Below are 54,207 nucleotides of genomic sequence, written 5' to 3'. Positions count from 1 at the left end.
ATAAGTGTATATTGATTGCTTTGTGTGAAAGTTATAGCGTCTACAAACTATGGTATAGATAATTTGAAATTTACACAGCTTTTACTTTCTGACCGCCCATCACATCTCTTGAGGTGCTAAAATACCAGGATAGAACAAACACCCCCAAATGACCCCTTTTTGGAAAGCAAATCTCAGGGAGGGGGAGGGGGGGCCATTTTCTACCGCTGCTTGTAAAGGCAATTCTGCAGCTAATTAACCACTAGGAATGCTTTTACATGAAAGCCCATTTCCGGCTGAAAAAAATAAAACCAGGATGATGCCTGCAGCTGCAGGCATCACCCTGGTATAACCATTCAAAGTCCAGTGATGTACCAGTACGTCACTGGTCCTTGTTGGGTGTATATGCTATGTTCTTTTTTTCTTTATGCAGCCTGTGGGCTGAATGAAAAAAAAGAGAAGAAATCTCTGCCAGAAAAAGTGTGTGGTATGCCCACCATTAGAAACCTCCCTCAATCCACCCACTTCTAATGGTGGGCACATATGAAATGTGCCAACAAATATAAAATATATATGCCGAAGCATGGGGGCCATCCACCCACTGGCCACCCCAGGCCCCCATGCTTTGGCATATATTTTCTTCTTTTTAACTGCGGATGAAAAATCTCATCCGACAGCACTGCACACACCTACTTATGTCTATTCTGAAAGCAAGACCCTGTTGCTGTCAGAATAAACAGGTCAGTGCTGCAGTTTGACGTTCCTGCAAAGAAATCAACAAGGGTTAACAATAAAACATAAACTCAACAACTTTATAATGAAAAGTGTGTGGTGGTATGCCCACCATTAGAAACCTCCCTCAATCCACCCACTTCTAATGGTGGGCACATATGAAATGTGCCAACAAATATAAAATATATATGCCGAAGCATAGGGGCCATCCACCCAGTGGCCACCCCAGGCCCCCATGCTTTGGCATATATTCTCTTTTTTTTAACTGCGGATGAAAAATCTCATCCGACAGCACTGCACACACCTACTTATGTCTATTCTGAAAGCAAGACCCTGTTGCTGTCAGAATAAACAGGTCAGTGCTGCAGTTTGACGTTCCTGCAAAGAAATCAACAAGGGTTAACAATAAAACATAAACTCAACAACTTTATAATGAAAAGTGTGTGGTGGTATGCCCACCATTAGAAACCTCCCTCAATCCACCCACTTCTAATGGTGGGCACATATGAAATGTGCCAACAAATATAAAATATATATGCCGAAGCATAGGGGCCATCCACCCAGTGGCCACCCCAGGCCCCCATGCTTTGGCATATATTCTCTTTTTTTTAACTGCGGATGAAAAATCTCATCCGACAGCACTGCACACACCTACTTATGTCTATTCTGAAAGCAAGACCCTGTTGCTGTCAGAATAAACAGGTCAGTGCTGCAGTTTGACGTTCCTGCAAAAAAATCAACAATGGTTAACAATAAAACATAAACTCAATAAAACAACTTTATAAGGAAAAGTGTGTGGTGGTATGCCCACCATTAGAAACCTCCCTCAATCCACCCACTTCTAATGGTGGGCACACATGAAATGTGCCAACAAATATAAAATATATATGCCGAAGCATAGGGGCCATCCACCCACAGGCCACCCCAGGCCCCCATGCTTTGGCATATATTCTGTTTTTTATAACTGCGGATGAAAAATCTCATCCAACAGCGCTGCTCACGCTGACTTATGTCTATTCTGAGAGCAAGTTCCTGTTGCTGTCAGAATAAACAGGTCAGCGCTGCAGCTGAAAGCATTCCTGCAAACAGAAATGGTTAACAATAAAACAACAATAAACCAGTGAAAGTCGAACAATCACAAAAATGACAACAACAAAAAAAACTATAACTATTTTTGGTTTTTACATTTTTTTATTTTTTTGGGGGGTATTTGTACTTTTATTTATTTTTTTTATTTTTTTTAACTTTTTTTCCAAACTTCAAACATTTAAACAGCTGGTAGGGTCTCTCCAAATGCGATAGCCAGTTTCCTGACTACCGAACATCTTTTGAGACCCTGTGTAAATGTGCCCTGATCTGTGCCGTGCTGTACCCTATACTAATAGTTCACTAGTGTATGGTAGAGGCGGAAGCAGGGCTTGATGCAGAGGCCAGGTTGGCCAGGACAGGAGGGACAACAATAGCGGCTGTCACGCCTAATTCCACGTTTGCTGCAGACACGACATCTTTTTTGGGGTCTTCTTTGGGTTGGGGTACCAGGAATGGTATCGAGAAAATGTCTCTCATGCAGACGGCTAACTGCATCTGGGAGAGGGATTTGGGGCACAGCACCTTCTGGATACAAAAGGGCCCTGATGTTCTCTAACTGGAAATTTAGGTATGATCCACTATGTCCAGTTGCTTTATAGAGAACAAAAGCATTATATAGAGCCAATTGAAATAAATAAACTGACACTTTTATGTACCAGCGTTTGGATTTTCGGGAAACTAAATACGGCTGCATCATCTGGTCATTGAAGTCCACCCCTCCCATGTTAAGGTTATAATCGTGGACACAGAGGGGCTTCTCAACAACACCAGTTGCCGTGGTAATTTGGACGGTCGTATCTGCATGAATGGAAGACAGGAGGTAAACATCCCGTTTGTCCTTCCACTTCACTGCGAGCAATTCTTCATTTCTCAAGCAGGCTTTTTCCCCCTTTTTAAGACGGGTATTTACAAGCCGTTGGGGGAAGCCTCGGCGATTAGATCGCACAGTGCCACATGTGCAAATTCCCAAATTGAACAAATGTCTAAATAGTGGCACGCTTGAATAAAAATTGTCCACGTATAAGTGGTACCCCATGTGGAAATAGGATGACGCCAAGTCCCAAACTATCTTGCCACTGCTCCCCATGTAGTCTGGGCATCCGGGGGGCTCCAAGTAACTATCTTTTCCCTCGTAAATCCGAAACTTACATGTATAGCCTGTTGCCCTCTCACAGGTCTTATACATCTTGATCCCATATCTGGCACGCTTGCTGGGGAGATATTGTTTGATTACAAGGCGGCCAGAATATTGAATGAGGGACTCATCGATGCAGATGTTTTTCTGGGGAGTATACACATCTGCAAATTTTTGGTTAAAGTGATTTACGAGGGGCCGAATTTTGTGGAGCCGGTCAAATTCAGGGTCACCCCGAGGACGACTGAGTGAGTTGTCGTAGAAGTGCATAAAACGCATTATACTCTCATATCTATGCCTGGCCATGGCAGCAGAGAACACGGGCATGTGAACAAGAGGGTCGGTGGACCAATACAACCGCAATTGATTTTTATCATTAATGCCCATGTTGAGGGTTAGGCCCAAAAAAACTTTAAATTCGGAAACCGTAATGGGTTTCCATGCGAATGGTCTGGCAAGGTTTGAATTTGGGTTGGCGGCGATAAATTGGCGTGCATATAAATTGCTTTGATCCACAATCAATGCATAAAGATCTTCTGTGAAAAACAGCTCAAAAAAATTAAGGGGAGTATTTAAATTTGCTGTTTCCACCTGAATTCCGGGTTGGGCAGTGAATGGGGGAAGTACGGGTGCTGCAGAATTTGTGGGCTGCCAATCGGGATTTGCAAGCACATCCGGAAGGACACTAGGGGCTCTACGGGCCTGTCTGCGAATTCTTGGTGGCCGCGGGACACTACTTGTGCTCGCCACCACACCAGCTTGTACTGCACTTATGGGACTCGCCACGTCACCAAGTGATACTGCAGTGCTGGTATGCCTACGACCAGGACGTACTAGGCCGCTGGTGCTCGCCAGTTCACCAAAAGATACTGCGGCACTAGTACTGGCACTCTGCTGCATATGAGAGTCATCATGCATTTGTACCACCTCAGCAACCTGTGAATGGGATCGGGTACGCCTGACCTTAGCAGGGACCACTTCCTCGTCGCCTGAGCTAGCTGTCAGGGTGCCGCTGCTGTCTATAGGTTCGTATTCTGAGCCTGATTCTGCCAGTGAGTCTTCCCCTTCGCTCTCACTTGACATGCTCAGAATCCTATAGGCCTCTTCACTAGTGTACCTTTGCTTAGACATTTTGGCCACTAAATTTACAGGTACCTAGTGCGACTCACGGGAAAAAGAGCGCCTGGCTGTCAGGGACTGCTTGAACCGCTACAAAAAATTTACCGACAAGTGCTAACAGATATCAGGCCTGATTCTGTGAACACTGCGGTTTTGTGTGTAATATGTATCAAGTGACAGTTATCTACTGACACTGCACTTGCCGGGGGAGAAGGGGGGGGCGTAGGGGCTAAACGCAGGTGCTGGCAGGTGTTGGGGCTGATCCCGCTAACACTGCGTTTTTGGGGATACTAAAGTAATGTGAATGCTGGTATAGCGCTGATCTGATCAAAGATATTGATCCAATCAGACACTATACTAGCAATGAAGGTTTAGCGTGCAAGTAAGCGTGTTCCTGGCAATCAAGGGGTCAAATGTGATTATCTGTGTACTAGCGGGCAAACTGGTGCTATCTGGGAGGGGCGCTAACACTATTGGAAGTCGCTAGCGACACTGATACAGTGATCAGTAAAAATTGGTTCACTGAGCAGTGACACTGGTGACAGGGCAGTGAAGGGGTCAACTCAGGGGGGAGGGGGGGGGGCGATCAAGGGGTTAGACGGGATCACTGGTGTATTAGCGGGCAATCTGGTGCTATCTGGGAGGGGCGCTAACACTAACGGAAGTCGCCAGCGACACTGATACAGTGATCAGTAAAAATTGGTTCACTGATCAGTGACACTGGTGACAGGGCAGTGAAGGGGTCAACTCGGGGAGGGGGGGGGGGGCAATCAAGGGGTTAGACGGGACTACTGGTGTATTAGCGGGCAATCTGGCGCTATCTGGGAGGGGCGCTAACACTAACGGAAGTCGCCAGCGACACTGATACAGTGATCAGTAAAAATTGGTTCACTGATCAGTGACACTGGTGAGAGGGCAGTGAAGGGGTCAACTCAGGGGGGGGGGGGCGATCAAGGGGTTAGACGGGACTACTGGTGTATTAGTGGGCAATCTGGCGCTATCTGGGAGGGGCGCTAACACTATCGGAAGTCGCCAGCGACACTGATACAGTGATCAGTAAAAATCGCTTCACTGATCAGTGACACTGGTGACAGGGCAGTTAAGGGGTTAACTGGGGGGGTGGGGGGGGAAATTAAGGGGTTAAATGGCTTTATTGGTGTACTGGGGGGCAAACTGGCGCTATCTGGGAGGGGCGCTAGCACTATTGGAAGTCGCCAGCGACACTGATACAGTGATCAATAAAAATAGCTTCACTGATCAGGTACACTGGTGACAGGGCAGTGAAGGGTTAACTGGGGGGGGCAATCAGGGGGTTAAATGTGTCCTAGAGTGTGTTCTAACTGTTAGTGTAGTGTTTTACTCACGTTTAAATGTCTCTTCTTCTCTGTCTGGAACGGAATGTGTCCAGGCAGAGAAGAATGACATCATATCCTGCCCTGTGTAAATATCAACACAGGACAGGATAGGACAGGGACCGATCATCCGATTTCAGCCAGAAATCACTGGCTGAAATCTAATGATTGATCCCTCCTGGATCGAATCGGATCACCCGCGGGTCGGCGGGCGCGCGCGCGCGCGCCCCCTGCCCGCGAAAGTGTCGGCAGCGCGGAACCCGTTTTTTAACGTGGTTTTGCGCTCCACTGCCGCCCTGCACACGTATAAACACAGTGGCAGGGCGGCAAGCGGTTAAAATGGTGGTACAGTACAGTACAACTGTAAATAAACTTTTTTTTACTTTTACAGTTAATGTACCTTAAAATGGTGGTACAGTACAACTGTAAATAAACTAATTTGAGTTTAGCAGTTACCTTAAAATGGTGGTTTAGTACAGTACAGTACAGTGCAACTGTAAATAAACTATTTTTGCTTTTACGGTTACCTTAAAATGGTGGTACAGTACAGTACCACAACTGGCATTTAGTGGAAGAGAGTTACTAACTGGAGGGAGGAGGGTAGGTGGGAGATGGTGGAGCTGAAGGATCATCAGCAATAGGAAATGGAGGGCAAGATGGAGTTTGACCCACATCTGATGTTGACAGAGTTGAAGTATCATCAGCAATAGGAGATGGAAGGCAAGATGGAATTTAGCCCACACCAAATGTTGACAGAGCTGAAGGATCATCAGCAATAGGAGATGGAAGGCAAGATGGAATTTGTCCCACACCTGATGTTGTTGGAGCTTAAGGATCATTAGCAATAGGAGATGGAAGGCAAAATGGAATTTGGGCCACACCAAATGTTGACGAAGTTGAAGGATCATAATAGGATCTGGAAGGCAAGATGAAATTTGGCCCACACCTGATGTTGATGAAGCTGAAGGATCATCAGCAATAGGAGATGGAGGGCAAGATGGAATTTGGCACACACCTGATGCTGTTAGAGCTTAAGGACCATCAGTAATAGGAGATAGAACGCAAGATGGAATTTGGCCTATACCTGATGTTGACGAAACTGAAGAATCATTAGCAATAGGAGATGGAGGGCAAGATGGAATTTGGCCCACACCTGATGTTGACGAAGCTGAAGAATCATCAACAATAGGAAATGGAGGGCAAGATGGAATTTAGCCCACACCTGATGTTGTTGGAGCTTAAGGATCATCAGCAATAGGAGATGGAAGGCAAGATGGAATTTGTCCCACACCTAATGTTGTTGAAGCTTAAGGATCATCAGCAATAGTAGCTGGAGGGCAAGATGGAATTTCACTCACACCTGATGTTGATGAAGCTGAGGTATCATCAGCAATAGGAGATGGAAGGCAAGATGGAATTTGTCCCACACCTGATGTTGTTGGAGCTTAAGGATCATTAGCAATAGGAGATGGAAGGCAAAATGGAATTTGGGCCACACCAAATGTTGACGAAGTTGAAGGATCATAATAGGATCTGGAAGGCAAGATGAAATTTGGCCCACACCTGATGTTGATGAAGCTGAAGGATCATCAGCAATAGGAGATGGAGGGCAAGATGGAATTTGGCACACACCTGATGCTGTTAGAGCTTAAGGACCATCAGTAATAGGAGATAGAACGCAAGATGGAATTTGGCCTATACCTGATGTTGACGAAACTGAAGAATCATTAGCAATAGGAGATGGAGGGCAAGATGGAATTTGGCCCACACCTGATGTTGACGAAGCTGAAGAATCATCAACAATAGGAAATGGAGGGCAAGATGGAATTTAGCCCACACCTGATGTTGTTGGAGCTTAAGGATCATCAGCAATAGGAGATAGAGGGCAAGATGGAATTTGGCCCATACCTGATGTTGATGGAGCTGAAGGATCATCAACAATAGGAGATGGAGGGCAAGATGGAATTTCACTCACACCTGATGTTGATGAAGCTGAGGTATCATCAGCAATAGGAGATGGAAGGCAAGATGGAATTTGTCCCACACCTAATGTTGTTGAAGCTTAAGGATCATCAGCAATAGTAGCTGGAGGGCAAGATGGAATTTGGCCCATACCTGATGTTGATGGAGCTGCAGGATCATCAGCAATAGGATCTGGAAGGCAAGATGGAATTGGGTCTACACCAAATGTTGACAGAGCTGAAGGATCATCAGCAATAGGAGATGGAAGGCAAGATGAAATTTGTCCCACAACTGATGTTGTTGGAGCTTAAGGATCATCAGCAATAGGTGATGGAAGGTAAGATGGAATTTGGCCCACATGTGATGTTGACGAAGCTGAAGGATCATCAGCAATAGGAGATGGAGGGCAAGATGGAATTTGGCCCACACCTGATGTTGTTAGAGCTTTTAGGATCATCAGTAATAGGAGATGGAGTGCAAGATGGAATTTCACTCACACCTAATGTTGATGACACAGGTTTTTTGATAGCTTCAACTCTGTCTACCCTCTGGAAAAAATTATCCAGTGATGTCTGAGTAGTAGCTCTTTTTTTCTCATCATAGATGACTCTGTAGCACTGGATAGCATTCTGAACAGCTGCTGCAACCTCTGTGTATCGTTCTACGTTGGGGTCCTGTACCTGAAAAACTAGCAGTAAAGAGAATACCCTTGCCATTTCCTGTGTTGTGAATCTCTTCCTCTTGGCTCTCTTCATCTTTTCACTGGGCCTCTAATTCCATCAGGTCCTCTTTAGTAAGCTCCTTATGTTGCACAGCAAGGAGCTCAATGAAGTTGTCCTCTTGCAGATCTAGCTCCAGCTTCGTATTAAGGGTCACTAAGTTGTTGAAGACCTCTTTGGGCTCCTTACCCATCTTCTCAAGTCCATGAACTTCATGAACAAAGGTTCTTCCAAACCCCATTCATGTGACAGCTGAACCATCATGTCAAGCAAAGTTGATGTTTTTTATGTCCTTGTAGATGTTATAGTCCTTCCAAAATTGTTGCAAGGTTGTTCCTGTTTCATCAATAGCCTCTACTGTATGACGAAAAGTGTGATGTAAATAATATTTCTTGAAAGTCGCAATAACTCCTTGATCCATAGGTTGGATGAGCACCATAGTATTCGGTGGCAAATGCACTACTTTGATGTTTGGACGAAAGTCATCCATGAATTGGGGGTGACCTGGTGCATTGTCAAGCAGCAAAAGAATGTTGAATGGGATATCTTTCTCCAAACAATATTTCTCTATCTCTGGAATAAAGTAGTGGAAAAACCAGTCCTGGAAAATGGCCTGTGTAACCCAGGCTTTGGAATTACTCTTCCACACAAAAGGTAGAGAGCTCTTGGCTATGTTTTTGAGGGCTCTTGGGTTCTCTGAATGGTAAACTAAGAGAGGCTTTAGTTTCATATCACCAGAAGCATTGCCACCAAACAACAGAGTTACTCCGTCCTTTGCTGCTTTGGATCCTGGCATCAACTTTTGCTCTTTACTGATGTAACTTTGTTCTGGCATCCTCATCCAGTACAGTCCTCTCTCATTGACGTTAAAAACTTGTGGGGGTAAATAAGTACCTTCGTCAATAATTTCTCTAAGTGTTGCTGGACATTCTTGGGCAGCTATAGTATCTGCACTCGCAGCCTCACCACTTACTTTTACATAGTGAAGGTTGGTTCTAGCCTTGAATCTGTTAAGCCATCCATGGCTGGCAGTAAAAGATGTACATTGTTCATGCCGTTTTTTCTTCAAGTCTTCAAACAGGCTATTAGCTTTTTCTTGAATAAGCATTAAGCTGAGTGGGTTTAGCTTTGCACTTCTTAGCAGTCCCCTCCACATCACCACTGCTTTTCCTCTTGCTTCCGGACATCCTAGGCTCTGTACAGTACACTATCACACTGTACAGTAAGCACATAGCAGCACAACTGTGACAATGTCCGGCAGACATGTGAGCTACTACCACAATCTGTTCGCGTCTACGAATGTTCGTAATGCGAGATCCGTTTGTATCTGTGAAAGTTTGCAACTCAAATGTTCGTAAGTCAGGGACTTACTGTGCAATTATGTACATTTATTATTGCCCAGTGCCCACCACCAATATTGAAAACAGACAGATTGTTATTCCCCTTTGTAGCTTCACACCTGGCGGTATGGGACTCAGTGATTCCCAAGTATGGACTTTTATCCTTTATCTTTGGCCCGTTAACTTTGATATTGGGCAACCTTGAATCCCCCCCCCCCCCCCCGGGTCTTCACTCTACTCATTTTCTGCAGTGGTCTTCCTCTCTCCCAATTAGACAGGCTATTAGTTCTTCAATTCTTAAATTCACAATAGATTTATCTTCTAAATCTGGCTTCATTACCTTCAAACACTTCCATGATTACATTATGACTAGGTGCTAATACAGCACAAAACATGTCAAGTTTTCCACAACTGTGCCCCATTATGTGCTGTCTGGTTTGTGAGTTAATAAAGTCTTGGAAAAGTGCAGCTGTTTTACTTCATCGTGGTTTCCCTATGTACGTCTGGTGGGTAAAGTTGGCATCTTGCAGAAGACTGAAACGGCCAAACAGTTTACTCCATAATCACCTGGAGTGACATACACAAATTGCATACTGGGATTAAACACCTCCATTCACATTTTTCTACTTGCAGAACCTTAAATAAGAATTTAACCGCTTTGGAATCTATTTGTCTCCCACTTGATATCTCAAATGTTCAATATCCTACTCTCTCATGCATTTCCCCTTTACCCTTATTGCCTCAGGGACTGGGAGAGGGAACTGGGTCACCCTCTTTTTAAAGATTGTGAAAAGTCTTGCTTTCTAACATTTAAGTTGAGGTTAAGCCAGCCACAGAAATAAACTGAGAAATATTAACCAGAGGGTATAGATGCCTGCTGTATGACATAGGATGTTGCCATCACTTTCTAACTGCCATTGCTGTTGTGGAGTGTATTCCAGTAATATGCTCCACATCTGGTAGTTCTGCCCTTCCATCAGGTCATATTGAAGTACCATTTTTAATTAGGCTACCAGATCACAGGGGTGATATCAGGAAATACCAGAAGTGGCCTTACCCTCTCTTCTACACCTGGCTTATCAGTATCTGCCATAAGGCTAGGTTTACACCTATGCAGTTTGTGTTTAATCCGTTTCTGCAGTGCTTTTTGCGGTGCGTTTTGTGTTTTTGCATATGCGTTTTTTACATGTTTTTGATGCATTTTGTGGGGGTTTTTTCCAACTTGTTGGGCAGATTAAAACGCAAATGGATCAAAAAAGCACTACAAGCTTTTCTGCAACGTCTCCATTGAAGTCTATAGAACCAAAAATGCAAGATTTTGCATTTTAAAAAGTCTTTAACCCTTTATAAAAACCGCACCAGTTAAAAATGCAGAGATGTGAACCTATCCCATAGGAAATCCTGTTAAATGGACTGCAGTGCGTTATTGCAAAATGCTACAGAAAACACATAGGTGTGAATCTAGACTAAAAGGGATTGCTTTGCTTCCTCCTCTCAGCAGGTTGAGCCCTGATGCCTAGGCATTGGAATTCACCAACAGTTTCTAATATCAGGGAAAAGGGTACTGAACTTAGTTATATAATGAGAATGGAAAAGCTTACCGTGCACTTACAGGAATGGTACCCTAAGTTTGTGAAACTTTGGTCTGCCTGGATTGAGTTTCCTGTCTCCTATAAACTTCATTCCTTTCTGTGATAATTAATGTGATAATTGAGAGGTGCTCAAAGGAAGTACACAACAGTGGTCATTCCCATATCTGGATTCTTAGTTCCCTTTTCCTTTCTATTATTTTTTTCTGCTCTTTCTTCCCCTTTTTTTTTATCTTTTCTTAGTTGATTCAGTTGATAATGTGCCATCAAATGTGCATTCGGCATAGCCTTATATTGACTGTACAAAACATTTGGCTTGTTATATCTATACTGTATGATAAGGTCATGTGTTGATATGAACTCTATCAATGGAATATTTGTACCTGACATTGTCTTTCTTTTATGTACTTGTACCTGCTTTATTAAAACGTTCAATAAAAATGTATTCTTAAAATAAAAAAAACTGACAGATTGATCATTAAAAATTAGACCAGGTTACAAAGTTTTTACTCAGTGTCCACACCTCAGTTATACTATATTGCCAAAAGTATTGGGACGTCTGCCTTTACACACACTTGAACTTTAATGGCATCCCAGTCTTAGTCCGTAAGGTTCAATATTGAGTTGGCCCCACCCTTTGCATCTATAACAGCTTCAACTCTTTTGGGAAGGCTGTCCACAAGGTTTAGTAGTGTGTCTATTGGAATGTTTGACCATTTTTCCAGAAGCGCATTTGTGAGGTCAGACACTGATGTAGGATGAGAAGGCCTGGCTTGCAGTCTCCACTCTAATTCAACTCAAAGGTGTTCTATTGGGTTGAGGTCAGGACTTTATGGATCATGCTTTGTGCACTGGAGCGCAGTCATGTTGGAACAGGAAGGGGCCATCCCCAAACTCTTCCCACAAAGTTGGGAGCATGAAATTGTCCAAAATGTCTTGGTATACTGATGCCTAAAGAGTTCCCTTCACTGGAACTAAGGGGCCAAGCCCAACCCCTGAAAAACAACCCAACACCGTAATTCCCCCTCCACCAAACTTTACGTTGGAACAATGCAGTCAGGCAAGTACTGTTCTCCTGGCAACCGCCAAACCCAGAAATGTCCTTTGGATTGCCAGATAGAGAAGCGTGATTGGTCACTCCAGAGAACACATCTCCACTGCTCTAGAGTCCAGTGGCGGCATGCTTTACATCACTGCATCCAACACTTTGCATCACACTTGATGATGTAAGGCTTGGATGCAACTGCTCGGCCATGGAAACCCATTCCATGCAGCTCTCTACACACTGTTGTTGTGCTACTCTGACTCTGCAGATAGTTGCTGACTTTTGCGCACTGTGCGTTTCAGCATGCTCTAACCCCATTCTGTCATTTTACATGGCTGTTGTTCCCAGTTACTTACACTTTGTTATAATACCACTAACAGTTGACATTGTGTAGTATTTAATAGCAAGGAAATTTCACGGATGGACTTATTGCACAGATGGCAGTCTATCATGGTACCATGCTTGAATTCACTGAGCTCCTGAGATTGACCCATTCTTTCACAAATGTTTGTAAAAGCAGTCTACTTGCCTAGGTGCTTGATTTTATACACCTGTGGCCATGGAGGTGATTGGAACACCTGAATCTAATGATTTGGAGGGGTGTCCCAATACTTTTGCCAATATAGTCTATATGTTAAAAAATATATATTAAGGCTGTCCAAATGGTGGCCCACAGGAGCTTCTTATCCTGGCCAAAAAACAAAACACAGTTCCTACCCAATAGAGGAGTGATGAAATAGCGTAGGCACATGTGATCAGGTAAGTAACCCCTAACTATCAATGCTGGGAGTTAATATTGCAACCGCTGGGGCTAATAATGGGGTTATTATTGTTCCCACAGAAAGCAATGAGGGGGGATTACTGCATACACAACAACTACCATTAGTTAAGATTGTAGGTGGGGGGAGGGTATTTTTGCTACCACTGACACCAGCAACGTGGGGGGGGGGTTAATGTTGTTGCCACTGACATCAGTGAAAGGGGAGGGGGTAATTATTGCTTCCACTGACACTAGTGAAGGGGAGGATTACTATTGCTGCCACTGTCATCGATACCAAATGAGGAGAGGTGAAGGGTTTACTATTGCTGACACTGTAACTGATGCCATTTAACAAGTGGGGGAAATGTTATTGCTGTCACTGACACCAGTGAAGGAAAGTTTTATTATTACTAATACTAAAGAAGGGAGGTTTATTGTTATTGCCTATGACACCACTGAAGAAGAGGGTTTCAACTGTACCCATTGACATCAATGAAAGGGGGATTATAGTTGCACCCAATGACACCAATGAGGAGGGTTTATTTTTGCACCCACTGACGCCAGTGAAGGAAGGGTTATTATTGCACCACTGACACTAGTGAAAGGGTTTATTATTACATCCACTGACACCAATGAACAGGGGGGTATTATTGTACCCACTCAGAGCAAATTAAGTGGGTTATTATTGCACTCATTGCCACCTACTAAGGGTGGATATTACTGTACACACTGGGGAATGTTTTTTACCCAGTGACACAAATGAAGGGGGAATACTGCAGCAGTATGCAGGTGAGTGGAAGGGCCCCTGGGGATGGAGCTTTCTGAAAGGGGGTTATTCTTGGTATTTTTTTTGTTCTATTATAATACATGGCTGTAGCTTGGTGTTGTTTAATTGATCTAGATGTGACCCTTCTCCTGCCATGTGGATACAAATGTGGCCCTTGGGCCCTTTTAAGTTAGATACCACTTGTGTATATGAATTTCTATTTCATACAGTTTATCATCTAAAGATCACTGCATTCTGGAGCTTCCAGTCTAGGTATTAGGATATCAAAAATCAAACAAGCTTACTTTATTTAATTCAAGCAACCTGGCCCCCAGGTCTTCGAGTGGTTTGATTCTCTTATCACTCCATTATTTATTGCACATTACCATCTCCCGTGTCCTTTTCTGCAGGCACACCTAAACTTGGTGCTGCCAAATTTATCAGGTTAAATAACCGTATTGTAAAAAAAATTATTATTGGAACAAAGAACTGTAAATGCTGTAATGATTTTTTCAATGTAGCCTTTTCTTTTTAACTGTGTGTGGGAAATGTATTCAGAAAGAACCTTATACCCCACACTACAGGTTACATAGTTAGTCTGGCTGAAAAAAGACAAGAGTCCACCCAGTTCAACCATAAATAAAAAGGTTATAATTCTATACCCACAGTTGATCCAGAGGAAGGAAAACTACCAGCAAAGCATCCAATTTGCTCCTGCGGGGGAAAAAAATGTCTTCCTGAACCCCCAAGAAGCTGTCGGATATTCCCTGTACCCTGTAACTTTACCTATAAATGTTAGTATCCAGTTACATTCTCTGTATCCAAGAAAGATCCCAGGCCTTTTTTAAAGCAATCCACTGAGCTGGTTAGACCAACTCTGGAGGGAGTCTATTCCACATTTTCACAGCTCTCACTGTGAAGAAATCTTTCCATATTTGTAGACTAAATTTATTTTCTTCCAGATGTAAAGAGTGCCCCCTTGTCCTCAGTGAGGACCTCAGGGTGAACAATTCTATCCCGAGTTCACTATTTGAACCACTGATGTATTTATACATGTTGATCATATCCCCCTTTAATCTCCTCTTCTCAAGAGAGAATAAATTCAGTTCCTTTAATCTTTCCTCATAGCTGAGCTCCTCCATGCCTCTTATCAGTTTGGTTACTCTTCTCTGTACCTTTCTCCAGTTCCCCAATGTTCTTTTTGTGAATTGGTGCCTGAAACTGAACTGCATATTCCAGATGAGGTCTTACTAATGATTTGTACCGGGGGTAATATGATATCTCTCTCTCTGGAGTCTATACCTCTTAATACAAGAGAGGATTTTGCTCGCTTTAGAAACCGCAGCTTGGCATTGCATGCCATTATTAAGCATATGATCTACCAGAACTCCCAGATCCTTCTCCACCATTGATTCCCCCAATTGTACTCCCCCTATTATGTATGATGCATGCATATTCTTAGCCCCCAAGTGCATAACCTTACATTTATCAACATTAAACCTCATTTGCCACATAGTTGCCCAATTAAACAGTGCATTGAGGTCGGCTTGTAAGTTGGAGACATCCTGTAAGGACGTTATTCCACTGCACAGCTTGGTGTCATCTGCAAAGACTGAAATAATATTCTTAATACCAGACCCTATATCATTTATAAATATATTAAACAGTAAGGGTCCCAACACTGAACCTTGGGGTACACCACTAACAACCCTAGACCATTCAGAGTATGAATCATTAACCACTAATCTCTGAATATGATCTTTTAGCCAAGGTATAGTTGTTGTTTAGCATATGCCATCCATGTGTATGTCCTAAGGACCACAGGTAGAAGGTGTAGTACACTTGGCTTTTACTGTGTTTTTCCTTTGCCCAAGTGAACACTTGACACATTCCAGCATGTACCTCAAAGCACTCACACTATATGGTAAACAGTACTGTATTTTCAATGTACTTGAGTACATATTCATACTATAGGACCATGGTGGGCCATTTTTGTGTATATTTCGTGCATAGTATGAAGAGCGAAATGCAACAGTGTGCATGTTGTGGTCTGTTGAATGTATTCTGTAGTGTGTGAAGTTGCAGAATGCCGAGTGTAGCATTCAGGGCACATGATCCAGTGAGTGTACTCAAGTGCATGGTAAAGTTGGCTGAGTGTTTTGGAGATGTATGCTGTAATGTTCTAAGTATAATGAGGTGCATAGTGGAATGTGCTGCATCTAATTAGTGTGAATAGTAGGGTCACAGTATGCAGAATACAATCTGCAATGTGCTTTCTGGTTCTTGCAGTGTCTATTTAAACAGTATCAATCATCTGGCCTGAAAGACCCCCCGTAAGCAAAATATTCACTGGGGGGAGGGGGCATGCCTCTGAATATTGGAGTGAATGTGGTACTAATTGCTTACATACACACCCACAACTCTAGCGCAGCATTTTCAGAGTTTCAGCAAGTGAAACCCCACTTTAATTGTTCAAGGGTAGAACTAACGTCGTGCCTGCTCCTGACCTGTGTAAACTTCATCAAGCTGATTTAGCTATTGATTCTATATAAACAAATGCCCTTGTAAATAAACCATAAAAAGGGATACTAAAGGTATTTTTGTGTTAAAATAAAAAAAGATGTTACACTCATCTGCTCTGTGCAAGGAGATTGCACAGAGTGGGCCTTACCTTCTCTTTGGCAGTCCCCCACCAACATGGTCTGCTTCTTCCTCCTCTGAGCGCCTCCTTAGCAAGCCATGTTTTATAAGGGCACCCGTGTGCACACCACTCCCAATCCAGGCTGTGTATGTCCATAGACATGCACAGTGCCAGTAAGCCACATCTCCACCCCCTCCTTACAAAAGTATGAAAATCGGCCATCAGGGTCTCCTATAAAACCAGGAAGAGAGGAGAGCAGTGCTACAGCTGGGACAATGCTGGATCAGTGAGAGGAGTCAGGTGGGTGTTTAGGGATGGGGCGAATAAGTAGTGGGGTGTTTTTTACCTTAATACAGAGAATGTACAGTGCAAGGTAGAGATCATTCTTACAAAGCACTTACATTTACTAATTTGTCAATTACCCCACAATTGAATAATTTTTCAATAATGTCCTGAAAAAATGGCCCGATTACTTAGGGATAGTTTAGTAGTATTGGCTCTAGAGTAATGCAACCCCGGTATATTTATCTTCAAATATTTCCCTGTTTCAATGACCTTATACTGCTGCTGGCTATCAGAGATAGCTGAGAACTGGGTAGTGTTAAATGTGGAGATTTGTCTCATGAAAATATGGACTGTTTTCCATTTCATGTCAGAGCCAAAATGGGTGAAGAGGACACCAAAAGAAGAGTTTTGTAGAGCTGTGATCCCAGCTTGGGGAAAAAAATAAAAAAAAAAAGAAGAAACCCAGCGGGCAAGATATTATTGGGTCCAAAAGGGAAAAAAAAAAAAAAAAAGCGGATGGACTTGTTATCCCACCTCCATCTACCCAAAAATGGAATAAACTAATTTATATGTATATGCAGATTGATTTCTGGTAATGCTTACTATACTGTAAGTTAAGTGGAAGACATTGCAGGATTTCTACTCTAAATACTTTAGTAGAGAACCCATTCCCAGCTCAACAATCATGCAGTTAAAATAAAAAAATAAAAAAAAAAAACACAAATTATAAAGTCTCTCTTCAGAGGCAGTGGCTGAGCTTTGTTCTGTGAAAGTTCAGGTCTGTGTAAGGTCCAACATGATGGAAAACCAGGCTCTTCAAACAAAAGAAAAACTGGGGAGGCAGTTATTTAACTCATTGTCTACCCAAAAGCAAAAACAACCATTCTGGCTTGACGAAGTTAAGAGAATAGTGAAAAAGAAAAGTTATTCAATTTTATGACATTAATACATTCTTGTACATGTGGTTATGACGTTGCTGATAAGGACATAGAAAAAGCATGAATACAACAGATTGTAATAGATAGTGTATATATGAAGCAGGCATGTTAATAACCTCTTGCCAGAACTAGTAAATCCATTCACACAGAAATATTCAAAATAGAAGCTTTGGCGGAATATTCCATGTTAAAATTTATTTTATATATAGTGTTTTTTAATACAGGTTTTACATTTTAAAAAACACAGGAAATATAGCTTAGCAATTAGTCTGAATGCTTGTTAAACAGGATACATATTTGTTACATTAATCAATATATTTTATTGCTTAAACTTTTTTTTATATGTTTAACAAGTATTAGAATTTTTCTCTATTTAAGAGAAGACTCCATAAGCTTGCTAAATTTTTCCAGATCGCATCCATTCATAATAACAGCTTTGTTTTTCTTCTTTAGTTCATCAATCAAATCCAGCACCATCATTCCCCGAGTGAACTTTCCAGAAAGCTCCACAGTCACCCCACATTCAATGAATTTGGTAACAGTGCTGGGATCAATGGCTGCAGCTATGGCATAGGAGTCACAGGAGACAAATCCAGGTCCATCTACAATGGCTTTCTCTTCCTTATCACTTCTTGAGTACTGCAAGCTGTGAGCATATATCTTCTTTATGAAGTTAGATTTTTTTGTCCCCATGTTGACCCAGTTATCATACCATTCCTAAATAACCAAAACAATGTTAGTTATGAACAGTTTACCATTTTGTTGTAACATAAAACTATCTAGATAGAAATATCAATACAATAAATACACCATGCCACTGTTAACAGTGACTGTAACAAGAAACATAATTGGCTGTAAAGCTTTTGTTAAGAAGAGCAGAGACGCATATTTTCTGGTCGGGAGCTCGTATAAGACCCTTTTGGGATGATGTCTGCCACCTGGTCCACAAGCTTATCGATATATTGCTGGAGGTTCACCTTGAGATGTTCCTCCTACACATTACCCCATTTTCAAGGGCGAATATACAAGTGATTCCTCCTGATTCATATTCTAAGTGCTGCCAAGGTCTGTATACCACAAAAAAAAAAAAATGGAAAACCCAAAAAAGTGGCTTTGAAACATATAGATGAAAAGTTCCATAAAACATGGTATTATTGGCACTATTTCCAATACTGACTACACCTCACATCTAATCACCCTGATCACTCCAGCTTCACCTCAGTAGTGGTCACACGTCAGACGCTTCTGGGCCCTCCAGTGGTCTCCATTCTCTTCTACTACGACCTTATCCCCACTGTAATCTACTCCCTCCCCCTATTTTTTTATTTATTCTCCAATCCTTTCCTGTTCCATCTGCCTTCTGTTTCATTGTCTACTCTAAGCTCCCTATAATTTTTTTTTACAAAACAAGTTCCTTTGGATTAAGCATTACTCTACAGATCTCCACCTACTTAAAACATTTGAAGGATAAGAAACTTTGTATGTGGTTGAACAACCAGTGGCCTTGTTTGAGTGTAGAATTCTTAGGCCTTACTAGGATATCCAGGTTACATTGTGGAATTACGATCACTATCCCTTTGACTCGAGTCACAAGTTTTGTATGGGTCTTTCCTCTTTTTGTCCTAGAGGCTACGCTCTGTTAATTGTACTGTGTGCTTTGCCAAAGAATGAAATATAACTTATAAAAGAAAAAGAAGAGATACAGATTGCAATAAAAAAAAAAACTAGCAATGACCAGAGTTTTCCCCTTTGTAGCATTACAACTACAACTAAAAGAAAAAAAAAAAAAAAAAAAGAAAAACCCGCTACCTGCAGATATATGAAACCTGTGGCTCACGCTCCTTCTCTGGTCTCATTGCAGTTGCTTGGCCTCTCAGGCCATATGGGGGCAGGGTGGGAGCCCCCAATTTCTTCACACCTAGCAGTCAAGTCGAAAGGTGGGGAAATGTGATAAAAGGTAATGAAAGTTATATAAAGCTAGGGGAGCCACCAATAATTTGAAGCTGTTGCTTTGCTCTATATGGGAAACCTGTCAGCTTTGTACTGTTCCGTACAACATATTGGATATGCACAGAGCTTGTAATAATGGTAACATTTTGAGAATGCATTTCATACTATAGGTCCTTTCTTAGTTAACACATTGTATGCAACATGTAGGTTATAAAAATGAAACCACAAAGATGTGGAGTCTTTGTTCAGAGACAGTGGCCAAACCCAGGTCTCTGCCAGGTCCGACATAATTGAAAACTAGGCCGATTTCAAGTCTTTACGAGAGATGTGTGCAGTGTCATCTAAGGATTTCAGAGGATATGGTTTACAGCATGAAACCCAAAACTACAGAGGATTTAATATAGTATTAAAAAGATTTAAAGTATCTCATAAACCACCCATCTTAATCAAATGCCTCCAAGTATTTGAAGGTCGAGCACTGCCTTACCCTTAACTGAAAGGTGGAGTTTTAAATGCACCACTGAAAGTCAGGAACAATCTTCTAGCCTAACAAACATTAGAGGAAGGCTTTACTTCCCGTTTTCTTTTCAAGTAACAGTGATACTTTATGTCCGAGAGGGTACCAACACCGTGCCCTTAGGAACCAACTGCCATTTTAAACTTGTACATATTTCCACACTACAAAAGGGAGATGTCTCTTTTGCTTGTCAGGATCCCTAAAATATAGGTCCACTATATGGGTTCTCTGTCCTATCAATCCACATATAAAATTATTTTTCTGTAATCACAGAATCCCCCCCGATATAGACTTTCAGCGATTTTCACCATTCCAGAAAAGACTGTACAGTTCTCAAGTTAAAAACTGCTCATTTAGATTTTTATTTTGGCCATTCCAGACAGAATCCACCTGAAGGCCACCTGAGATCCAACTTTATACCTTTTGGCTTCAATACTTTTTAGGACACTGACCCAAAATAAGTATATGGATCAGCAGTTCTGACTTCACCCCGACTTTCCCAGCTGCGTGTTTTTGCCAGGCCAGTTTATGAAGAAGTTTGAAACAGCAGCCTACATATACAGTTACCTCTCGGTCCAGGTTCCCATTAATAGCTGAGATGTTTGTGCCACCCTGACAGAATTTTCTGCTTTACATTTACTTTGCTTAAAATAGAAAGTTAGGAAGGACAACATATGCACACACAATTAATATATAGTATACATACAACAGGTACTGAATTTCATAGAGGTTTAGGGGTTCTACTTACCCATGACAGTTTAGAGCGGCATGAATGCTCCCAAGTAGCAATGTAGGTTTTACACAAATAGTCATTCAAAACTATGTAGGCAGCTTCTGGATCTGCAAGGAAGTTAAACTCTCCACAACAAGTGGTGTTTCCTCTTGCTAAACAAGCAAAAAAAAGTTGGCTTACAATAAGAAATGTATATAAATTACTGTACAAGCACATACCTTCCAACTGTCCTGGATTTGCCAGGACAGCACAGAGATTTAAATCCTGGCATCCCAATAATCCATGCTAAATCCCAGAGGCCAGTGCCACAACATGTTTTGGCACTGGGCAACTAACCTTGAATCTCTCATGAGATGCCTGGGGTCCTAGAAGCCATGATTGCCACCTCTATGGGAGCTGGCATCTGTCCCTAGATGCTCTGTTATTATAGACACAAGACAGGAGAAGGAGCTAAGGAGGAGGGACAACACGCTGCAGCAGCTATGCTGATCCCAGGTCTGTACTTCGTTAAATATGAATGGAGACTTGCAGAGGGAGACACAGACCAGAAAGGGGGAAGAGTGTAGGTAACAAAGATATACACTGGTTGGAATGATTGAGGGGAGGAATATAACAAAATGTGTTGGGGGGGGGGGGCACTTCAGGAAGGAAAAGGATTTGTTCTAGAAGGGGGGGAGTCAGATTTGAAAAGCTAATCCCCAAATCCCCACTCCAACTTCTAGTCTTCTCCCCCCCCCCCCCCCAGCACATATCCTCTCACCCATCCTTCCCTAAATTAAATTAAAGAGATGCCAGCCACCATAGAGGGGGGCGATAGCAGTAATTAGGACCCAGGTGCCACGCAAGAGATGTAGGGCAAGTGCCTCGGGTGGCACTCCTTTAAAGCAGATCTGGGTTCAGCTCAAATACTACATCCTTCCACTCCACCTCTCCTCCTGTCCTGTGTACGACTTGGACTGTTTTTTTCCCTTTTCTTTTTTTTTTACATAAAATTATTGGACCCTGCCTCATTTGCCCATTATTCACCTAGGCGAATAAAATGCTCAGACCTCCCGTTGGCTTCTGCGATATGCAGGTCTCATTTCCCAGGAGGCATAGCCTTTCATTGGGTAAATGAGGAGGGGGCCTAGTGTTGCATCATCAGGTAGTGTACCGGCTGAACCCAGAACAGCTGTCTATCGATGATGTCACAGTGCAACATGGCAGTGCAGGGACCAAGCACTGCCAGAAGAGAGTGATCTCAGCTGGACAGCGCTGAATGAGTATCTAAACTTAGCAGAACTAACCAGCAGGTAAGCAGAGGTTTTAAAAAAATCCTCTTTAAAGGTAGGCTCAGCCTACATGTTAGCTCTCTGTATATTTTCTGTGTGTCCATAGGACACAAACGTTTTTTCTTCTTTTTCTACTACTTTTTTAAATGATTTTGCTGGGATTTATGTGTGTCCCTGAGGCTCTTGTTTTTGGCACAGCAATCAAAGTGTATTTTATAGATGCAAGGAAGTCCTGGTTTTCTTTATGCCCCTCTTACTGTTTGTTTGGCCGCACCCACTTTTTGTTGTGGCTCACAATGTCTGCCACAGGGCATTACCCCCCTCAATTGTCCCTCCCCCAAGCTCAAATGTTGGGAGGTATGTAAACATGCAAAACAGGCAAGGAGTGACCAGCCAATTCAATTCCTAAATTAACTGAGTTTACAAGTGGAATGGGATAGAACATCAAAAAAGAGCTGATAACTGAACATGTTCCCGCCAGCCTTACGCATCTGTGCGGCCTGTCAGCATGTGGGCTTCAACACCGAGAGGCAGCATATATGCATCCCAAATATAAACATTTCTGTGCTGAGAGCGCGTGCTACCTGAGCGCTCCCAGCACAGTTTCTGGCAGGTATCAGAAACCTCCAGATGCCTACTTACGATCTGGAGCTTTCCAATCATGTGACCACTGTAAGTGCCAATCACAGCGGTCACATGATTGCAATGCTCACCTCCCTGCATTTAGAACCTCTTAAAGGGGCGGGAGGCATCAGCAGGAAGGGACGATATACCTAACATTATTTATAAGCTGAGAATCTACAATCTCTGACTTACATTCCATATTTCCACCCATTATGTATAGACTCTGCAGTTTCTGCGGTATTTTTGGATCCATCCTCACAGCTAGGGCCAAGTTGGTTAAGGGACCTGTAGCCACCAAAGAGATCTAAAAAAAAAAAAAAAAGAAGAAAGAAGGAGAAAAAAAAATTAAGACAAAAATTGTACCAATTAGAGAATTTAATGGAAAGGGTTTCTTTTTTTTTTTTTTTTTTTAAAGTAAAAAGCAAAGTAATATTTTTCTCACATTCAGGATGCTAGTGCCAATAACAATAAAGTAACTAAGTGGATGTTTTTTTCACCTTCCTCCAAATAAACAGTGGGTTTCGGGTTCTATGAATGCATGTTTTTAATTTTGTTTTAGATTGCTTAAACATAAAGGAAATATGTCATTTTTCTAAACATGGACGTGTCTTTTTTCTATTACTATAACTATGTAACTTTGACTTCTGGAAATAATATACTGGTTCCTTGTTATCCTTTGTACAGCAGCACTCAGACTAGAAAAGAGAGGGACAACACCAGGAAAAAATCAAGTGTGCTACATGCACATATTCTGACAAGGAACATGCTCACAGGAAAAAGGGGCTTAAGGACAACTCATCAGCATTCTGCTTTTCCTTCATTATCTATTCCCAGGCTAGGGGCAGGGAGCTGAGCACGCTGTTTTGCTCAACCCAATTAGAAAAATGTCAGGCTTTCAGTCTGGCTCTGCTATCCGACAGGAATGAGCATTTTAGCAAATGTAGCAAAAAGAAAAAAAGGATTAGCTCTGACCTAATCTTCTGAGAACTATTTTTCGGCCTTTCTTTGACCACTTTTATTAAAGGAAAGCTTTAAACATTTTCACATCTGTACCTCTGGCTATTCCCTTGCAGCCACATGGACTCCAGGACGTCTACAAAAACCCTGTGCATGCCTGACCCAAACAAGAACTTACGGATTCAAGAGCTCACTGAACATTAAAGTGTTGGGAAGATGGGAACCCCTGGTCTTCACACACTGTGACAACAGGGCATACACACATACACACAAACACATGCATACACACACACTGCTCAAAAAAATTAAAGGAACACTTTGAAAACACATCAGATCTCAATGGGGAAAAATATCATGCTGGATATCTATACTGACATGTGCTGGGTAATGTGTTGGGTACATAAGGATGCCCCATCGTTTGAAGGAAATGAAAATCATCAACCTACCGAGAACTGAATACAAAGACACCCCAAAAATCAAAGTGAAAAAATAACGCAGCAGGCTAGTCCATTTTGCTGAAATTTCATTTCAGCAACTCAAAATGGTACTCAGTAGTTTGTATGGCCCCACGTGCTTGTATGTGTAAGCCGTGTACCGGGGTGGGCTCCCCAGGATACAGTGAAGTCACGAACGAGGAAAGCAACCCCAACACCAGCTTTTGCCACAACAGAATTTTACTTAGATGTGGCAAATAGACACAACCACAAATGCTGGGAACATACAATAAATTTACATACACCCAGCCCAAAGGCTGAGACCCTTGTGCTGCACAGCATGGCGCCTTCTGATGGATGAAGGTAGAAAGTGAAGTAATTTACCTACTGGCGGGCACAACTAAGCTGCCACACCTTACCTGTTATTACCCTAAAAGAGCAGGAATCAGTGTATGGGTGTACGGTATGGGCTAGCCTGCACTGCAGCACAACAGCTTACAATCTTACACAAATCTACAGTATTCCCCCTCCCATAACTGGTCCTGTAGCACGTGCCTGAGTATTCCTTCTGAGCAAAACGCCAGTCTGGCTTGAGTTTGTAGGATTTTATCAGCTCTCCAATGTGAAATGTCACTTTAAGTTGTGGAGTACTTCCAATAATCAGTAACAACACTTGTGGCCTGACACAAACAGAGACCCTAACTAACTAACTATAGGCCTGGACTCAGTCTCAAGGCACCAGCACTGAAATGAGGTGCATGCACGATCTTACCGACCCGGGTCTGCTTTTCATTCGCTGGTGACTCTGAACAGAACAAAACAAATGTCTCTCCAACAAGCATGCGGTCTTGCCGTATATGTTGCTTAGTTCCTCTGCTCTCATCAGCCTTCCTGGCAGCAATCTCATCAGCATTCCTGGCAGCAATCTCTGGTTACTGAGGGACGCTTTCACACCTGGATGTCATCAGATTCTCAGCTCACACGACCCCTTATTCACCATGCTCCAAAACATGGCTTCTCTCTCTCCTTCCTGTTCTCTCCAACTCTGTGTAAAACCCCACCTCTTCATGAATATACAAATATCTATGCAGTCTGAGGCTGTGTTAGAAAAACAGTGACATCTTGTTGCTAAACCACAGAATGTCAGTCAAAATATTAATTTACTTCCACACAAACAGTGTTCAAACAATGAGAGCGGTTTCCCCATCTCACATATGCATGCCTAACAACATCGGGGCATGCTCGCAATGAGACGACAGATTGTGTACTATGGTATTTCCTCCCAGATCTTGACCAGGGCATCACTGAGCTCCTGGACAGTCTGAGGTGCAACCTGGCGGCAACGGATGGGCCGAAATATAATATCCCAGAGGAGTTCTATTGGATTAAGGTCAGGCGACTGTGGGGGCCATTCAATGGTGTAAAATCCTTTATCCTTCAGGAACTGCCTGCATACTCTTGCCACATAAGGCCAAGCATTGTCGTGCACCAGGAGGAACACAGGACCCACTGCACCAGCATAGGGTCTGACAACGGCCCAAGGATTTCATCCCGATACCTAATGGCAGTCAGGGTGCCATTGTTTCAGAGCCCAGTGTTTCTCAACCTTTTTTCAGTCAAGGCACCCTTTAAAATTATAGACAATCCTGAGGCATCCCATTCTAAAATGGGGTCCCTCTAGACTGTCCATACTTTTAAAAGGGCACATTCTGTGAAATTTGAAAAACTATTCCAAAACCCAGGAGAGCACAGAGCAGGTAAGGGTAACATGTTTGATTGTAAAGCATTTTTTAAAATGAAAATAACACTTTTCTTAGAAGTGTTTTCTGTTGGTTCTATAGTGCAGGAATTCCATCCTACTGGCTGTAGCCCTGTTCCCAGAGGATAAGCTTCCATCATTATTACTGAATAAATCTGACACATTTTGGTTTATGCAATTTACTATTTCTGGAAGAATAATTTTGTTCTGTTTGGACTCATTACTTACAAACTCTTGAATGAGTAAGACAATAATCTTTATTAAATGTGTGTTATATGATTTTGAGTTTGTCTATGTATATAATTATTACCACTTACACTGTATATCTATGTCAGCGTTTAGCTCAAGGGTATAGCTGTGAAGCATTCAGTCTAGCTGCCAACTTCACTGAAAAGGCCAACTGCCCATGATTATTCAAAAGAAAAAAAAAAAATCCTTAACATCAGGGTTTCTTCCCAAGGCCTCCAAAAAGGTAACCTTCATTGCGTCCCACCATAACTCTAGAATCTTCTTTTCGGTGGGCTTCCACAAGCAATGTCTAACAATGTAACCAAGTTATTTAGTCAAACACTCCTGTTTTATCTGCTGCTACCAGCAACACCGAGAAGGGTAAAAGTTTTAATACTTAATATATCCTACTGCATGCTAGGCAGTCTGCCTAAGGCTTAGTAAACACGATGAGAATATCGGATGATTTTTTTTTTTTTTAGCATGCTAGTTTCCATAGCGAAATCATGAATGGAGATAAGGTCAGAGATGGAAACCTGAAAGGTTTCTAGATCCTTGCTAGAAGGATTTACTGGTAATACTCCCCTTATTGATGAGCCATTGATGACCAGCTGGTAGAAGCATACCCCAACTGAGGACGTACTTTGTACGAAACGTGTCTTGGGAGGAGCCTGCATGCTCTGACATTACGCCGCCGGATCACGGAGTTCCAGCGGCCGCCATACTTATACCAGCTGGTCAGTGCTCATAGCAGCTTTAGGCTGATTTACGGTTTTGTACCTACATTAAGAATTTGCCGCATGTATGTTTACTTTTATCTACCTATACGTTTAATAAACTTTGGAACGTAACCTACTACACTATGGGCATTTCCTTCTGTCGCTCTTTGGTGAGCTTTTAACCCCCCAGAACCCCCTCCCCCCTTGGTGACCATTTCCATATCCAGAAGAGGTTGAATCCATATCCTTAAAGGGGACCTCCAGACACAGTGCCACCTTGATGTTATCCATCCACCCTTGGCGGTTATCTCCAGTATCCTTAAGAGGGACTCCGGGCTGATCTGCATTGATTTATATACTGCACGTTAGCTATGCGTATCTGGTGAGTGTGCATTTTAACTATTTGCTTGCCGCTCACATGGACTGTGGAATTACATCATATCTGGATTAACTTAAGTCACCTTGGCTCGCATTATATAATTAATATATACATATACTTCACAATATATATTAATTTTCCTTCTTGGACTTTTTACAATATTATTTGCATTTATTGAATCTTTTACTGTTTGATTTTTAGCGCTGCACAACTTTTATACATATTTTATCTGAAGGTTTGGGGTTTCCTTTTAGTGTACAGCTGCTTTTACCATTATAAGCGCTCGCTGTTATTTTACACATCGTGTCCATTTAGACAGATGCATACCACAGCAGACAGAATGGTTATATGTCCCAGTGGACAGTCTGTGACCTCCAAAAGGGCTCCAGATGAATGGTTACATGTGTATTCAAAGACTCTAAATCATAGGAGGGGAGAAAGCAATCTTGCATCTACAAATTCCCGTCAGTCCTCTCCAATATTCATCACATACATCTATATTCTCAGACTTTAAAATAGAGGTACTGACTGTCAATTTGGAGGCCATTTCACCCTATTGCGCATGTGTGGAGACATCACTGATGTACGCTGATGAAGTCACGACGTCCGACATCAATACATCAGGCGTCGTAATTTCAGGAGGTCACATGATCGTGGCCATCTTATAAAGTCCACAGATAAGGACAGAAAAACACCATATATATATATTAATCCTCACCAAGTGGAGAGAGCTGGATACATATACAGAGGAAAGGTGCTTAAAAGAGAACCACTATCCAGATCCAATAACTATACATCCATTTAAAGCCACAATTAGAGAGGCACACAAAAGAGAGGTTCTCTGACCGAACCCGCTGTCAAGTGTCTATACATCCATTTAAAGCCTCAATAAAGAAACAGATACTCATGATTCAAAAGCCCTATAGAGTCAATTTCATCACCAACAGGTATTACATTGTGCTATTTGGATGATCACATGCATATAGATCACCATAATTAACTGCATCTCCAACTTACTCAATATATCAAAAAGAAATAACCAAATACATAACTGATATAGAGCATACAAAAGTTATACATAGGTATCAATTAAATCAACTCAAAATATATCCAAAAATATGGATCTTAACAGTCAGGCTATATGATGGCTGCAAAAAAGAAATAAAAATAAAATCAGTCAAAAAATATAGCAAAAATGAAGAAGAGGTTACTAAACTTATGAAAATTCTCATACGATGACTACTGTACAGATTAAACGAAAATCGTACGAGAAAAATGTTAGCGCTTCTCCCTTCGGTTATTGTCGAATGAACTGTCATGATTGGCTCTCGAAAGGTGTATACTAACAATCAGATTGTTGTACGATTGCTCCTCGAACTACAATTTTCATACGGTGTGTACAGGCCTTTAATCTCCTGGAGTTTCCAAAATTGTGGGATACCCCTCTGCAAAATTAACATCCTGTAGTTTTTAAGGGCATATCCCCCACTACAAATGGTACTATAGGTCATGTTTCACATGACTGTCATATGCCTTTAAGCTCAAGGGGGTGAGAAAGAATTTGGATCTGATGCAAGACAGTTCGTTGAAAGGAATTTCTATGTAGACGACGGACTCAAATCTCTGCCCAATGAAGAAGAAGCTATTGACCTTCTTAAACCCAGAACATGCTTGCCACTGCAAACCTCAGACTTCACAAAATCATCTCTAACAACGACAAGGTCATGATAGTCTTTCCTTCTGATGACCATGCTGTCAGTGTGAAGAAATTCCAACTAGGATCTGACCTGTTACACAACGTAGTCTTGGACTGCTTTGGAATGTTAAAAACAAGACACATTCACATTTCAAGCATCAGCCTGCGACAAGCCCTTCACAAAGCGAGGAGTATTGTCTACAGTGAACAGCATTCATGATCCGTTAGGTTTCATTACACCTCTCACCATTCAGGGTAAGATACTGCTGAGACAACTTACTTTTGAAAACTGAGACTGGGATACCCCCTTACACAAGGAGAAACAACAAAAGGCAGGAATCCTGGAAACAATCTCTAAATCCTGGACAATGGCACTATGTTCCCACTAGCCTTAACCCTGCTGACTGCGGCAGTCGTGCAGTACCTACTACTGCATTTCGGTACACATCTTGGTTATATCCACCATGAAAGAAGGTTCTGCACACCTTTACTTAAGGCCTATAAAGGAACTAGTACTTCTTTTGCCCAAAGAGGAAGACAAGTCATCAACCTGATTTAAAGGGAGGTAAGAAGGAATCGTGCATGTTGCTGCCTTTTCCTCTGATTATGGATTTCCATGTTTCAGACTGGCCTTTCAAGACCAACATCTGAAAGTATTATGCTAAATGTTTGCATTGTTTTCTTTTGTTCTTCCCTTGCCTCTTGTTTTGCAGATGTTCCTGGAAAGAATCTTCATTATTTATATTGGACTTGAAGTTTGTTATAATAGAAATCAGATTTCAACGGGGAGTGTCATGTTTCACATGACTGTCATATGCCTTTAAGTGTTTCTATATTTTGTGTCTGCTCCTCCCTTTCCTTTGGTTTAGTTAATGCTGTATAGATAGCCCTTCCCCTTTCCCAGAAATGCATTGCAGCTCTAGCCTCATGTCATGGAGCAGGAAACATTATGATCTTTTGACCTATCGAATGTTCATTGTTGTAAGATTCTCTCTTTTTATGGAATAATTTCACAAGATCTACAAGATGTCTTATCAATTGAGTCACTGACTGTGGTATCCAACTGAGGTTGGAGTTATCGCTATCGCATCACAACTGTAAGTTACGGAGATCACACTATCAATGCTTAGATTGGAGAGACATAACACTATACAAATGACCCTTCTGACTGCAACTGCAAGCAGAGACTGTAATTTCAGATGGACATTTAGAATATTTTTTGGGACTGAAGGCTTCATCACACCAAAAAACTCTTCAAGGTCCTTGAGCTCCAGGACCCAAACCAGAACTTACCAAGCTCTGAAAAAATGAAAAATCAAGTTTTCTCCATAAGAGATTCACATCTAGAAGTTTCTTATACTGTGTCGGTCAGAAACCTAGGTGACATAACTACTATCCACATTGTTGCCAGCCAGACTCACATTTGGTTATGGATTCCTGTCAAAAATTGTATTCAAACTGCCTCTCACAGAGAGAGTTCTATCCTGTTACACCTGGTGCACTTCAGTAATTGAAAACCTTTGACAGAGCCCATTTTATGCAGTAAAACAGCAAAATTATAGTGTTTGTTTGGCAAAGACAACCCCACTGTCAAACAAGAGACTAGAAAGTAGCACAAGACAAGTAACAACAAATCCTAGCATGAACATCAGCTGACAACATACAAATATTTAGAGTTCAACAACAGCTGAGAACTTTAGGTATAATTTCCTTTGTTCAACAGCGTCACCCAGTCTTTATGTACCTAAGAAAAAAAAACTAATTATAGGGGTAACATCACAATACGCATGTAATGACAATGAACAGTACATAGGTATAATACCGTATATTACTTCTTTAATTTCAGGTTGGAAGCAGAAGTTGACAAGGTTTTTCAACACACTATGAAATTATTTTTTTCTGAAGGTTTCTCTGGATTGGGCTACATTACTAACTTACCATTATTTCACCAAAAGTAACTCCCACCAAAACATTTGTGATGTGATCTTGACTGATCTATCACCAATTAGGCAATTTCCAAATAATAAATCTTTCTTTAGAGTAGCAATACTCTTGCTCTACATGATTGTTGAATGTCAATTGTTACCTGGCCTGGATACTGAGAAGTAAAGCGTTTTATTGCGTCAATAGCATGCTCTTTTTGTAGCAATTCCAGGCTGGGGGCATCCGGATCCGGTACATCACCCAACCCATCTACTCCATGAAAGTATGATGCATTTATGTTCTTTCCTAGGATTGCTGTGCCAGCTCCTTTATACACAGGAATCTGTAGAATCAGAACAGATCATATAAAATATACAATATATTCATAGATCAAGGCAACACTGTATGCAAAGCAAAGCCACATGCCTGATTTTATTGGAACTTGATGCAAATGTACTATTATAAGCTCCGTGCCTACGGTGAACATAGAAACTGCTCCTGATGGCCATTTTAATAAAGGAAGATTATTATTTTACATCTGTGTGTGGTATTTCTGTTGTTACAATTCAATATGATATCATCCAACAAAAATATTTTAGTTTTACACTGTACTGTAATCCAATAAGAAACAACAGCATAACCTACAAGCGCTACCTGGTGGCTAGTACTGGCATTGCAAGTGTGCAGGCATGCCATCTGAGCACTCTATGAAGCTACCACTTGAATTGAATTTAGCCATTTCTTGTTCACAAATAAGACAGAAAAATAGATCTGAACCTAAAAACATTAAAACTATATATTATATTATAAGCTCTAACAAAATAATGTGATTCAAAAGGGGTTTTCGATTTTCATAAATATGAGATGTCCTAAACAACATGTTCAAAAAAAGGAGGCCTTTAAGATTATGAGCTTGACAGATGAGAGTAGACAGGAGCGCTCACTGTCCAATTCAGATTCTGCATATGAACATGTGAAGAGCAGTGATTCAGGAACGGTCTCTGATTCAGAGGATGAAAGGGTCCCTGTGTCCTCCCCAAAGTCACCCTGAAAATGACAAGTTTTACAAAATGGTCCACTTATCAATTTTTTTCCTCCAAAATATTCTCAGATTTATACCCGACAAACATATCTGCAATGGTGAGTCTGTCATCCATTTTACAGGCTGGGCAACAAACAGCAGAACCCCAGTTAATGGGCCAGATATGATGTGAAGTTATGTGTACCCTGTGGCCCTCTCACAAAGTTTATATAGGACTTCTGCTTTTACAAAAGGGAAAGATAGCCAGCTGGAGCCCCCTTGATGCCCAACCTATATGGGTAGCAGCAGAAAAATAGTGTGGGACCTTATGTCACTCTTGTTCTCCCAGGGATACCATCTTTATGTGGACAATTTTTATACCAGCCTGCACTTTTCTGAATGTTTACCTGCAGCAAACTCTAGCTTGTGGTACAGCATGAGCAAATTGCAAGGGATTCTCTCAAAGACTGGTCACCACAAATTTGAAAAGGGTGAGTCAGAAAGTTTGAGCAATGAAGAAATTTTGGCCCTTAAATGGAAGGTTAAGCGGGACATGTATATCCTTTCTTCCAACCACAAAAGATACCTCAGTGGCAATCCAAGGAAGGCATGGTCTGGTCCACAAACCTAATTGCCTACACGACTACAATCAATTCATGAGAGGTTTAGATTTACAGTGACAAAAATGATGCCTTACCTGGCCATTCACGGGTCTATAACAGTGTCCATCTATCTGTTCCAACTAGCATTTACAACTCCTACATCATCTAGAGGGTGGCAGAAGACCTGGTTCCTTCCTAAACTACAAATAAGGGGTTGCAGCAGTCCTTATTTACCAGCAAGAACCTACACCTGAAAACCTTTGTTCTGATGTAGGCAACATGAGCCCTTACTCCTCCCAACAAAACAGGGCAAAGACCCTCAACAAAAATGTTGAGTTTGCGCCAAAAGGTGGTATAAAGTATGACACACATTACCATTATCCCCAATGTCACTCACAGCCTGGCCTCTACATAGTAGATTGCTTCTGCCATTACCATTTCTTACTATATTAGATGCAGAAGAAACCACCTTCACCATATCTTTACTAACTACATGCACTTTGCCTGTATCTCATGTTCTGGGCACTGACGTTTTCCCAACCACGTTTCTGCCTGCTTCATGGACCAACCAGTTTCCTGCATACTGGCCATGCCTGTAGCCTGCACTGACTGTGGCCTGTTTATCGACCACATTTCTGCCTTCCACCTGGACTGATCTTTTGCCTGCTATGAGAGTGTGAGGCCCACCACTGTAGTAGTGATATTGAAGGCAATACAGAGTTCTCACATATGCAGAGTGTGGTTTAAGAGCGGAGAAAACAAAACTTTTGGTTTTCTCTGGCTTTTGTAATTCCGGATTATGGTCTAGAGTCCTTGAAAAGCTTTAGGTGGGAAGAAGCCTCTACCCGTGTCCAGGTTTTACCAGAGACCAGCAAGCTACTACACTTGAACAACCCCTCCAGAATATCACACTGACCACCCCTTTGTCTACCACTTGGACTGACCCTGGTTAATGGACTATGTTTTTGCCTGCTGCCTAGACTGATGTTTAAATTTATAAAAAAAAAAAGATTTATTGGCAAAGTTATATAACAGAAACGAAGAGAAGCTTTTTTTCAAATTTGTTGGTCTTTTTTCCTTTACATAGCAAAAAAATAAATAAATAAACCCACAGTGGTGTCAGACTTCAACATTTCTGGTCTACAGTTAGGCCAGTCATCAATCGACTAAACTGGAGGTCCAGTTGGAATTTAGAAAAACAAAAAGTCAGCACCTACAAAAAAAACTGTAGCTGCTGACTTTTAAAAAACGGATACTCACCTGTCCCTCGATCCCACGGTGTCCTCACACCGGCCGGGTTAACAGACCATCCTGTCAACTTGGAGCCGGCATCTTCAGTGTGGGCACCCAACTATGACAGCTTGGGTGCCCACTGCGCATGCGCGAGTAGTGCTGCACTCTGTGAATGGTACCGTAGTCTTCTGGGAGCCATCACGTGTCCCACAAGACTACGGGGAGGGAGGGGGAAGACAACTTCCGCTTCTGATCGCCTAGGCGACCACAGTGGGAGCGGGGTACCTGTCAAATTCGGGTATCCCCTCCCCCCACTCCTCAAAAGGTGCCAATCCTTAATGGGGAGCGGGGGACAATGCCTTAAAGTGGAACTTCCCCTTTTGGATGGAGCTCCACTTTAATTTTGATTTGGGCAGCCAAATATCTCTTGCACGCATGTCAAAATCCCGGGGCTAGAGGATGACACCAAGACGCTTGGAAAGAAAGTACAACGATGAGAGCAATATTGCACAGGACCGCCATGTCCATTATACATGCTGTATATATCAGGTGCGATCTGGCATCAGAAAAAAGTGAGTGCAATGGTAATGGTGATTTGATTTAAAAAGTTTTTAAAGATAACGCACTATTTTAGTTTTATTTTCATGTGATGGAGTGACTCTGGAGGAGTGGAGAGGAATGTGTTCATTGGTCTAAAAAACAAACAGTCTGCGTCCTCAAGGTCCAAAAAGGGACAAAAAGCTATTTTTAACCAAACAGTGATGGAACGTCAAATATATAAAGGGGAGTGCACACCAGAAAATGGAGAAATCATAAGTACAGAGGCTCTATGTGGCAAGCATAAGCTAGGAATTTATTGTAGTTTTTGTTTTGGGGAAATTTTACTCACTTTCTGTCAAGCCAGGAAGTCATGAGAAATCTATTTAATGAGGACAAATCTGAACCCATGCTTGCAGACAGAGGATTTGAACTTCTGTCAACCAGTCCTCCACATTTATTGTACTGCAGCAACAACTGCAGGCGTTATAAAAGGTTGAAAAAAAGAATTTCAACTTCTTATCCTTGTAGCTATATTTTGGGTAAAGTACCTAACAGCTTAGATTGTATAACTGGGGAAAAAAAAAAAAAAAAAACCATACCACACAACAACCTATGCAGCACATCACTGCAATATAAGCAGATTTACCCATTTGTTAGGCTACTTTCACACTGATCTGCTCCAAAAACACAGGAAAAAATGCATTGGCATTTTACCATGCTTTTGACATGCTTTCTGGGCGTTTTTTTTAAAGGACTTCTCACAGGCATTTATCATGCGTTTTCCATTAATTTCAATGGGAAGAGGCGTTTTGTTTTTAAACTGCAAGGGAAGTGCAACATCCCAGTGTGAAAAGGAGCAGACTGACAACTCATAGGGCCCTCGTGCAATAAGATATGGGACCCCCTCTCTCTCCGCCTACACTAAAGCCAAACCCTAAAAAACACCCTGCCTACATATTGCAGCTCAGCTGCATAGAAAGGGCATTAAAAAGGATATTAAAACTGAAACGTTGTGGGGTTCCCCCTCCAATTATACCAAGCCCTTCGGGTCTGGTATGGGTTTTGAGGGGGACCCCCATGCCGAAATTAAAGGAAAAAAAAAAAAAAAAAGGCTCAGCTCCCACTCATCTGACTGTTCGTAAACATGTAAGGGGTGGGGCTACCCAGTGACATCACCCATGTGGCCCCACCTTGTGACATTGACCCAGCATGCCCTAGTTGATGACGCCACAAGGGGCGGGGTCACATAAATGTGCCCTGGGTGGCCCCACCCCTTGCGTATTTATTTACTGTCAAGCCAGCGGAACAGTGAAACGGCCGGGACCAGTTTTCGGGTAGCGGCGGACATCGTGATTGACATTGGATCTACTGCAGAGGACATTCTTTTAATAAAGTACTTGTCAAAGACTGTCTTTTTTCACACACATATTTTGTGAATGGGGTACGATACAATGTATCCCATACACATTCACATGGGGGGGGGGTGGGATCTGGGCGCCCCCTTGCTAAAGAGGGCTTCCAGATTCCGATAAGCCCCCTGCCCGCAGACCCCCACAACCACAGGCCAGGGTTGTAGGGAAGAGGCCCTTGTCCCCCCCAAAGCACCCCCCCCCATGTTGAGGGCTTATGGCCTGGTATGGTTCGGGGGGGTGCTCACTCGTCCCCCCCACTTTCCTGACCTGCAGGGCTGCATGCTCAGATAAGGTTTTTTTTTCCCCCCCTTTATAATTTTGGCGTGGTTCCCCTCAAAATCCATATCAGACCCGAAGGGCTAGGTATGGATGGGGGGGACCCCACGTCGTTTTATAAATTTTTTTTTTTTTTTTTTTTAATTGCTGACAATTCTTTTTACATTCAGCTGTCAGACGGGAAACCCGCTGACAGCTTAAATATTACCGCATGTTTTTCACTACTAAAATACCGACTTGATAAAATAACTTGTGCGGTATTTCAGTAGCGGTTTTTGGTGAATTCAAACTTTTTTTTAAATGCTATGCGGTATCCTACTGCATACTTGGATGCGGTAAGATACCGCTTACTGAATTGTGCCCAGTGAGTCTCTCATTGGGTCCCCCTACTGACCTTGGGCCCTTGGGGAATGCCTAAATGGTAAGTCCGCCACTGGTGAAAACAGACATAAAAAGAAGCACCTGAAAAGCTCAAGAAAAATGCTTCCCTATGTAATATAAAAGCGCTTCAAAAACTCCTCAGTGTGAAAAGTAGCCTTATGGTTTTAAAATTCATAACACAGAGATAAACATATTTGTTAAAGTGGAAGTAAACCTTGTTTTTCATGTTTTACCTACAGGTAAGCGTTTAACCACTTGTCCTTCAGAGGATTAATCCCCCCCACCAGCCACAGCCATCAAAAGCAGTGTGCAGGAGCTGACAAGGAGGAGAATTGTATTGTTTACATACAGTTCTCCTCCCTGTCGGAGATGCTCGGCAATCACCGTCCGGAACCTGGTGATTGACAGCCGCAGCCCCTACCCAGGAATGCGAAATCACGTATACTGTATATACACATGTTATTTTGCGCATTCGTGCCGCCCTGTAGCAGTATATCTGTTATAGCGGTTAAATTAACCTCACCCAGCATGATACATGTGCATTTAAAAATGTCCACGCTTTGAGAGCCAGAATCCGACACTTTGCAGTGCTAGCTCTCAATCCCAGCTGTCACTGATTGCTGGGGTCCCCAGAGAGGAAGAGCCACAAGAAATAATTGAGAATGTTCTTTGTAGTTTTTAGCAGTCCTGTTGCTGGGGAGTCATTTGTCAATTTAGCTGGTGTAGAGAAGAAACAAGTGAAAATCAATGGCAGGTGGGATTCCGAGGTCCCATTCACAGAGACAGATATCTGTGGTATCTGTTATTTTTGTTCTAGAAGCATCCATCAGTGTTAATCCTAACATCAATGAAACTTCAAGTACGCGTTAAAGAAGAGCTCCGGAATAGGCAAAAAAATTAACCAATAGTACACCCCCTACACAAAACACCAAACCGTTCATACATTTGTGAAATTCCTTACTATTGAAGAGAAAAGTCTAACTGAATTCTCAGGAAGTCTGTAATTCAAAAGATAACAGCATCTGCTCTATCAAGGGGGAAGTGTAACAGCCGGGATTACATCATATCCTCTGAAGAAATGACACTTTGCTACAATGTAGTGAGTGTACAGCTTGTATAACAGTGTAAATTTGCTGTCCCCTCAAAATAACACAGCTATTCATGTCTAAACCACTGGGAACAAAAGTGAGTACACCCCTAAGTGAAAATGTCCAAATTGGGCCCAGTTAGCCACTGACATGACTGTCGTCCCAGAAGGAAGCCTCTTCTAAAGATGATGCACAAGAAAGCCCGCAGACAGTTTGCTGAAGACAAGCAGACTAAGGACATGGATTACTGGAACCATGGCCTGTGGTCTGATGAGACCAAGATAAACGTATTTGGTTCAGATGGTGTCAAGAGTGTGTGGTGGCAACCAGCTAAGGAGTACAAAGACCAGTGTGTCTTGCCTACAGTCAAGCATGGTGGTGGAAGTGTCATTGTCTGGGGCTGCATGAGTGCTGCCAGCACTGGGGAGCTACAGTTCATTGGGGCAACCATGAATGCCAACATGTACTATGACATACTGAAGCAGAGCATGATCCCCTCCATTCGGAGACTGGGCCGCAGGGTAGTATTCCAACATGATAATGACCCCAAACACCTCCAAGATGACCACTGCCTTGCTAAAGAAGCGGAGGGTAAAGGTGATGGACTGGCCAAAACTAAAACCTATTGAGCATCTGTGGGGCATCCTCAAATGGAAGGTGGAGGTGCGCAAGGTCTCTAACATCCACCAGCTCCTTGATGTCATCATGGAGGAATGGAAGAGGACTCCAGTGGCAACCTGTGAAGCTCTGGTGAACTCCATGCCCAAGTTGGTTAAAGCAGTGCTGGAAAATAATGGTGGCCACATAAAATATTGACACTTTGGGCCTAATTTGGACATTTTTCACTTAGGGTTGTACTCACTTTTGTTGCCAGCAGTTTAGACATGAATGGCTGTGTTGAGTTATTTTGAGGGGACAGCAAATATACATGTTATATAAGCTGTACACTTACTACTTTACATTGTAGCAAAGTGTCATTTCTTCAGTGTTGTCACATGAAAAGATAGAATAAAATATTTACAAAAATGTGAGGGGTGTACTCACTTCTGTGAGATACTGTAAATCAAGCTCCCTCATTCTCCAGCCACACTGCAGGACAGTTAAGTGACAAACGTATAAAATGTAAAGCATACATGTGCAGTCTAGTAGTTTAATCTATGCAGTCTACTTTATATTCCAGTAGGGTCACAGGCAGGAAGTAAGGGGAATTCTCCCTCCAGTGGGGTCCCAGGGTCAAGTAGTGAGGGCAAGTCTCTCTCCAGTGGTGTCACAGAAACAGGAAATTTCTCTCTGGTGAGGTCACAGGGACGGTAAGTAAAGGGAAGTCTCCTTCAGGTGGGGTCACAGGGTCAGGAAGTGAGGGGAAGTCTCTCTCTGGTGGGGTCACAGAAACAGAGGAAGTCTCTCTCTCTGGTGGGGGGGGGGGGGGGGGTCACAAAAACAGAAAGTAAGGGGAAGTCTCCTTCCATTGGTGTCACAAACAAGAATTCTCCCTCTGGTGGTGTTACAGGGACCGGCGGTGAGGGGGACGTCCCTTCGTCACAGAGACAGAGAATATATAAATAAGTAATTTTCTAGCCAAATCTTTCAGATTTGTATGTATATGTGAGAAATGTCAGAATTGACCCACGGTCGAGTGGCTCAAGAGGGTACCAGACACCACATGCAGTAATTTGTTAGGTTTTTGCATAATTATAACTGCAGCATAATTGCTGATCTGAGCTACCCAACTTATTGAGCATGCATCCCTATAGCAGCATCAGCTGTGAAAAACTGTATGGAGCCTCCATTGCCTGGTACAAAAGTTGCAAGCCTTAAACTAACACTTTGCAGGGGTGCTGGCTCTTGATCTCCACGGATGATTGGGATTGAATCAGAAAGGCTCCTAATCATGTAATTACTATGTCAGCAATGCCTGATCACATACTGTACAGGCTGGAAATGAAAATATGTAGTGCACCCCTGAAGGAGCTGCTGAATGGATATGCCCTCTGAGGCTAACCTGGGACAAAGACACACACAGGTTATTGAATGTCACTTAAGCACTCTGACATACCCCTAATAAGAAATTAGCGGACACCAGTTTAAGTATAGCTGTGGTTCTATTAACGTCAGACACCTTGAACAAGTATAAAACAACACAGTAAAAGAGCAAAAAGAATACAAAATCCTTAACACAATACATACTGAGACCTAGTGTGCTAAATATGGAAGTATATTAAAAAAGGCAGAGGATAGCCTGGGCCAGATTTTTTTCTTTTACAAACTATTCAGATCAGCTTAAACTGTATAGGGGCACAAAGGGTACAGTGATGGCAGCGAGAACGTAGAACCAAGACCCCCTTTAGACTATGTCACCACCAACTTCCCTTAGAGTGACCCAGCTATGTTCAAGTCTGCCTGCAGGGCTTCACAATACACCTGTTAGCCAATTCCCGATAAGAGAGTAGGACTTAGGTGGTATGGCCTGTGAAGCTGAGTAAATGATCACCAAGATACAGCATTGTCCTAAAAAACAAAAAAACAAAAACAAAAAAAAAACCAAACAAAAATAACTTACATGTTGCCGGCTTGATTGCCTGATTAGAGCCAACAGGCAATTGGAGCAGAAGGAACTATATGGGGTTTATTCGGAAAACTTAAGTTAGTTGTAAAGACATAATAAGTTCAAAATAATAAATAGGGAGGGGAAATAAAGAGTTTTCAATATAAATGGTATTGGAGTCAATCAGGGCTGCTGTTAGAAACTATGGGGCCCCATACAGGCAACCTGGCAGGGGCCCCCAATTCCCCCCAAAAAAAAGTTTACTATGCTTCAGTTATGGATATACACAGTGAGTGATTGGTACCAATTACTCATTGTGTTCATTCAGGAAAGGAAGGGGCTGGTAAATGTGATGAATTTACCAAACCCTTCCCCCACTCTCCATCCTGAAAGATCTTACTGTGTGCTTGCAGCTGCTGAAAAGGAGAAAAGGGAATTCACCAGCACTGTGATGGTGAGGGCATACGGGGGGCTGGGCAGCAGAGGAAATAGGTGCACAGGGAGGGTAATGGGTGTGGCAGGGTGGGGGGGGGGTCAATTACTGGAACCGAATCCCTGTATGGTTCTCTCTACAGCAGCTCAACGCCAGTAGGAGGGGGGAGGAGAAGAAGTCAACTTTCAGCTGCTGCAGAGAAAGTCAGTGGATCGGTTCCAATAATTGCCCCTCCCATTATACCGATCACCCTCCCTGCCCGCCCACATCCAATTCATCCAGCTGCCTGGGCTCCCCTGCTGGGCTGGGCCCCGTACACAAAGACTGGTGGTACCCCCTTACCCACGGCCCTGGAGTCAATTAGTCTTGAAGACTAAATCAATAGTTTTTCAAATCATTTGGTTAGGTTAGATGACTCCCAGAGGGGTGGTAGAGTTAAATCAGTGGTTGATGATGGAGGGGCCCCTCAGGCGTTAATATGATGATCTTTGGCTAACTTGCTTGGCTCTACTGCACATCTGGGACCGACCCACATTCAGTTCTGTGTCTCTGGATTGCATGTAGATAGGCTAGCAACTCCACACTGTGCCTCTGGAACACCTGAGCTTAGGTCTGTGACTCTGCTCTGTTCCTCAGATGTAGCCAGACATGGGGGGGGCGATGTCGCACTGTCTTGGAGCCACTGAGAAACATGCTGTGCAGGGCACACAAGTGCCCCTAGTTTTCCAGGGCAGCATTGTAAAAGTTTTATCTCTACCCTCCTCTACGACTGCTGAGACCCCTGGCAGGTGTAGATTCTTTTTGACAGAGAGCAGTTCCACCTGGAGCTGATCAAACTACATATCCCATGATCCAAACTACATATCCCATGATCCAAACTACATATCCCATGATCCAAACTACATATCCCATGATCCTTTTCCTTAACACACTTCTCCCCTTGGCACCTGGACTGAGCCAATCAAGAGGGGGACAATGAAGGTCAATGGGAACACAATATGCGGGAATGCTGAGACTTGGTGTCCCACAGTGGTTGAAAAACAATTATAGCGATTTTAAAGGAAAATAAATAATGTCGCTTCCGATTCCAGTCCTAGCTGGCTTGTGTTCCAGTGTAATTATGGCTCTTGCTGGTGGGCACTGTTCAAGCCTTTCATCCCTCTTCTGCTGGATGTCTCCTGCAGTTGCTTCCTGGTCCCATCTGCCAGCATCGAATCCTGCTATAACTGATGATGACCCCATCTTTCTTCTACTCTTGAAAGTAGTGAATACTTAACCATTTTTTAAACCGTTTTTAAAAAACTGATACACTTAGATGGTGGCGCCATCTGTTTTTTTGTTCATTGTAGTGCACAAAGATCATCCACAGTGCTGGAAGAGCTGCAGTCATCATACAAAGGATGCTCCCTAATTCAACCTATGTACCTGGGGACTTTATTTTTATTTTTTTTTGGGGGGGGGGGGGGTCTTTATAATTACTTTCAGTATATCAAACTAATTTTTTTTTTAATAAAAATTTTGTATAGAACTTTTGAAACCCTTGTCAAATTTTATTTGCCATTTGTGTACCACTGGGGCGAGAGACAAGGGAAAATGAGGAATCACCTTGGAAACTGCAGCAAACTGTTTGCATTAGGTAGACATAATAATGTACACACCAACATTTGCTAGTCACAACAGGTACAAACATTATAAATGTTAGCTTGTGCTGAGAAAGCTGGATGCTCTGCACAATTACTGTACATTAATTCAAAGAAGATTTTTTTTATTACAATATTCAGTACATGTTGTACTTTGTCCCATCTTCCTAGGTGCCCTATAATACTAGCTGCAATAGACAGCTGCTCTGATAGCCTGCCCAGCCCTCGCCCTAGCTAAACACCGGCAAGAGCAATGCAGGAGGTTAAATGGGCCATTTTCACATTCCTCTAACTCAGGGATGTCAAACTGGCAGCCCTCCAGCTGGTGCAAAACTACAAGTCCCATCATATCTCTGCCTTTGGGAGTCATGCATGTAACTGTCAATCTTGCAATGCCTCATGGGACCTGTAGTTTGGCAACAGCTGGAGGGCCGCCAGTTTGACACATGTGCGGATGCTTGACTGGGAGCTGGAGACAGGCGCTAGCTATCAAAGCAGCCATCCCCTTGCTATGCTGTAGTGTTGGATAGCCGTGTGCAAAGGGCTCCCTGTCTAACATTACAGCTAGTGTTACAGGGCAACTAGAAAGATGGGACAAAGTACTATATACTTGTTCCCATGGGAAACAAAATAATGTAGACAAATCGTGATAATTCTTCTTCAGGCTGCATGCACACTGGTGCTTTTTTAAGCACATAGAAGCGGTTATCAGCATTTAGGAGCAGGAAAAAAAAATAGTTTTTGTAGAGTTTTTGGGAGCGGTTTTCTGGCAGAAATGCTCCTAAATCGCTCCTAACAGCTTTTTTCTAACTTTTTTTTTACCTGCATGTACTGTAAAAATATGAATTAAAAAACGCTAACTTTCCTATTACCAGCGTTTTTTATTTAGCTTTTTTTCAGCATTTTTTCAGCTTAATGCAGTGTGTGAATGAAGCCTTAATGCAGAAATTAAAAATGGACACTATGAGCACAATAGTAGATGCAGATTACAGCAAATAAATACTATTTATAATATGGGAACAAAAACTATTACTTACATCTAATCGGTCACAAACTTTTAGGACGCGTAGAACATTCTTGCACACATTTTCTAATTCAGTATTTCCCCCTACACATGTAATTCCCAAAATTTTAATATTAGGAGCAGCTATTGCCATCATAATAGCCTGGGCATCATCAGTACCACAGTCCACATCAATAAGAAGTAACTTCTTCTGAGGGTTTGCTGGAAAAGAAGATAACACTGTATTCACAATCAGTTTACAAATTGTTACGCATACAGTATTTCACATTAATTCTACTACATGATAGGATTTTAATTACAGCTACATTTCAAACTTAAAGTGTTACTAAACCCAGGACCCTGCATTCACATTATCTGGTTTCCCACAGTACACAGAACAAAGAAATGCAATTATTTTATTAAGTATAAACTGCTAAATACACCTTTTCACATCAGCAGCTAGAGCAGTCTTGTGACTTTTATACGTGTTCAACAGAGCACTGGATAAAGCTTGTAGGAGGAGTTTTCTTTCTGCTCTAGGAGGATGCAGAAGCCCCGCCTCTGTTTGTATAGTGCTGATTGACCCTGTGCTAATCACATGCACTCTCCCAAGGAAAAAAAACAAAAAAACAACACTATGGCAATACACACCAAACTGAGCATGTACAGAGTGTCTCCACACTATATGTCTTATCAGGAGATTGGGGGGGGGGAAAAAAATCAGAGAAATCAGGATCAAAAACAGCATTTTTACACAAGGCTGATTAACCCCTTAGGTTCCACAGTGGGTATATCAAGCATGCTTTACTTCATATACAGACAGATTTTACAGTTATGGGTTTAGTAACAAATAATGTATTTATTTATACACATCTGACAGATATAAAATTACCCACAAGGATAATATATGTACATTTCAAGGAAAGGATATAAAAGGTATTGGGACTCATGAACCAGCATCTACATTTCCAACAGGTTGCCATCAAGAAGAATAAAATGGAAGATCTATGTGAGGCAGAGTGATGCCTGAGCATACAATTAGGGTCTCTGCCTTATAAAGAACTTACCCTTAGTCCCCGGTCACACCAATGTGACTTGTCATGCGATTTGAAACTATAAAAATCGCATGACAAGTAGCACACTATTGCTTGCAATGGAAGTGGTCAAATCGTTGCGACTCCGACTCAGTCGGAGTCGCACCAATTTTGAAAGTAATTCATGCACTACTTTTTTGCAAGCTCATGTGCGACTTGCATAGACATCGGTGTATGATGCCACACAGATGTCTTCCAAATCGCACTGACATCCAGCTTTGGAATCATATAGTTTCAAGTGAAGCCACATGATTTCAAAGGTGGATTCAGTGTGACCTAACAGTTAGGGCCATGTCAGACTAGTGATCATGTAGCTAATGAGTACTCACAAGCCACAGAATCACTATACAAGGTTACAGGGCTGAACAATACTCCATGTTTCCATGTGTTGCTACCTCTTTGGCTTGATGAGTGGGGAGTCACAACCTCACTGGCGACCTACATACTAATTCTGTCAGTAAAAGAGCGATGCCTCACTTGTCCACCCATATGGAACAAAAATAGATTTTAGAAATATTCGGATAGAGATAGATATATCTCTATCCAGAATTGTAGCATTTCAAATATATTTGGGAGATATATATATATATCTCCCAAATATATTTGAAATGCTACAATTCTGGATATATAATAATTATATATATATATATATATATATATATATATATATATATATATATATATATATATATATATATATATTTATTACACACACACACACACACACACACACTACATACACATTATATATATATATATACACACATATATATATATATATATACACACACATACATATACACACACACACACACACACACACACACACATATATATACACATACATACACACCCCTCTATCTATATCACACACACAGTTTAAATGCATTTTATTACAAAATTTTTAAAATATATTCTTCGGATTTTTTATAACATAAAAAAGTAATTTTAACAACATATTTTTACATATATTTGTAAATGTATTCCAAAAATGTAGATTTGTATTTTTAAAGACATACAGTATATTTGAAATGTATTTTTTATATATTTTGTAATAAAATGCATTTAAACAGTGTGTGTGTGTGTGTGTGTGTGTGTGTGTGTGTGTGTGTGTTATAGATAGATAGGAGGTGTGTGGGTGTGATATAGATAGATAGGAGGTGTGTGTGTGATAGATAGATATATCTATACACACACACACACACACACGAGAGAATATGGCCAAAATTGTAGCATTTCAAATATATGTCAATATATTTGGGAAGCATATTTTTAAAATATATTTCAAATATATTTTTCTTCCATGTGGGCAGCCAATGAGCAATTCCTGAAAGACGAGAATATTTTTTGTGGATGTTAGCAATCCTGTTGCTGGCTAGTTTGTTATTTTACTAGTGTGCCATGGCCCTTGGAGAAGAAACAGAAGTGTGAGGAAGTGGCTGGTCATCTAATGTGCCCTCACAAAGCAGCTGGCAATTGAAGACAACAGAGCGGACGTAGCCAGCGCCACTTAGCATTTCCTGACAAAATTGAGGAAGAATTCCTTTTACACCTAAACAACTAAAACTTTAGAGAGGGTACCAGACACCATATACTATACATGTTATGTTTAGCAGAATTATTGCTGCAGCATGAATACTGATCTGATATATTCAATTTATTCAGAAAGAACCCCCACAGCAGCAGCTGTAAAAAAATTTTTGAAGCCTCCACATTCTGGTAGAGAAGTTGATTAGGACAAAAAAAAACAAAAAAAACCAAACAATAATTTTACATGGGTAAATAACTGATTAGAAGACAAAGTTATAGGTGTAAAAAAAAAAAAGCTTATGTGCCAAATTGGCATTTTTTTTTTTTAATTTTTAAACAATAGCTTGTTGTCACACCTGTGCCTTGATCCAACTCCAAATGTTTCACTTGGTCCAAGTTTCTCAGCCTCCAACCTCCCCTACTGTATGTGCCAGTGAATGCTTAGCTTCTGTGCTGTATGGATTTCCTCCTCCTCCTTTGTGTGCCGGTGAGTGCTGAACCTCAGTGCTGCTAGAGACCGATTACTTCTCCTGTGCTCCCTACAAGATCAATTCCTTCTGCTCTTGTACATCACAATGACTCTTTGTCTTTAGTATCTGGTCAGCTGTAGCCTGCATGGGTGTATTTGAGGGTCAAATCCTGGTAGCCACCCTACAGCGAACGCCATCACCTCTTGCTGGGTACCTTGATGAATGCCAGGCACTCCCTAGACCACAGGTGTCAAACACAAGGCCCGCGGGCCAAATCTGGCCTTGCAAGCCATTTCTTGTGGCCCTTGCACCTCTCCTCTGCTCCTCCACCAGACCCTGCACTTTCTGCTTTCCAGCTCTGCCCCCAAAGGGGGTGCATGGTGATGTTAGGGAGGATGTGGGATTCTTGATGTCTAATGTAATGGTGGTGGGGTGCTCTGGACATCAAATCTTATAGATACAACCGGCCCTTTGAGGGCAAGCATAATGCTGATACTGCCCATGATGAAATGGAGTTTGACACCCCTGCCCTAGATTCTGTGCCTGAAACACACCCTGGTCAAATGCGCAAAGATCCCGACACTTCCAGTGTCACACTGTCTTATTACAGTCCTGGCAGTCACAAAACCCGAGGGACTGTGTGTCCCATGAGTAGAGTCCTCTGATCTTTACCTATGCTTACCTTGGGCATGCTAAGTACACCCAAAAAATATCAAAGTACACACGTAGCACACCCCACCTATCTCCCCCTGCTGCCACTAGGTCTGTCACTCTTGCAGGCAATTCCCAAAAGTCAAAGTAACAGCCAGGACTTGCTCGGTTTCACAATAGCCACTGCTGTGAATAACTGTTTTTACAAACACTGCAAGTGCAGTTGCTCCAGAGCTTAGTAAATGAGCAAAAGCTCTGGTGACCTCCATCATCCAATCACGTGCAAGCAAAAAATGCATTTTTTTTTTAAATTTGCATGTAATTGGGTATTCTTGACAAAGGGAAGCTTTACCTCATTTACTAAGCTCTGGAGCAACTACACTTACAGAATGCAATTGCACTTTGCAAAGTGCAGTCTAATTGCCTTTAGTAAATCAACCCCAGTGTTTGTAAACCCTGTTCAGAAGCATCAGTCAGAAATTCAATGTACCTTTATTATTACAGGACATTTACTCTCTGTTTCATTCACATGAAGATGGAAGAGGAAATCTCTGATCACCATACGATGTAGGTAAAAGCTACGTTTACAAGTAAAATAAGTAACTTTTACAAGTAAGAAAAAAAAAATTTATTAGGAAAAATAAAAAAAATTGGCTAGCCAAAAGTATAGCCAAAGCCATTTTGGCTAAAGCTCTTCCATGGATCACAGGAGTGCAGTTAGTTCTGCACTTCTGTGATCCATTTTCAACTGACGTCACAGAGCCAGTCCAGGCTCTGAAAAGATCCCAGCCATATGGTCAGGATCCACCCAGAAGTCTGAGCCAGCACCTGGCTGAGCCTCTCAGCAATCCACTGAGATTCTGAACCAGCCACTCCAGCCCACATCCACAGTCCGGTGCTCCATTGAGCGCTGGAAGGGCAGAGCAGACAGTCAGAGACTGACAGACCCCAGCTCTCTGCTCACAGAATGCTGAGAACTGAGTGATCAGCCTTTGATTGCTCAGTTCGCAGTGCAGAGCTGGCAAGGGACAGATGCAGCATCTAATGCATTTTTTGTATTTCAGTATTCACAATAGCGCAGCATTTTGATTTATTTTTCTTGGTGTTTATCACTTTATGCCTGCAGCCCTTTATTATTTGCGTGCATGAGATTATATTTGGCATTATAGTAAAGAGGAAAGGTTAACACCTTCTTACAGGTATATTTTTTTTAACCTAGTTAAAAAGTGTTACTAAACCCAGGACCCTGCATTCACTATATACAGTTTCTCACCTTATGCAGAACATGGAAATGTAATTATTGTAGTAAATATAAACTGCTGAATACCTTTTCTCATCCACAGTATATAGCAGTCCTGTGACGTCTATCAGTGCCCAGCTGAGCACTAGTTAAATTTTGTAGGAGGAGTTTTCATTCTCCTCTGACTGTCCTAGGAGGCTGCATAACCCCTGACCCTCTGTCTAGACAGTGTTGATTGGCCCTGCGCTGATCATATGCATCCGCCCAGAGGAGAAAAAAAAAAAAAAAAAAAAAAAATCTTTCTAGCAATATACATTAAACTGAGCATGAGAAGCGTGACTCCTAGAGCTCTGTACTATCAGCAGATGGATTGGGGACAATAAAAGGGGAGGATCAGAGGAGACAGGATCAAACAGCGTTTTTACACAATGCGGATTAACTCCTTATGTTCCACAGTGAGTATAACAAGCATGATTTACTGCATATACAGACTGATGTTACTGTTGTGGGTTTAGTAACACTAACTATAAATGGAATTTGTTAATTTAATCAACGAAAACATTTTTTTTTTTTTTTTTTTACTTACAGTGAAAGACTGAATTTGAGACACTATGTGAACTGCAAAACAGCTGGGAGTTGTACACATGCTGACTTGTGACTGTGGGAACTATTACATGGATGAAACTAAAAGTGAACTATGACGTCAAATTTATAATATACAAATACAATATGTAATCTAAACTCACCCATAACCACTGCATCATCATTTTAACTCCTTGGGTATAAATTTGTAGTCTGAATACATGCAGATCTCAGGGGTGGGGGATTGGGATAAACAACTGCTAAAACTGGAGAGGAAGTTGACACATTCACTCTGGGTGACTTACCCAACAGGCTGAACAAATCCAACATTTTAAACTGTCATTTTTTTGAGCTGTCAGCAAATGCTGATGTGATTAAAGATCAGAAATATGTACACATTTATGATTTATTTCAATATTGACCAGGATCTGGGGGAGGGGGATCTAGATTTTATTTGGGCCCCCCCTTCAGGTCTCAGAGTGCATCCACTGATCTATAAGCCAGTCTAATGGGGCATTTGATGTAAGTGGGCACTCTGATGTGGACATCCATTGCAAGGGGGCACCTGATGTGTAAATGGACTCAGATGGGGACTTCTGACATAAAAAGGGGCCTAACACATACCTGTGTTTCCTGGGTCATGACTCACACACAGTGTTCACATTATGCCCCCTCTTTTTTCTACTGCACCCCCAATTCAGATTTACCTATATATACTCTGTATGTAGCATATGTAAACTCTATGTTTATATTGTACGTATCAACATAAGCCATTTGTTATATCTATATTAGATTGTGAGAACCAAGTTGACTTTTGGGTGGTGCTCATTTTTGTCATATTTGTGTGTTTTTTTTCCCTTGTCCAGTTCTAGGGAGAGCTACTAATGCAGGCCATAGATGGGTCGAAAATCGGCCGATTTTTCAGCCGAAGATAAAATCGGCCGATTTTCGGATCGTTAGTGGGCGATTTGGTCGGCCGTTTTTCGGTATTTTGGCCGGTTTTTTTTTTCGATAAAGTCGGAAAAAAATCGGCCGATTTTCGCGGCAATTAGTGGGCAAATCGGCCGATTTTTTACCGATAAAAAATCTGCGCATGAGCAATGACCTGCAAGAGGAAGACAAAAAGAAAAAGAAGAAGAGGAAGACGAGGAAGAGGAAGAGGAAGAGGAAGAGGAAGAGGAAGAGGAAGAGGAAGAGGAAGAGGAAGACGAAGAGGAAGACGAAGAGGAAGACGAAGAGGAAGAGGAAGAGGAAGACGAAGAGGAAGACGAGGAGGAAGACGAAGAGGAAGACGAAGAGGAAGACGAGGAAGACGAGGAAGAGGAAGAGGAGGAGGAGGAGGAAGAGGAAGAGGAAGAGGAAGAGGAGGAGGAGGAGGAGGAGGAGGAGGAAGAAGAGGAGGAGGAGGAGGAGGAAGAGGAAGAAGAGGAAGAAGAGGAAGAAGAGGAAGAAGAGGAAGAAGAGGAAGAAGAAGAGGAAGAAGAGGAAGAAGAAGAGGAAGAAGAGGAAGAAGAGGAAGAAGAAGAGGAAGAAGAGGAAGAAGAAGAGGAGGAGGAGGAAGAGGAAGAGGAAGAGGAAGAGGAAGAGGAGGAAGAGGAAGAGGAAGAGGAAGAAGAGGAAGAGGAAGAGGAAGAGGAAGAGGAGGAAGAGGAGGAAGAGGCGGAGGAGGAAGAGGCGGAGGAAGAGGAGGAGGAAGAGGCGGAGGAGGAGGAAGAGGAGGAAGAGGAGGAGGAGGAGGAGGAGGAGGAGGAAGAGGCGGAGGAGGAGGAGGAGGAGGAGGAGGAAGAGGAGGAGGAGGAGGAGGAGGAGGAGGAGGAGGAGGAGGAGGAGGAGGAGGAAGAAGAGGAAGAAGAGGAAGAAGAGGAAGAAGAAGAGGAAGAAGAGGAAGAAGAAGAGGAAGAAGAGGAGGAAGGAGGAGGAAGGAAGAGGAAGAAGAGGAAGAAGAGGAAGAAGAGGAAGAAGAAGAAGTAGGATGAAAATAAGAATTCCAGTCCAGCAAAAAGTGTCTCTGCAGAGAGCTCCGCTATTTCTGACAGTTCTCTGACAGTTCCTTGACATTTACAGCGGTTGAAACATTGTATCTATTTGTTTCCGAATAAAAACATCTGTATCCTAAATGGAAACAAATAGATACATTGTTGCAACTTCTATAAATGTCAAGGAACTGTCAGAGCTCTCTGCAGGGACACTTTTTGCCGGCTCTAGACGGGTAGAAAATCGGCCGATTTTTTTTACCATTGATGGTAACGTCGGCCACTTGAACAACCGATTTTTCGTTTTTTAAAAGAAATATCTGCAGTTTTTCTCCCCATCTATGGCCTGCATTAGGCATGCCGCAATGGTTCCCCATTTTGAGCTTAATAGGGGGACTGTATGGGCTGTGTTTGGTGGATCCCATGTGATCCCTGTATCCATCAGATGTTGTCACTGCATGCGTGGTGTCGTGACCTACACAAGGCAGGGGGCATAAAAGAGTTTGCTTCCTCTCTGCCCCATGCTTTGCTGTTGGGACTTTCAAGGAATTTTATGAGAGGGACCCTGAGTCTAGAACACAAGGACCATAAAACATTTTAACTGTCAGCAGTAAGGAAGTCTTATTCAGGAAATTATTAAACACATTATTTGAAATGAGATTTGGTATTGACCACATGACTATATAAAGTATAACTAAAGGCAATATTTTTTTCATTAAACTTTGAATATAGTAGAGAGGGAATGGAACACCGTCAGGGTTTTATTGTCATGTGTGCCTCTGTCAGAGAGATTCACCTTCTCCATTTGTTCCGTTTACTCTGATCACCAAGAGCGAAAGTAAAAGAAAATCCGAAACGTAGCGCTGTCCTCAGAATAGGAATCAATTTCATATGCATCTTTTGTATGAAATTCACAGAGCGCATCATGATCAGGTGTGGTGCCTCGGCTGTACCCATGTGACTCCTTCACTTTTCCTGGAAGTATAGGTTTACACATGCACAGAAGGCATAAATGATTTCTATTTAACTGGGGCTACATATTGTGAAATATCTGAAAGTGGAGGCAGTGTGAGTATGTTGCTATACAGGATTACCTGTCTATTTAACTACTTGCCCTCCTGAGGATTTACCCCCCTTCCTGACCAGGCCTTTTTTTGCTGTTTGGCGCTGTACTACTTAAACTAATAATTGCACGGTCATGCAATGCTGTGCCCAAACAAAATTTACGTCCTTTTTTTCCACACAAATAGAGCTTTCTTTTCGGTGGTATTTTATCACCTCTGCGCTTATTTTTCGCTCTATAAACAAAAAAAAAAAACCACGAAAATTTTGAACAGCATTTTTTACTTTTTGCTATAAAAATAAATATATAGTAAACTCAAAGTTAGTCATAAATTTAAGCCAAAATGTATGCTACATGTCTTTGGTAAAAAAAATCCCAATAAGTGTATATTGATTGCTTTGTGTGAAAGTTATAGCGTCTACAAACTATGGTATAGATACTGTAATTTATGCCATTTTTTGCTATACAGCGCTGCACTAGTTTAACTGGCAATTGCAGGGTCATGCAATGCTGTACATAAATGAAGTTTATGTCCTTTATTTTCCACACAAATAGAGCTTTCTTTTGGTGGTATTTGATCACCTGTGCGCTTTTTATTTTTTGCGCTATAAACAAAAAAAAAAACCCCCAAACTTTTGAAAAAAAACAAACAATATTGTTTCATTTCTGTCATAAAAAAAATCCAAAAAACTCTTTCATCATAAATTTAGGCCAAAATGTATTCTGCTACATGTTTTTGGTAAAAAAAATCCCAATAAGTGTATATTAATTGCTATGTGTGAAAGTTATGGCCTCTACAAACTATGGTATAGATAATTAGAAATTTACACAGCTTTTACTTTCTGACTGCTCATCACATTTCTTGAGGTGCTAAAATACCAGGATAAAACAAACACACCCAAATGACCCCCTTTTTGGAAAGTAGACACCCTAAGCCATCTGCTGAGAGGCATTTTGAGTCCATGGGAGATTTATTTTTTTCCACAACTTTTTGGAAAAATGACAAAAACAGTTTTTTTTTTTTTACACAAAAGTTTTCACTTAAATGATAGATTGCTCACAAAAGCCATAGGTATATTTGGAATTACACACCAAAATACATTCTGCTACTTCTACTGAGTATGGGGATACCACATGTGAGACTTTTTGGGAGCCTAGCCACATACAGAAGCCTGAAATCCAATGACCACTTTGAAAGCCTGAAGGTGTGTAACTTCTTCATTTCACTTCCTCACTACCTATCACAGTTTTGGAGGCCCTGAAATGCCAGGATAGCACCAACTCCCCCCCCCCCCCAAATGACCCCTTTTTGGAAAGTAGAAACCAAGGAATTTAAAAATAGACATGATAATTATTTTGCAGATCTAATTTTTTCTCACAAGGTTTTGAAATATAAAAAAAGAAAAGAAGAAATGTTTTGTTTTCTTTCTTCATTTTCCAAAAACTTGTGGCAACAAACAAGATCTGAAAAATACTCACCATGCTTCTTATCAAATTCCTTGGGGTGTCTACTTTCCTTGTTCATTTGGGGGGGGGTTTGGTTCTATTCTGGCATTCCAGGGCCTCCAAAACTGTGATAGGTAGTCTGGAAGTGTAATGAGGAAATAAAGCCCTTTAAAAGCCATGGCATGTGAGCAATAAATTATTTAAATTACAATTCTGTAATTTTTTTTTGTCATTTTCCAAAAACTTGTGGTAAAAAAATAAATTCTTCTATTGATTCAACATGCCCCTCAAATAGTTTGGGGTGTCTACTTTCCAAAGAGGGGTCATTTTGGGGGGTGGGGTCATTTTATGCCCAGTATTAGAAGTTTATGCCACACACCACTCACTCTTCTAACCACCTGAAGACCAAGCCTTTTCCGACACTTTGCTCACATGAAAAAAAAAAAAATCAGCTGCAGGTATCACCCTGGTATAACCAAAAGTCCAGTGATGTACCAGTATGTCGCTGGTCCTTGTTGGGTGTATATGCTATGTTCTATTTTTTTTTTTATGCAGCCTGTGAGTGGAAAAAAAGAGAAGAAATCTCTGCCAGAAAAAAAAAAAAAAGTGTGTGGTATGCCCACCATTAGAATAGCGCCCTGCATCCAACCACTTCTAATGGTGGGCACACATGAAATGTGCCAACAAATATAAAATATATATGCCAAAGCATAAGGGCCATCCACCCACTGGCCACCCCAGGCCCCCATACTTCGGCATATATGCTCTTTTTTTAACTGCGGATGAAAAATCTCATGCGACAGCACTGCACACACCTACTTATATCTATTCTGAGAGCAAGACCCTGTTGCTTTCAGAATAAACAAGACGGTGCTGCAGTTTGACATTCCTGCAAAGAAATCAACAATGGTTAACAATAAAACAGTAACTCAATAAAACAAACTTTATAATTGATATATCTCTGCAAGGAAAAGTTTGTGGTGGTATGCCCACCATTAGAAAACCTCCCTTCATCCACCCACTTCTAATGGTGGGCACACATGAAATGTGCCAACAAATATAAATTATATATGCCGAAGCATAGGGGCCATCCACCCACTGGCCACCCCAGGCCCCCATGCTTCGGCATATATGCCCTTTTTTTTTTTTTTTAAACTGCGGATGAAAAATCTCATCCGACAGCGCTGCCCACACTGATTTATGTATATTCTGAGAGCAAGTTCCTGTTGCTGTCAGAATAAACAGGTCAGTGCTGCAGCTGAAAGCATTCCTGCAAACATAAATGGTTAACAACAACAACAACAGTAAATGTAGAATAATAACAAAAATGACAACAAAGAAAA

At 41.8% G+C, this 54,207-nt stretch overlaps 1 protein-coding gene and 1 long non-coding RNA gene across 2 annotated transcripts; one reads left to right on the top strand and one right to left on the bottom strand.

The window, feature by feature from the left end:
• Positions 1–17,625: 17,625 nt before the first annotated feature.
• Positions 17,626–44,159, bottom strand: LOC149441975 (uncharacterized). Its single transcript, XM_089656670.1, has 6 exons — positions 44,120–44,159; positions 42,850–43,055; positions 30,805–30,984; positions 22,739–22,850; positions 20,667–20,803; positions 17,626–18,168 (listed from the first exon to the last, which is right to left on the bottom strand). Exons 1-6 carry the CDS (start codon positions 44,157–44,159, stop codon positions 17,821–17,823), a joined length of 1,023 nt encoding a protein of 340 aa, XP_089512796.1. The 3' UTR covers positions 17,626–17,820.
• A 3,991-nt stretch (positions 44,160–48,150) lies between these two features.
• LOC149441974 (uncharacterized) lies at positions 48,151–48,545 on the top strand. The gene is made up of 2 exons (XR_016307256.1): positions 48,151–48,255; positions 48,389–48,545. It is a non-coding gene; the product is annotated as an uncharacterized LOC149441974 (long non-coding RNA).
• The last annotated feature ends 5,662 nt before the right edge of the window (positions 48,546–54,207 follow it).

This window comes from Staurois parvus, unplaced genomic scaffold, assembly GCF_062004578.1.
Source record: "Staurois parvus isolate SC_StPar_1 unplaced genomic scaffold, SC_StPar_1.0 ptg000928l, whole genome shotgun sequence".
In the NCBI taxonomy this organism is placed as follows: Eukaryota; Metazoa; Chordata; class Amphibia; order Anura; family Ranidae; genus Staurois; species Staurois parvus.
This window is presented reverse-complemented; position numbering and strand designations above follow the sequence as displayed.

Bases quoted from the DNA above. Each gene is read 5' to 3' on its own strand.
- LOC149441975 (XM_089656670.1), bottom strand. From the start codon at position 44,159: ATGTGGCTTCACTTGAAACTATATGATTCCAAAGCTGGAT. The intron at 22,851-30,804 runs GTAACAATTGAC...TTTTTTTTTTAG, and splicing joins CTTCTCAGTATCCAGGCCAG to ATCTCTTTGGTGGCTACAGG. The intron at 18,169-20,666 runs GTAAGTAGAACC...TTGGTTATTTAG, and splicing joins GCCGCTCTAAACTGTCATGG to GAATGGTATGATAACTGGGT.